The sequence below is a fragment of the Stigmatopora nigra genome, chromosome 21 (assembly GCF_051989575.1).
Source record: "Stigmatopora nigra isolate UIUO_SnigA chromosome 21, RoL_Snig_1.1, whole genome shotgun sequence".
Classification (NCBI taxonomy): Eukaryota; Metazoa; Chordata; class Actinopteri; order Syngnathiformes; family Syngnathidae; genus Stigmatopora; species Stigmatopora nigra.
The window spans coordinates 2,247,564-2,318,938 of NC_135528.1; the positions used below are offsets into that span (position 1 = coordinate 2,247,564).

At 36.3% G+C, this 71,375-nt stretch overlaps 8 protein-coding genes across 8 annotated transcripts in view; 3 read left to right on the plus strand and 5 right to left on the minus strand.

Annotated features, from left to right (window-relative positions):
• ext1b (exostosin glycosyltransferase 1b) overlaps window positions 1-2,376 on the plus strand; it is an 85,922-nt gene extending 83,546 nt beyond the window's left edge. Inside the window, exon 12 of the mRNA XM_077742986.1 lies at window positions 1-2,376. This exon is cut by the window's left edge and continues 999 nt beyond it. The gene's annotated coding sequence lies outside the window, so the exon portion shown is untranslated.
• Window positions 2,377-7,417: 5,041 nt separating this feature from the next.
• med30 (mediator complex subunit 30) lies at window positions 7,418-42,002 on the minus strand. Its single transcript, XM_077743886.1, has 5 exons — window positions 41,930-42,002; window positions 41,190-41,405; window positions 38,134-38,292; window positions 30,293-30,400; window positions 7,418-8,085 (listed from the first exon to the last, which is right to left on the minus strand). The coding sequence occupies exons 1-5, from the start codon at window positions 41,942-41,944 to the stop codon at window positions 7,990-7,992; spliced, it is 594 nt and encodes a 197-aa protein (XP_077600012.1). The 5' UTR covers window positions 41,945-42,002; the 3' UTR covers window positions 7,418-7,989.
• A 781-nt stretch (window positions 42,003-42,783) lies between these two features.
• On the minus strand, window positions 42,784-47,443 carry slc30a8 (solute carrier family 30 member 8). Its single transcript, XM_077743554.1, has 10 exons — window positions 47,310-47,443; window positions 47,063-47,203; window positions 46,059-46,228; window positions 45,830-45,976; window positions 45,528-45,681; window positions 45,304-45,443; window positions 44,432-44,544; window positions 44,170-44,275; window positions 43,954-44,088; window positions 42,784-43,207 (listed from the first exon to the last, which is right to left on the minus strand). The coding sequence occupies exons 2-10, from the start codon at window positions 47,134-47,136 to the stop codon at window positions 43,062-43,064; spliced, it is 1,185 nt and encodes a 394-aa protein (XP_077599680.1). The 5' UTR covers window positions 47,137-47,203; window positions 47,310-47,443; the 3' UTR covers window positions 42,784-43,061.
• Window positions 47,444-48,910: 1,467 nt separating this feature from the next.
• On the plus strand, window positions 48,911-51,935 carry LOC144214989 (uncharacterized). Its single transcript, XM_077743746.1, has 2 exons — window positions 48,911-49,247; window positions 50,626-51,935. The coding sequence occupies exons 1-2, from the start codon at window positions 49,059-49,061 to the stop codon at window positions 50,914-50,916; spliced, it is 480 nt and encodes a 159-aa protein (XP_077599872.1). The 5' UTR covers window positions 48,911-49,058; the 3' UTR covers window positions 50,917-51,935.
• Window positions 51,936-52,231: 296 nt separating this feature from the next.
• On the minus strand, window positions 52,232-53,759 carry aard (alanine and arginine rich domain containing protein). The gene is made up of 2 exons (XM_077743801.1): window positions 53,388-53,759; window positions 52,232-52,603 (listed from the first exon to the last, which is right to left on the minus strand). The coding sequence occupies exons 1-2, from the start codon at window positions 53,613-53,615 to the stop codon at window positions 52,481-52,483; spliced, it is 351 nt and encodes a 116-aa protein (XP_077599927.1). The 5' UTR covers window positions 53,616-53,759; the 3' UTR covers window positions 52,232-52,480.
• A 1,924-nt stretch (window positions 53,760-55,683) lies between these two features.
• utp23 (UTP23 small subunit processome component) lies at window positions 55,684-57,861 on the minus strand. Its single transcript, XM_077743584.1, has 3 exons — window positions 57,504-57,861; window positions 57,264-57,438; window positions 55,684-56,425 (listed from the first exon to the last, which is right to left on the minus strand). The coding sequence occupies exons 1-3, from the start codon at window positions 57,689-57,691 to the stop codon at window positions 56,012-56,014; spliced, it is 777 nt and encodes a 258-aa protein (XP_077599710.1). The 5' UTR covers window positions 57,692-57,861; the 3' UTR covers window positions 55,684-56,011.
• A 390-nt stretch (window positions 57,862-58,251) lies between these two features.
• On the plus strand, window positions 58,252-65,203 carry rnf5 (ring finger protein 5). The gene is made up of 6 exons (XM_077744021.1): window positions 58,252-58,606; window positions 60,963-60,981; window positions 63,217-63,329; window positions 63,408-63,465; window positions 63,913-64,024; window positions 64,099-65,203. The coding sequence occupies exons 1-6, from the start codon at window positions 58,404-58,406 to the stop codon at window positions 64,218-64,220; spliced, it is 627 nt and encodes a 208-aa protein (XP_077600147.1). The 5' UTR covers window positions 58,252-58,403; the 3' UTR covers window positions 64,221-65,203.
• Window positions 64,189-71,375, minus strand: part of slc44a4 (solute carrier family 44 member 4) — a 12,720-nt gene continuing 5,533 nt past the window's right edge. The window contains exons 10-23 of the mRNA XM_077744019.1: window positions 70,885-70,968; window positions 70,519-70,631; window positions 70,331-70,450; window positions 69,622-69,721; window positions 69,446-69,538; window positions 68,547-68,649; window positions 68,154-68,413; window positions 67,987-68,081; window positions 67,784-67,887; window positions 67,609-67,682; window positions 67,176-67,246; window positions 66,992-67,086; window positions 66,081-66,165; window positions 64,189-65,999 (exon numbers count right to left, since the gene is read on the minus strand). Coding sequence (XP_077600145.1) covers window positions 65,890-65,999; window positions 66,081-66,165; window positions 66,992-67,086; window positions 67,176-67,246; window positions 67,609-67,682; window positions 67,784-67,887; window positions 67,987-68,081; window positions 68,154-68,413; window positions 68,547-68,649; window positions 69,446-69,538; window positions 69,622-69,721; window positions 70,331-70,450; window positions 70,519-70,631; window positions 70,885-70,968 — 1,507 coding nt within the window. The 3' untranslated portion in view covers window positions 64,189-65,889. The remainder of the gene's footprint in view (window positions 66,000-66,080; window positions 66,166-66,991; window positions 67,087-67,175; window positions 67,247-67,608; window positions 67,683-67,783; window positions 67,888-67,986; window positions 68,082-68,153; window positions 68,414-68,546; window positions 68,650-69,445; window positions 69,539-69,621; window positions 69,722-70,330; window positions 70,451-70,518; window positions 70,632-70,884; window positions 70,969-71,375) is intronic.

The window sequence follows — 71,375 nt, forward strand, 5'->3', positions numbered from 1 at the left end:
CCACCGTTTTCTTTATTTTTATTTTTTTGTGTGCCGGGCAACATTTCACCACTCGTTGCTGTCAGTGACATCAAACAAGCTGACAGTTTGCACATTAATTGGCAGTGTGGCTGGCAGTCGGCCTTTAATTAATCACTACGAATGGCGTGATTAGATGTCAGATCGGACACTTGAATGAAAGAAACTTGTTTTTTTTTTGTAGCCTTTGTGTCTGGCAAAGCGACCATTTTATTTACATTTTTGGAATATGCAACAGTGCCATACAAAGTGTTGATAGCAGAATCCAAAAGGTCAATGCAAATGTTGCTCTTACAAAATACAAGTACATTGGAACCTTGAAGATTTTTGTTTTTAAGGAAAAATAGGACTCATCAACCTTTTTTTACATCCTTCATTCATTTTATGTTCCGCTTATCCTCACAAGCATTCGGCACTCGACTGATAAATGAATAAAAATCACCTTATCAAGTCATTGATGTCCAGCTAAGATGTTAGTAAATCCCTCTAGATGCCACAAAAAGGCGATAAAGCACTTTGTTCTATTAGACAGCTCTGGCCTAACGACGCCAAAGCACTACTTTTATTTTGAACTTTAATTGAATTTTAAGGTTCGGATTTACAAATGTTTACTCACATCTTTTAACCCGCTGTGGTGCACAGTATTTTGGACATATTGGAAATAAAAAAATCTAACATGATTTTATTGGCAGTTTAAAAATGGAGAACAAAATGATGGATTTTACGATTGGCACTGAAATTTCGACATTAAGATAAACTCAGTACAGGTGGATGTGTTCAGGATTATTACTGACATTTCTAAAGGTATATAATCTGGTGTATAATCTGGGATACATTTTATTGGCAAAAATACTACAAACATTGCTTACATTGTTCCTAAAAAAAATAAGATTCCTTCTGCTGAGATGTATATTATTAAGGTGTTTTTTTTTTTTTTACCTTTGAATACTAATTACAATTGCCTTCTGTCCAAAGAAACCACCAGGTTTTTGCATTTCATTGATCATGTTTTGTATTTCTTTGTGGCAACAGTATTCATCTACAACAAGCATCTGTTCCTCATTTTGTCTTAAATCCACACTACGCCTTTTTAATGCCTGATTGTCACAGATCAAAAAAATGCATATCCTCTAACTCCCTGCACTGTACATAAACATATTTATTTTTTCTAAACAGGACTGTTTAGGCTACAAAGTGACAGATTAGGAATCATCCTGAGGAGTTCAAGTATTTATTCAGTTTTCAGTTCACACAGCAATAACACCGCCCATCTTAAGTTTCATTCCGCAATGGGTTTTTTATTTTTTTCCTCCACTTGGAAACATCAACTGGAGTCCCACGCGTGCCATAGGGGAACATATTATAAATTGGTTTAGGGTACACCATTTTGGCTCTCGGCAGGAGTCAAATTGCAAAGGCCTGATAAAATGAATAGGATGGAGAATAAAAAGCAACTGTTACAGATCTAAAAAGCTGCTTCTTATTTCCATGGTTTAGAGCAGGGGTGTCAAACTCCCTTTGGTCTGCGGGCCGAATACAGCTTAATTTGAGATCAAGCGGGCCGGACTAGTAAGTAAACTCATTGCAAAATTACATAGAACTAACAATAAGCCCACTTTTTTCCTTTGTATTAGTCACTAATACTAATAATTAGTGCAAAGAATGCGTAAATTATCAAAACGTTTATTAACAGAATTCTCATTTTACATTATGAACAATATATTATGAACAAGAGAATAACATAAGAACATAAATAAATGCCAATTCATGTGTTCTGCACGTACTAAAACACTGCGCCTAGCAGATAATACAAGAACTACACATTTTAAATAAAATTCATATTTTTTTTATACAATGCAGCTTTCTTCCCCGGGCCGTACCAAACCACCAGACGGGCCAGATCCGGCCCGCGGGCCGTGTGTTTGACACCCCTGGTTTAGAGTTTTGTTTTTGTTGAGTTTTTTTTTTGCAAGAATTGATTTGTTATTCTTTCTAAAGGTTATTTCTATGCTTCCAAATCAAAACCATAACATGCCAGGTGCTTGTTAATCTTAATTTTGTGCCTTTTTGTCAACCTAAATTCCTGCACAGACGGTTGTTGTTGTCAATGGCCATGTATCCAATGTCATATCACCACAAACAACCGCCAACCTTCCTGATCCCAGCACACGCACAACCATTTTACAAATTATTTATCCTCACATGATCCGTTGATGGGGGAGGTGAATGCGTGTGGCTATCCTAATGCCTTCTCCTCTCCACTCCTCCTATTATGTAAAGACTTTTATAGAGGTAACAAATGAGATAGATAAATGATTTTGTAAGGATGATTTATAATAAAATAAAATCATTTCAGGATACTTGTGTCTTTCATCACCCCCTGATGACTCTTCACCTTTAAACCTTGTCATCAGTACAGTGATATATCGGAAATTCACAATTTAACTCTGGGAAAGAGCTGGCCAAATATTATACTTGTTCAATAGTTGGGTCAGTACAAAATTGTAAGACATTTTAGTTTCAATATTCATGGATTAATATAAAATAAAGCTTCCCTTTTTTAATTTTCTGCGCCATCGTATCTCATCTTACATTGTTTATTGTGTATTTTTAAATGCATGCAAATGGTAACATTTTTGGAAAACTGATGTCAAGTCTTGCATATCATGTAATTCATAACTTTCATCTAAAATGTTATAAAACCATATTGTAACAGGGTCACAAATATTTGAAATATTAAATTCAATTCTCAATTTTATAAGAGACATAGAAAACAAATCATACTCCCTGAAATTTAATTGTCTTTTATTTGAGAATATGGCTATTCAAAAGTTGACATATTTTTTTTTAAATTATTGTCACACTTAATTAAAACCTGAGCATTTGGGGTCAATTAAAAAATGCAATTATATTATTTTTAAAGGTCGCTATTTTGTTTTATACATATAAATTAATACAATGTTAATAAAATTACCTTATCTAAGATAAAATGAATATTTTGGGTCAACAAAAATGCAATTATATTATTTTTTAAATGATCACTCATTCTATTTTATGTTTTATACATATAAATTAATACAATGTTAATAAAACTACCTTATCTAAATTAAAAGGAATACAAACAAATGACAGACCAGTTGGAATTATTAAACAAGTATTCATGGACATAATATAATTAACATTTGTCTTTGATTCTGATATTTTTTGGGCAAAATGTTCAAATGTTAAACTTTTAATGGAGTCATGAATAAAGGTGAGTTGATGTAAAGATATTACTCAATATTTGGTAAAATTAGTGTGCTAACATTCTGTTTTATAGCATCAAGACTACAAAAATCATGACTAATCTTCAAAACATAGACATTGAGTTGGGAAGACAAACCACCTCGTGGAGCACGGTAAGCAAGCCACCATCTTTTCCACATTCAATATGGCGGGACAGCATGGGCGTGGCTACGCCTATTGTCGACACACCTGGGTAAATTATGCACATGTGCAATATCTTGTCCTTTCAAACAGACTTTTCTATGCTGGTGGACGACTCGCACACACACATGAGGTAAGGCGTGGAGCAATTTACTGGCATAAGTGCATTTTTATCACGCTACCAGGAGATTTTTTAAGAATCAGTTGAGCCCAAAACGGCAACAAATTAGTTGGGTTTAATGCCAGGTTGAACACACCGTCGACAATTTAAGTTTGGGCTTATTTGGCTGTGTGCTGTATGTGACTAGCATTAACATTAAGGTCACGACAAGGCTTCCTATTTGACTTAGTAAGTCCGTTTTCACCCCATTATTGATTTCGTGTCGGAAGACTTTTAATTTAATCAACGCCACGACATCAACGGTCCGTTTGCTGGGTAAAGGCTCACTCAAAACTGACATCTATAGGCACAAATTAGTTCCTGGTGTGTTGTATATAAAGACAACTTTCACTGTGAGTGCAAAACATCTGTTTCCAATTTGTAATTGTTCTGGTTTCAGGAAAAAAACAACATTGATACGAAAATTGTTAAGCCAACCTTTTAATTGTTAACGTCAGTCTGTATTATAATCACCTTGTCTGAAAAAAATAGCACGGAGTACTTATTTTCATTCTTTACTTTGATCGTTTTTTACATTTTTTTTTTGTAAGATTTTTCTTTTCTGTCATAATTGTTTGGCAACTTCCAAATAGCTTGGTTAAGTTAAGTTTACCCTGTTTACCATCAAGATGCAGCTCTTCCTGCTATGCCCTGAACACACCCTTGAGGTTACAGGAGTAACAGTGACTGGGCCACATTAAGGTAAAAATAGTCTCCTCTATCAAGCCTATCGAATGAATCTCCAGTTTCTATATACAATAATAATTTTGCTTTTTTTGTTGTTGCCAGTTTTCCCTGTTTAGCATCAACATGCAGCTCTTCCTACATGCCCAGAAAACACTCACATTCACACCCTTGAGATGACCAGATCAAGGTATTTTTCTCTACATAAACTGAGGAAAAATGATTATTTTACCATATGTTTAAACTTGAATCAAAAATAATGTGCGTTATTGTTGAATAAATGCCTCACTTAGGTTTTGTCAAAACCACATTTAAAATTAAAAATGAAAAGGTCCAAGCCCTGAGATCTTCCTTTAGGAAAGTGAAGGATAAACAAGTCCAGGGTATAGGTATATGTTCTATAAGTGTTCTATTTATTCCTTACACTTCCACTGATGGCACTTGTGTGGGTGAGTTATCCACACAGGTTCTTACTATTAAAAATCAACACCAGACCAGTTAGTGCAGTGGTCTCAAAACGGGGTCCACATAGGGCCGCAGTGGGTCCTGGTTTTTGTTCCAACCGATCCAGTGCCGACATTTTAACCAGTCAGGTGTCTTTAAAATAAGTAGCACCTGACTCTAATTAACTGATTGCACTTGCAAAAGGTATCCTTGTTGAGTTTGAATGAAACCTGCACCCACTGCGCCCCTTTGAGGACCGGTTTGAGACCACTGAGTTAGTGTGTTTCCAGACCAAATTTGAATGCACCCTAATGAAAAACAGGCTCATTGAGCGAAGCCCTTGAAAATTGAATGCTGACATTTAATCATTGAACGGATAGAGTAAGTAGAAAGTATTTAAAATATGACTCACTTTGCTGAGAAACCGCTCGTTATGGCATCGACAAGCTGTTCCTTTTTGGCCGTTTTGGCCACATTCTTGATGTTTACCAGGACTCTCGGCTCGTTGAGGAACTGAAACACACAATGGAATGATTTCTTTTTAAATATAAAGCTCTCGTACTGTCTCCTGACCTGGCTCATCTGCCATTTTAGAAAATGGCGACGTTTTGAACTCTGAGCTTGGGCATGCGTACTAAAAATAGACACAAAAATCCATTGATTTCATAATGTAACATGTATTTGGAATAATACATGTTACTATGAAAATGTCTTTTTTGTGTCTACTTTTTTTGTGAATTTCACATTTACAACTTCAGTATTGCTACGTCTGAATCAATCCAACCCTCGATAACTATTTTATGGCTATAAAACTTTTACTGCAGCTACAGCTGCGACACATACAAAAGCATCAATAATAACCTCATACAAATGAAATATCATTCAAGAATATAGCCACATTTTACTCACCAAAAATCATTTTTCTTTGCCTTTGATATGTCCGACTTTTCTTAATGATGTCCAGCTGTTCTTCAAAGGTCTGTCTTGGAAATAGCTTTTACAGTAAATCTGCAACCAAATCCATTTCTTCTCCTTCAGACATTGTGGGTTAACAAAACCAATATGAAATCAACACAACAATATATTTGCTTGTGCAGCTCGCTCCAGGTACAGTTTGGTAACTCTGGTTGCTCTGGCTAGTCCACTCTATCAATAGCCAATCATAGTTTGAGGAACGATGACATAACCATACGCCTGCGAAAAGGAGTTGCCATTTCGAAATCTAATTGGTTAAGGCAACAGTTTTATCGATGCATATTTTATGCTGCAGGGCCTGTAGAACTAATTGTGAAGTCCTATAGGTAGTTTTCCGACCCTGGCAACAAAAAATGGCTGAAATGTGATTGGTTAAATGCTTAAATATGAAAAGACATCTGGAAGCATCGCAAAAAGGGGAATAGCAATGAAAGGAAGCTGACAAACAATTTGGAATTATGTAATATTATATTAGTATTCATGGATAAAATAAAATTAACATCAGTCTGGGATTCAGATATTTTTTAGAGAACACCTTGCAGGCTTTGACAGTCCACCACTGCCAAATTGCAACTATCCCCCTTTGTTGATGACAATGTTTGCTGTGTTATTGAACACCAACATATCAGACACTGATACTATTGTGTACACAAGGGAACATGAAATTGGTGTGTGGATGATGAAAAGGCACTGAATCCCACCCCTCCAAATAGAATCTTTTGTGAAGAACAATTCGTAATTTCATGTCTATTTATCAATAGCACAACTGATTCAAAAGAAGAATATGTGGAAACAACTGAATAAAAGTCCAATGGGTCTCTGAGCAAGCTTTCAAAAAGGTTCCTGACCCCTGCTCTACACCATTATGTGGCCACACCTTACCTTGTCCTTTTTGGAAGCCCTTGAATACACACGGTTGCTTCTGTTTAAGGGAAAATGATACATGAAAATGAGGATGGATTTTGTTGAGTAAAATATGGCTATATTCCTAAATAATATTTCAATTGTGTATATATGCATATATACGTGTGTATATATATATATATATATATATATATATATATATATATATATATATATATATATATATATATATATATATATATATATATATACATGCATATATACATGCATATATATATATATGCATGTATATATATGTATATATATGTATATATATATATATATATATATATATATATATATATATATATATATATATATATATATATATATATATATATATATATATATATATATATATATATATATATATATATATATATATATATATATATATATATATATATATATATATATATATATATATATATATATATATATATATATATATATATATATATATATATATATATATATATATATATATATATATATATATATATATATATATATATATATATATATATATATATATATATATATATATATATATATATATGCATATATATATATATATGCATATATATATGCATATATATATATATATGCATATATATATGCATATATATATATATATGCATATATATATGCATATATATATATATATGCATATATATATATGCATGTATATATGCATGTATATATATGCATGTATATGTATATATATGTATATATATATGTATATATATGTATATATATATGTATATATATATGTATATGCATATATGTATATATGCATATATATTATTTAAGAATATAGCCATATTTTACTAAACATAGATATAGACATATATAGAGAGATATTTGTACAAATATTCAAATTTGATTTTTAAACTCACCAAAGGGGGTGAAGAATTAAGAAAGCAAAAAAGAAAGCCTGTTTAGAAATGAACCATCTTCTTCTTATTTAAGTCTTTAAAGTGATACAATATTTTTCAGATCACATTTCATGAACTCACAGCATTAAATAGATTTTGGCGTGTTTTTCAAGATAGTAACGCTCTATTGTGCTGCAAATAGATTGAAACTGAGTTTAATTGAAATCATAACGTTGATTTAAATGTCAAATATTGAGGTAGACAGATGTCCCAAAAATATCCCCGCTAAGATTGTTTTTGGGTGGGCTGCCCTACATACAACACGCGACTCTGCTGCGACGCAGTGTCATCTTCATCTTTCCATTTTCCTTCTTGGGAAATAAAGCTCCCGCTTTATCAATAAAGTGCCGCCTCAGCAAATATGCAGTTTCTTCATGGGTCCAGTTACCCTCAGGGTGCCCAAGTGCGTATACTCTATGATAGCGTGTGTTTCATTGCGGTTCAGCTTCTGACTGCCAACATGGCGTTGATTTCCCAGATGAGGTTGCGGAGTTGATCCATGATCTGCTTCAGCTGTTGATTTTTCTGCTTCAGCTTCTGTCGTCAAAACAAAACAATTACAAATGTTTAAGGTGGATGTCCTTCGCTTTTTTATTGGGTGGGCTAATTTTGAAATGAAATGACAACCAGCCCAGACAGAAGAGCTGTAGTAATTCTTTACTATAGTATAGTACAGGGGTGGGCAAACTTTTCAGCCCGAGGGCCACATTGACTTTAAAAATTTGACAGATGGGCCGGTTCAGCACAAGATATGATACATATAATAAACTGCATCCGTTAACAGTACATATGAAACATGAACAGAAAAAAGTACTAAAGTATTAACATACTCATCACTCATCATTAAAGTAAAAAGTATAAAGTACAAAGTAAAGTAAAAAGGAATGTATTAAGAAATATTTAAATGTAATTTAAAAAAAGATAGAAGGGCTCTAAAACACGACAAAATAGTAATAGTGGACAGAGCTACTGCCACTGGCTTCCGCGTGACGACGCCATCTTGGCGAGAAAAAAAAAACATTAAAAAAACGAATTTAAATGCTGTAGTTTGCCCATGCCTGGTGGTATTGTATATAATAATTGTATAGTAACTACAATTGTTTCAACTCTTTCTGGGGCACTCATTCGGCTCAGTGACTTGACGTCCAATCCATTTTAACAGAAAGAGGCAAGGAGCATACACACAGAATAAAAATGTTATATTCTAATAAACAAAGATAATAAAATAATATGCATTGTCAAGTATAGTGGTACCTCTACTTATGTTGTTTTTCCATAAGTGGGGAAAATTCTACGTTGAATTAGCATCATTTGTTCCGCAATCTTTAATACTACACACTATAAACCCTTAAAAAAAAAGATAAATGTTTAACCAAGTTTGCCGACAAATGTGTGCAACAAATAGCAAGAGCCAAATGTATTTTCTGTTTTTTTTTTTAAAAATCACAAAAATCTGACTAGAATATCATGTGAGGCATAAATATTTTTTTAAAAATGCTAAAATCGCTAGTTATTCTGCATTCAATTTAACTGTTCAACCAGCCATTCCCTACATGTATAAAGCACAATTAATTACTGGAACATGTATAGCTGGTTTTTGAGCAGCTAACTGTATCTGCAGTGCAATCTATTAAATAAAATCTATCTTTGTCTTTCTGCAATGCCCCTCTAGCCGTGACTAATTACAGCCATTTTTGTACTATAGATAATGTCTGGAGCCATCGATTTCACATAGCTGTCTTAATATCAACTGTTTAGCTGATTGTCCTTGAAGATAATCCTAAATTGGACATTTGGAGGCCTTCCAGACTCTCAACTACGTACTAAAGGACTCTCACTGCTTTTACTGAATCCTTGTACCTAGATATTCCCTTTGCTATCTCCCTCTTTGACTTTCACTTTCATGCCGAGTGTGTACGTGCGGCTATATGAGTGTATTATACATGATATGCCTCATTACCCTGATGAGCAGCTCTTGAAATAACTTGGCCATTTACCCTGCATTAATGAGATTGTATCCAAAGCCTTTGCAATTTCAGGTAATAGAGAACTGTGTCATTTCCCCCTAATGCTTTTAAGGGAAAGCACATACTATACTGGTAGGTGAACTTGTAATGATAATTTCCAGCACAACCTGGTCAATTTGACTTCAGAGAAAATACATTTCCCTTATTTCGTACCTGCACCACATAACAATCTAGTCAAGGACATGCAATAACATAAAATGAAATTCCACATTTGTAATGGGTAAATATACAATGGAGGCAGGAAATCTTCACTTGAGGAAGTTTGCTGATATGCAAATTTGTAGAATACAGTGGTACCTTGAGATACGATCTTAATGTGTTCCGGGACTGAGCTCGTACGTCAATTTACTCGTAACTCGAACAAATGTTTCCCATAGAAATTAACTATAAACAAATTAATTCATTCCAACGCTCTAAAAAACACCAAAAACTGGAATTGGATTTGTTCTAATTATCCATTTATTAACAAAGTTACAAATAACTAGTGTTTCAATAGTACTAAAATGCGTTTAATAGTACTAAAATTAGATGGATTTCACAGAGGGGAGAGAGGGACAGAGAGGGGGGACGAGACTTTTTGCATGGCAACGCGCCCGTAACATAACATAAACAAATTTAAATGAACTTGGATAACGATGCTGACACACTCAAAAATAAGTTTAATCCAACCTTACACTAAACTTAATTCTAATTTTGTTTTAAATATGTATACCTCTCTTCTCCCGGGGTTGCCTCTATTTGCCCCGCCTCCACCCTGAATTTCAGATGTAACCTATCGAGTGTTGTTTGCTTTTGTCTTCCCTTAAAAATATTCCCAAAATGATGCCCAGTGATGTTACACGAGGCAGTTGCGACGGGAAAGACAGTGCCCATTATATTCTTACAACCAGCCTCTTGCGTCCGCTCATATATCAAAATTTGGGTCTTATCTCAAGATAAATATTTGCAAAAAGATTTAGTCGTATCTCAAATTGCTCATATGCCGGGGCACTTACATGTCGAGGTATTACTGTACTATTGTGACAAATATTTTTGAGCAACTTCAGGTTAAGGAACCATTTTTCACATTTGAAGTGACAGGGAGAGTATTGTGAAGTATTGTGGTTGCAATGCGACAAAGAGGGTAGAATATTGCGACCTTGACAGCCTGTTCTCTGTGTCACCAAGACCATCAAATGGTCTTTGCACGCTCACATTTCTTGTCTTTCAACAGCTGACTGCACAACTCTATTTTGATGTCTCTTCAATCTGTAGAAGGATTCGGCTCAGTCTCTAATATGCAGCCTTGAAATGGTGGCCAATGACTACCCCACAAATAAAGTAACACACACACACATACTCAGAAATAGTAATATGTATAGACATATTTCTCAGTCCATAATATTTGAGCAATATGACCCTGCAGGAGTACAGTGACACTGCAAGTACACACTACCATTTTTTTGCAGTTTGTACTCAATAGATTATTTTTATGACAATACTTTTTGGCGATTAAGCTTACAGTTTGGGAAAGCCTGTTCATTCTACATTGTCAGTGTTTATTGACACAGTTGAACAGAACAAGCATTTGTGAGATGAGCACTAGGACTGAAATCTGTGGGTTATGCTCATAAAAAAATTGCCAAATCTCTGCAAATGCAAAACAGCTTATTTTGCTGTTCCTATTTTATCTTTTTTTGAGCTTCTTAGTTTTAGTCTTGCTACACTGATCAGTAAGGTGTCTTCTTTAAATATTCCCATTTAAATGATTTGAATAGGGCCAGTGAAATAGCATAACTATCTTATCTTAAAACCAGTCTTGAAAGGACCCTGTTTTTTGTTCCAACTGATCCAGCACAGACATCTTAACCAATAAGGTTTATGCTAAAATACCCAACAATGACTCCACTCAACAGATTCCACTTGTATGACTCGAATTTGGTGAAAGTTGTTTGGTCAGAAGGAAAACTTGAACCCACTGTGGCCCTTTGTGTACTAGTTTAGAGGCCCTTGCTCAAAAGAATGTGAAAGAGGACAAATTTATTGACTACAGTTGCACATATTCAGATATGTAACATGCAATGAAAACTATCATCCTCTAATACAACCATTGCCACCTCTGGTCGCGTTCAAGATGGATTCTGAAATCTTTGCAGACAAAACACGTATGAGCCTCTGTAATTAATAACATTGTAGTTTTATGTGTGCCTGGATTAAGATTTATTAAATTGACAGTGGTAAGAAATGGATAACTATGGCCATTTTGTTCCCAGATAAACACAAGTTGTTGTGGCTAACTACACACAAATGTGGTGAGGTGATATTTATGCATGTTTAGCCACAATCGCTAAGAGGTTTCATGGTCCAGTGCCAACCTTGTCAAGCCTACGGGTTTAGCTTGGGCTTGCTGTTCATGCCAGAGTGACTTTCACAACCACGTTGGCTGATTTAAAATACCAGTTTTCTCTCCCACAGAGTTTGATCACAACCACTTACATTTGAGTAGTCATTAATAAGTACAACTCGCATAATGCCTACTTTAGAGCAGGCTTACATGTTGTCGTCTGTGTTTACACTAAATGTATCACCACACTCTTTTGGTGTCATAAAATAACAGCATTTTTAAAGAATACAAAAGTAGGGTAATGGCAGAATACAAATACCGTACTTTCGCTTGCGTAAAATACTACTGGAAGAATGGCATGTCATTTTTCAGTAATATTTAATCCAGCTTGTTTTTTTAAGGCTATGCCATTGATGCTGCTGACTGTTAAACGAATAAACTACAGTAATACCTCCACATAGGAGTGCCCTGACGCGCAATTTGAGATACGAGTACAATTTTGAGCAAATGTTTTGCCTTGAGATACAAGATAAATTTTGATATACGAACATACAACCGACGCAAGAGGCGGCTCATAAGAATATCTTGGGCACTGGCTTTCTCCTCGCAACTCCCTCGTGTAATGTCTCTACGAGCACTGGGCGGAGTGTTGCATTTTGTCAGTGATTATTTTTCGCCCTTAGTGCAGAATGGCGGAGTTTGCTCAATAATATGAGATAGGTGTATTGCTTCTTATTGGAAAGTGGCCGTGCGTTGTCCTATTGTAAGAACATTTGCATCATTTTCTGAATATTGTGAAGGGAAGACAAAAGCAAACCTGGGAGAAGAAAGGTATAAAAATGTAAAGCAAAATTAGAATTAAGTTTAGTGTCAGGTTAGATTAAATTTATTTTTGAGTGTCTGCATCATAATCCAAGTTCATTTAAATTTGTTTTATGTTACGAGCACGTTGCCTTGCAAAAAGTCCTTCGTCCTCTGTCACTCTCCCTTCCGCGAAATCTGTCTAATTTTCGAACTACTAAACACATTTTAGTCATATTAAACCACTAGTTATTTGTTACTTTGTTAATAAATGGCGAATTAGAACAAATAAAAATGTTTTTCCAATCCAATATCCTGTTTTTGTTTTCACAGAGTGTTGGAAAGTATTCTTTGTTTCTATTGAAGGCTTTAAATCCAGACACATGCAAAGAGATTCTTGCGAATAATAGTGATGATGTCGCGCTTTACAGTACATGTTAGCTATGATTGGGTCTAAGTTGCATCTTTATCGTCCATAGTTTATGAAGTGATCAGAATGTTTTACTGGCATGCAGTGTCCTCCATTGAGTCAAAATCATAGATATGCATTATATTTATAGAGTAAGACTAACTATCTAAGACATTACTGATAAGAACAACATTCCATTTTCGGCTAGTTGAAGGCTGCTTTCATTTTACAGTCTATTTCTGTTGAGTAATGCGGTTTTAGAAAGTCATTATTCACTTGGTGCATTAAATTAGTAATTTGTTCACACTTGAGATTTCTCAAATCTCCATGCTTATCAAGCTTTATAATTGGCATCACTTCATTAATTAATATGGTTGTATTATCATCACATTAAAGCTGATTGGGGAGGATTTGTTGATCCATTATACAGTACAGAAAAATAAAGCTAATCTTGTAATGGTATTTACAAGATGAATACAATCATTTATCAGCATTTGCCCTATTTAATGTAAAATCAAAAAGAAAACCACAAAGCCTTTAGTGAATATTAAGAACCCCACTGTTGCTTTTTGAAGAACAGCAGTTCAGAAAATGAGAGCGAGAGAGATTTGAGATAGCAGCATCTGCTTAGCAACGAATGAGATTCAAGTATGTGCCGACTTTGATGACAAGCATGCGAAGGGAGCGAGTGGGGAGCGAGCGGGGAGGAAATGTAGCAAGTGGAGCATAAATGTGCTTTCACTCAGGATTCCTCTGCTAATCCGCCCTGTCGCAGGCAACTCAAATCGCAGCTTTGACTCCGTGGATGTGGCTGGGAATTACAAGTGTAAGTGTCTGTGAGTGAGGAGAGAGGATTAGAAGACAGGAAAGGGGTAGAGTGGAGAGAGGTACAACGTATAGTACACTTTTTGGTTCTAGTTTTACCAGTCAAAATTTTAGTCATCCACAAACCTAATTGAAAAAAAAAAGTTGTTCAAATCCAAATTCATTGATTTGAAATTTCTATGGACCTAATTTTATTACATTGATGATAGCACTGATAAAATTATTGATCCTCTTTAAGCAGTTTATAATGATAATTTGTTTCATTTTACCTCCATCCTAACATCATTTCTCTCGCTCTCACTCTCTAGCTCTCTTTACCTCTCTCTCTACCTCTCTTTACCTCTCTCTCTCTACCTCTCTTTACCCCTCTCTCTCTACCTCTCTCTATTTCTCTCGACTTCTCTCCACCTGTCTACCTCTCTTTGCCTCTCTCTACCTGTCTCTCTACCTGTCTCTCTACCTCTCTCTCTCTACCTCTCTCTCTCTACCTCTCTCTCTCTACCTCTCTCTCTACCTCTCTCTCTACCTCTCTCTCTACCTCTCTCTCTACCTCTCTCTCTACCTCTCTCTCTACCTCTCTCTCTACCTCTCTCTCTACCTCACTCTCTACTTCTCTCTCTCCACCTCTCTGAGGTGAAGTGAAGCAGGATCACAGTACCGGTATCCTGCCCTAATGCAATCTGCTTCCTGTACTGGATATAGCTCATTTCTTATCACTGTCTGTCCAAAAAACAGAACATAAAGGACTGCCAGGAGTTGGAAAACCTCATAAATTTTATCCTCAGCCAGTCTGAAAAAAAACTAAATATATGAACTTGCACTAATTTGATCTCCTTAATTTGTTGCAGTGTCCACCACCGTAATGATAATTTAATAAGTTAGGTAGCAATAAAGCACTGGCAAAACTGAAATGTAGAGCCAAGACACACAAATTAGTTAGTGAGGATCCACGAACAAAACTTTAAATACTTTCATAAAGGTATTAAAATAACAAGGACTTGCATTGATAAAATGCCTGCCCGCACGTTCGGCAAAATTCTGGCTCAAATTGATATTTTTCTTCATTACACAGCTGTTTTTTCTATTTATATATTATTTAAACCAATATTTTTTCTGCTAGGATGGACGTGGTAGGTGTAGTAGGTCCCCATGAATTCATGTGAATTGTGGATTTGTATGCATTTAGTTATCAAAGCTATATATTTAAAGACATTTGTTACAACCTGAGAGCAAGAGTTTAAACATAGTTTACATCCCGTTTTAAATGAAATCTCAAATTGCATATGTATTAAAGAATCTTGCTGAAAATGGCAAAGTTATGGGAAGTCAAACTTCTAGTAAGTAAGTTGCTTACTTCTCTATGCCTGCCTAAGGGACCAGTGACCCTAAGTGTTTTGTGTCAAACTCTCTATACCCAAAGAGAACCAGGCCGAAAAGTCTTAATTTGCCGCCGGTTTTGGAAGAAGAAGAAAAAAACTTCACTGACTTTATAAACTTTATGAATTTGCTCAAAGGGAAGGTTTAAGTCCCAGTGAGTGTTTGGGTTGAGATTTCCTTGGGGAATAAAGCCATTTTATAAGGGATTGTGAAAGCAGATAAAAGCCTTCTCTAGCAGAGGTGGCAGAAATACAATAGGCATGTTGTCATCCCCGCATACGCCTACCGCCATGACGGTCTCAATTCATCGTCGGCATTGAGGTGGAACGTATGCAGTGTCAGCTGAGTGGCGCAGAACAAGTTTGATAAATTTAGCCTTTTGGTATCTGGTGGAGTCAGCACACTGTCTGTCTTTACTAAGCAGTTGAGTGTTTGCCAAGTGCACCCATTGATTGGGGGTTTACCTTTGTGATTTGGACCGCATTGCTAATAAATAAGGGGCAAGAAGGTGAGGGTGTTGTTGCTTTAAACCTAATGATGGGTGGTCAAGTATTGAAGGTAAGCCTGAGCAGACTTGCACAGTTAAGCAAAATTCAGCAATGTTTACTGAGTAGACAGCTTTACTGACAAGTTTATACATCTCTTGGTAGAGAAATAATCCAAGTACTTTACAAGTCTGTACAGGTGTTAATATAATTTAAACCTGAAATGAACCCTTCGGAAACAACCGAAATAAACAGAACGCTGCAAAGGGTTGTAAAGCAGGGTTTAGAGAATACAGTGTTCCCTCGCTACTTCGCGGTTCAGCTATTGTGGACTCAGAGCTTCGTGGATTTTTTGGGGGGGGAAAAATACAAATATTACATTGAAACAACATATTTTACAGTTTTTTTGTTAGAACACATTTTAAAAGCCTTACTATACATGGTTATTTAAAAAAAATCCCTTACTATACTTGGTCATTTCTAAGAAAAAAAGCCTTACTATACATTGTATAGTAAGGCTTTTTATCTTGAAAAGGACCAAGTATAGTAATGGAATTTTATTGAAAAATGACCATGTATAGTAAGGCTTTTAAATAAAATGACCATGTATAGAAAGGCTTTTAAATAAAATTACCATGTATAGTAAGGCTTTTAAATAAAATTACCATGTATAGTAAGGCTTTTTTTTCTTAAAAATGACCAAATATAGTAAAGGATTTTTTTCTTAAAAATTGACTATATAAAGTAAGGCTTTTTAAAAAAAAATATCACCATGTATAATATGGCTTTGTTTTTCAAATGACCATGTATAATAAGGCTCTTTTTTTAAGACCTTTCTATATATTTGTAGTCAAAACCTTCCAATAATGAACAAAATAAAGTGGTATAGAGGTTAACTCACATGATTCCCATGTGAGAAGCTGGGGTTCGATTACCAGATGGGAAACATTTTCCCTTAGGTGTTTCTATATAGTTGTAGTCAAGACCTTCCATTAATGACAAAAGAAAGTGTGGCCAAATTGTGGCGTAGAGGTTAAGTCACTTTACACCCCCTTAGTTGTTTCTGTGTTCTTGCAATCAAAACACTCAAATGATTACGAAGTAAAGTGTAGCTACTTGATGGGGTAGTGGTTAACTCACTGGACTCCTGTCTGGGAGGCCTGGGTTCAAATCCCGGTTGGGACACATTTTCACTTAATTGTTTCTGTGGACTTCTTGTGAAGACACTTAAATGATTACTAAGGAAAGTGTCACTTGGTGGCGTAGAGGTTAGTGCACTGGACTCCCGCCTGGGAGACATGGGTTCAAGTCCTGGTTTGGACACATTTTCACTTAGTTGTTTCTGTGTAGTTCTTGTCAAGACACACATGATTACTAAGGAAAGTGTGGTCACTTGGTGGCGCAGAGGTTAGTGCCGTGGACTCCCATCTGGGAGACCTGGGTACGATTCCCGCTGCCGTCGTTTGGCTGAAAATAACTGGAAAGAAGAATTGATCATTGGAATAGGAAGAAAAAAAAAGAAAAATCTTTTTAATTTATATTAAACACTTAGTCAAACTTTTCAGCAAAAGGTTATATTCCGAACTGCCTTCGGCAGTTCGGAAGAATGTTGGAGGGACCTGTCTGTGCGAAAGGCGTTCTCGGGTCGGCCTTCGGCCGACCCTCGACCGCTTGCTTGGTCAGTGAACCGCCGACACCGGGAAGCGAACTCACGTTCTCTCGGTGCAAAGGCGAGTGTGCAACCCACTACACCAACTCGTGCCCCACTTATACAAGGGTGTTGAAACGTTTTATCCAAGGAAATGGGGTGAAACACTTAGTCATTTTTTGGACAAAATGCTTCAGCCACCATTCAATACTTATACACTTAAACACTTAGCCGTTAGAACTTATTCTTTTAACTGAATAATATTTGGAAAATCTTTGCAGGCACTGGGATTTGAACCCAGGACCTCAGAGGTGGCAGACTGATGACTTAACCACTGAGCCACCACCCTCTGAGAGTATCTGGTAATATCTGCAGTTTTATCTCTTTCATTTACCTGAATAATATTTGGAAAATCTTTGCAGGCACTGGGATTTGAACCCAGGACCTCAGAGGTGGCAGACTGATGACTTAACCACTGAGCCACCACCCTCTGAGAGTATCTGGTAATATCTGCAGTTTTATCTCTTTCATTTACCTGAATAATATTTGGAAAATCTTTGCAGGCACTGGGATTTGAACCCAGGACCATAGAGGTGGCAGACTGCTGACTTAACAACTGAGCCACCACCCTCTGAGAAAATTTGGTAGTATCTGCAGTTTTACCTCTTTCATTTACCTGAATAATAGTGGGAAAATCTTTGCAGGGCCTGGGATTTGAACCCAGGACCACAGAGGTGGCAGACTGATGACTAAACCACTGAGCCATCACCCTATAGGAGTAACTGGTAGTATCTGCAGTTTTACCTCTTCCATTGACCTGAATAACAGTGGGAAAATCTTTGCAGCCACTGGGATTTGAACCCAGGACCAAAGAGGTGGGAGACTGATGACTTAACCACTGGGCCACCACCCTCTGAGAAAATTTGATAGTATCTGCAGTTTTACCTCTTTCATTTACCTGAATAATAGTGGGGAAAATCTTTGCAGGCACTGGGATTTGAACCCAGGACCACAGAGGTGGCAGACTGATGACTTAACCACTGGGCCACCACCCTGTGAAAGAAAGGAGTAATACTTATAGTTGTATCTCATTCATTTACCTGAATAATATTTGGAAAACCTTTGCAGGCACTGGGATTTGAACCCAGGACCATAGAGGTGGCAGACTGATGACTTAACCACTGAGCCACCACCCTCTGAGATTATCTGGTAGTATCTGCAGTTTTACCTCTTTCATTTACCTGAATAATAGTGGGAAAATCTTTGCAGGCACTGGGATTTGAACCTAGGACCACAGAGGTGGCAGACTGATGACTTAACCACTGGGTTGCCACCCTCTAAGAAAATTTGGTAGTATCTGCAGTTTTACCTCTTTCATTTACCTGAATAATAGTGGGGAAATTTTTGCAGGCACTGGGATTTGAACCCAGGACCACAGAGGTGGCAGACTGATGACTTAACCACTGAGCCATCACCCTATAGGAGTAACTGGTAGTATCTGCAGTTTTACCTCTTCCATTTACCTGAATAATAGTGGGAAAATCTTTGCAGGCACTGGGATTTGAACCCAGGACCACAAAGGTAGGAGAATGATGACTTAACCACTGGGCCACCACTCTACAGGATTATGCAGTAGTATTTGTTGTTTTGTCTCTTTCCACTCCCACATCATACTTAGTACTTTATGGTACCTTCAAGTGGGAGAAGTTAGGTAAGCAGAGCAAAGCAGGATTTGAACCCAGCTACACAAATCATGTCTAAAAGCGCAGCCAAAACTCAATTTTTCTTTTCGTTTAAAAGACATTGTTTTGTGAAAACGACCCCCAAGTTAAAATCAATTTTGTGTTCAAACTCCAAGTGGACGTCTGATGACATGAGAACTGACTAAAGTTAGTAATATTTTCAAAGTAAATTAAAAACATCTTTCTTTTACGGAACCCTTTTATGTGAACTGTGTTTGATGCTTACGCAAGTCTATGCTGAATCTTTCTATAAAGAGTCAGAGTCATGGTTTTGGATATCAAACTAAATAACCTTTTTAAAATCTTATTGTGCTTTTAGTTTCACAAGTGATCCATCCACTGGTCGGGAAAACAATTGTGTGAATAATTAGCACATTTTTTTCTTCTGGCTCTAAGTAAAAGAGACACTCAAGACAAGTGCTCACTGTAAAAAGGAGTGTAACATGACACATTAATAACTAGTGTTGCACTTTAAAAGTAGAATAATGGTCAGACCATTGAATTTGGCAATTGTCTTGACAATGTCATGTCCTTGAACAAAAGCATATTTGTGCAAAAAAACAAAAAGCAGACCCCATCGCCATGTTCCTTTGCGGCAAAAACCTCTCGCAGAAACTCTTCCTACTGCCTCTACGGCACCTTCTTTAGATTACATTGATGAATCTGACAAGAGCTCCCAATAACATTTTTTAAAATTATTTAAATCAAGAGGAGAGAAACTATTTTCACTGAGAGTAGAGTACTTAAAGGATTCACAATATGTTATATGTAGATTATATTTTACAGTACATTACAGTATTTTCATATGACTATAACTGTAACATTTAAAAATGCACCTCTTGATTATTGTACATGTGTAGGTGTATTTTTGTAGAGGGGTGAAAACATGTAGTGTGGTAGGAATAATAAGGCAGATTCTACTTTGTGGTTTTTCGATTATCACGGCCATGTTTGGTTTACATTATCCGTGAAATTCAAGGGATTACTGTATATTAGCTCATTAGCTGACATTCATTGCAACACACGTCCAATCAATTTTGACAAGGAGGGTTGACAGCAATCAACAAGCAATTCTACGCTGAACATATATCCATGGCAAAAAACCTTGTTTTTCTTTTTTTGAATGCAGAGTAAAAAGAGAGATTTAAGAAGTAATAAGGTAAGAGGATATACACAATCGGGGTATAATATATAATTGAGACCATCTAAGGACTGGGCAAGCAATTCCTCTCTCCGGCCGGGTTATGTTGCTCTTTTAACATCTTTCTGCAGGCTCCGTCACCTGCTTTTTAGGTTAAATTACCAGCAAATGCCACAGGAATTCATCATAAAACCTGGGGAAGCAGCCAACAATAAAGGCCTGCAAGTAGAGGGCAAAGAGAGCACACAATGTGGATGAATTACTTTTCAATTCAATTTAGCCCACCGATTGTAAGCACATCACCCTACTTATTTTTTAATTTCTGCATTTCTTATTTGAATAAAGAAAACAGTAAAGAGGACAGACATGCTAATTAACATGGTATTAAGAAGAGGAGAATGTAAGGGAGGGAGGGAGGAGAGGGAAATGGCTAAGAAAGCATGGGAAAAGCAGCGGGTTGGGGGTGGGGAGAGATGGAAGAAGGCCGCAAAAGTGAGGCACTGTGGAGAATTAATAACATGCCAGATCTCTCCAAGGCCTCCTTAATGGGCTGTGACAGGAATTTATTCACACTTAGGCTGGTATCAAATCAAACGCAAGGCAAGCACCAGTGGCAGGCTTCAGCTCAGGGGGGGATAGAAGGTTGCTCACAGTATTGGAATAATCGGGGGCTATAGCATATAGGTCCAGCATGACAACCCCCATTTGGGATAAGAGCTCATATCCAAAGCATTTGGGAGACAGGGCATACAATGGAAGTACAGTCAAGACAAATTATGAGTGATGAGTCGACTACAAGACTGCCTGTCTCATAACCCAGATGGAGTGGTTATCAAGAGTCACTATGAATCACTCTGAGAAAAGCAACCTCAGACCATCAGTCAGACAGAAGGTTGCTTTCCACATATTTGCAAAGTAGCTGCTACAGACAGCTGGCAAAAAAATCTGTACCAAATACCAAGTCCCAGCGAAATGAGCAATGAGGAAAAAATACACTTTTCCTGTACTAATTGGCATGTGACCACTCTTGCTAGCTTTTCATTAAGGAAGTAATTTGTGGCCATATGGGTGTGACTGCATTTTTTATTTTAACACTGCTCACGACTAACGGACCTAGAATTGATATGCACAATCACATTTTACCACACCAAAGCTCTGCGGTCCACAGATTGAGAAATTGCAATCCATTAGGCACCAATGAATTATGGCTAATGCATCTGAAATATTTATGCAAACTTTATTAAGTTTATTCCAAGCTTGGAAACTTCATACATAAACGGCAAAGGCCATAATGGGTGCAAGAGTCTACACATTATTTTCTCTGGCCCACTTTTGCACACAGCAACAACAGAATACTTCAATCTACACGTAAAATTTTAAATACACTGTCTCAGACACTCAGCTTCACAAGAAAATCACTTGTTGCAAGTGATAGGCTTGGGCACCATTACTCCTCCCCAACACCAACCTTTTTTCGTATCGCATCACCATCCGTCAGCCAGACTCCGACAAACAGCAATTACCCCAATCGACAGATAACGAGAGCAAGACTATCACTCACAGCTAGAATGCCCTGTAACGCATCCAGACATTACCAAGAAAGGCACATTTATCTATTTCTACTCTATCACCCCCACCTCACCTCTGTCTTTACTTGTTACCTGTCCAACACAATCATTGAGGTGCAGGGTTGGTGATTATGTCTTCAGAGATCATCTGATCAAGGCGTACTAGGGAGCGGATTGAAGGCTTATGATTTTTGAGGGGAAGTGACAGCTATTAATTAAAAAGGTTTGATGTGCATCTCTTTCAAAACACAAGATGAGGCTCCTGAGACAATAATAAAATCAAGAATAAAATGCACTTTTGACATATTTTTAATTAATTACGGAAATAAAAAAATATTGCTATTGATTGCTTATTTCACGTATTGCAAAGCCTCAAAATGGTTCAGTAATAGAGATATATAAAGATATATAAAGATATATAGAGATATATATAGAGATATATAGAGATATATAGAGATATATAGATATATATATAGAGATATATAGATATATATAGATATATATAGATATATATAGATATATAGATATATAGATATATATAGATATATATAGAGATATAGATATATATATAGAGATATAGATATATAGATATATAGAGATATATAGAGATAGAGGTATATATAGATATATAGAGATATAGAGGTATATAGAGGTATATATAGATATATAGAGATATATAGAAATATAGAGATATAGAGATATAGTGATATAGAGATATAGATATATAGAGAGATATATAGAGATATATACAGATATATAGACATATATACAGATATATAGAGATATATACAGATATATAGAGATATAGAGATATATAAGGATATATAGACATATATACAGATATATACAGATATATACAGATATATAGAGATGTATATAGATATATATAAATATATAGATGCATAGGCATATACATATATACAGTGCTTCCAACCTTCGTCGACCCCATTTCAGGAGTACCTTTGGCCTTAACAAGATAGATATGTAGCTGTCGCTTAAATCGATAATCAATTTATTGTTGCAACTCTAAATGCTCCGTGTCTATTGACTTTTAATTGAGCATGTGATAGCTGATAGGAATTCTCCTCTCAAATTACAACTGATTAAATGGCACTACTCAATCCACCTGAACAAAGGCAATCATACTGTTTGAAGCCTGTGGAATTAAATTATTTTCATCCGCCTGATCTTTTACACCTGCTATAAATCAGAGTTTTATTCAAAAAGATTTGGGTTGAGTGTAGTACCTTCAGTTTAGGTGACATAACATACTTCTCTATTTAGAAATTCATCTGCGCTTTTGTCTCTTTCAGATTGTCCCTTGCTTATGCCATGGTTACAGACAAGGGATTAGTGGGGGATTGGAAAGCGTGGACACGCAGTATCAAATCGACACTCCTGTTTACCGTGAAAGTCTCTTCGGAGTATACACTTTAATGGATTTCGTCCTACTGCATTTTCCTGTCGAATAAGTGTGCTGTCCGTTTCAAGGTTATTCTACTCAGGTGCAACCGTGACGAAAATATATCTGATTTGAAAATCTTCTTATCTAGACACTATGCACGCGTTGTCATCAATATGATGTAATTGTTCTGGAGATGCAAATACATAAAAATGTCAATGAAGACTATATCTTAGCCGTACTATGACTGACTGTATTGGATGGCACAATTTTCTTTATATTCAGGATGTATATGAAAATGTTTACGTTAACTTTCATATATCAAATTTACTCATGATTTTCATTGAATATTAGTTGCTCTTGAGACAACATAGTATATAGTATGTTCATGTTCCTCTCACTTTGTAATCAGAAAAGGCATTTGATCTCGACAAAGCAAAACATGTCATCATATTACAGGTTTGATATTGTACAATAAAAGCAGCATTGGTCAAAGTTAAAAGGCTTATTCAGACACCTGACCATATTTTTACTGTGTTCTCCAATTGAAGTAAGCAATGGATAACTATTAATTGGCTTTAAGGTGTTGAAAATGATAAATATGTGTTCTGAACATGATGTATACCACCATTTAAAACTTTAGGGTTACCCAGACAATTTTGTGTTTTTCATGAAAGGTCATATTTTTCTTTATCAGATGAGTTGCAAAAATTATTAGCAAGTCTGGTCAAGACAATAAGGTTAGAAATAATAATTTGCAATAGGCAAAGAAAGAATCCTCAAATTTCACCAGTCACAACATTCTAGACCTTAGGCATTCTGTTAATTTTTTCAATAAATCAGGAGAATTTTCACCCCCAATTCCCCAACAAATTGGATTGGCTTTACAGAAACATACGGCAACAACAACTTCTTTACTACTATATCGTTTATAAGGCTAAAACAAGCCAGGATATCAGAGAAGAACCTCAAAAGTTAAAATAATCAGTCACAGAGTGTGAGAACATACTGATCGTATGATTTTGTCATCTTCAACTGTGGAATTTATGATCTCCAAAGTTTGAAAAACACTGGGACTTATCTTTTCACTTCAATATAAATCTCCCCCTAAGAATTTACTTTCACCAGAATTATTTTTTCCCTGCTACAACAGCACTTTAGCAGTCGTCAGTATTTTTTTTTTAGGTGAGTGTAGAACTTAATTCCATCCAGTATTCGGGAAATTTCGTGGTTGCAGTAGCAGGACACAAGACATTGTAGACCTTGGTTTAAAATAAATTAAAAAAGAAAGAAGAACCTAGTTGAATAGGCATTAATCAATATATTGTAAAAAAAAAAAAAAAACATTCTTTCAAACCTAACCTGACTTCTCATTTGTATATAACAGGAAACCCTGTAGGACAGTGGTCTCAAACCGGTACTCAAAGGGCCGCAGTGGGCGCAGGTTTTCATTCCAACTCAACAACGATACCTGCAATCAGTTAATTAAACTCAGGTGCTACTTGTTTTAAAGACACTTGATTGGTTAAACTGTCGGCAATGGATCGGTTGGAACAAAAACCAGGACCCACTGCGGCCCTATGTGGAACCGGTTTGAGACCACTGCTGTAGGATGTTCCTAGGCAAGGTACATTCAGAGACTCTTCAATAGCAAAATCCCTTCAACTCTCCTTTGTTTGTGCTGTACGACAACATTTCATCGTTCTTTGCCCTTTAGTTCAAAATTGGACCCATACTCTGACAGCTACTATCTGCTAATCCATCCTTCTTCCAACACCTAAAAGTCCATTGTCTTTGTGCCTATAGGTATTGGAGGTATGTTTATCCATGTTTCCCCTTTTCTATCATTCTTATCCAAAATCTTTCACGTTTTTCTCCATCAAAGCTTCTACCATAATATGTCTCTATATTCACTTTGCTTCTTGTTTCTTGCTTCTTTTTTTTATCTCGGTCTTCTGATCTGTGATTTCACTCTCTTCCCACATTAAACCGTTTCATCTAGAACTGCCTGATCTGGCTGGAGCAACTGCAGCAGATGTGGCTTGCTACAAACATCTGCTTCCCTTGTCCTGATGCATCTTAACTTTGCTTATCAGTCTAACCACCCTAACTCCCCAAAGCTTGATAACCCTACTGCCGCCTTAATGTGCAGCTGGGAAGCCTGGAGAAAATCAAAGTTAAATATGGTCAAACACATGGGATGAACCCTTCAGGCCTAAAGAAGGAATCTCTACTAAAAAAAATGAGTTTTACCCAGTAAATTGAGACATGGTTTAATAACAGAAACCATAATCAAGATTTTAGAGATAATTGCCCTACTTTGGTAGACAGCTGACAATGTAGTGTGTCATTGGTTAAAATTGCACTTCAATGCACTTTTTTTCTGTTAAGCTCTTTGAGATTCAGTTGAGACTAAAGGCTGTACAAATAACTTGAATTAATTATAGACTCTAATCAAATGGTTAGGGGCATTTGTCCTTAGTAATTGTTTTCAAATAAATCACCTTTTCGAGGGCTATAGCATGTCCTAAATCCAAATTGTGTCCCGAAATTAGCATATCCTAGTGAAAATTTATATCTAAAAGATCTACGGAATGAAATTAATGAAACTTCTGATCTTATGTAATCGTTAACTGGAAGCATGAAGTTTGATTGGAATGTCTATTCTGATAAGAACATATGGGAATTTGTTAAATTTGGTTTGAATATGTTTTCAAAAAGGTCCTACTTTCCATTTTCAAGTATCCTTCAAAAATAAATTTGGACTCATATTTTTTTTGTCTATTGTTATTACAGATGGGTAATATAAAATTACATGCAGTCAAAGTATGGCAGTAAAGTTCAATGACTTACAGCAATGATACATAAATCTCTAATGAAGCAACTCCACAAAGTCAGAGTAAGAACAAAGATTATGACTGTGGAGAAGGTTCCAACCTCTAAACCTCTGAAGCCCAAAACTGCCCATATCTGCATAAACTCTAATGCTGACCCAAATTTTTATACAGCTGTGAAAAAGTCAACTTTTTGATTTCAGAGTTTTTTCCATATTAGTCACACACAAAGGATCATTAAACTAGTTTCAAAATCACACAAAAACAATCCAAAAGTGCAGTTTTAAAGGGGGTTTTAATACTAAACGACACAAAAACACCAAACCTATCTCCATTCTACGTGAAAAAGTAATAGCACCCTTGAAATTTACGCAAAAAAATGTTAGCCCACTCTTTGTAGAATTGTTTCGAGTGACCCATATGGTTGAAGTTTTTTTTTTTAGCATGGACTGCCTGTTTAAGATCTCATGACAGCATCTAAATTGGATTCAAATTCAGTCTGTGGCATGACAATCTCTTTTTATTTTAACCATGCAGTGCTTGCTGTTTTTTTACGGATCACTGTCCTACAGCATGATCCATGACCATTTGGATTTGAGAGCACAAACTGCAAACTGTTGTCTAAAAAAAGATTTACTTCTTGATATGAAGGTACCGAAAATACTGTTACACTAATACAAAACCTTTGCAGCCAAATCAAAGCTTGTTTATTTCATTTCAAACTCTGTTGTGTTAAGAGCTAAGAATGATGAATTGTTTTACTGTCCCAATATTTCCAAACCTGACTATAATACGAGTTTCTTTCCACGTATAATGAATGCTACTTGCTGAGAGCAATTTTTCTAGTGTCTTCCAAACCTCTATACTTTTTATTCGGATCATTTGACAGAACTCAATTTGCATCCTAATGTATTGCATTGGGGGAAGGTCACATCACAAATAAGGTTATTTATCTCATGTGTTTAGTTTGTCTAATAGGGGCAAAAAATAAAATTTCCGGTGTTTTGTTTATGTATATGGATTGTTAATTTCTATCTGCATTGCTTTTATTCACATGAAGGCTGTAAAGAATTCTATCAAGCAAGCACTCTGGGTTATTTTCAGCCTTTGTGTTAATACCGTCCTGAATGTTTTGTTACAGTGTTGTTTACAATAGTTGAAAATAGGTAAGCTCAGAGTTCACTTCAATGTTTGCCTGTTGTGTTAACATTTAAAAGCAGCCAGGGGAGACCTACACCACTCAACAAAAATAACCAATTCTTCTTTCTACTGCTGCTGACACTACTGACCTAGGACCATTATCATTGCAGCACAGTCAGACAGCTTGGCATGCAATATCCGTACAGAGTCAGAAAGAAACATAAAGGGAGGGAAGAAAACACGGGTTTCAACCTGTACAAACACAAACACGCTTAATGTGCAAAAATACAATCTACTTTCTTTGTAAAAAAAAAAAGCATACAAGCTAGCTCCCACTCACTTTACACATTTACAAACGAACTACATCGAAAGTAGACAAAGAAGAATTTTAAAGTCTCCTAAATAATGATTGGGCGTCATTTAAATATTTGTTGGACTCTATATATCAATAACTGATCAAATAAAATGTGAGAAATGCCACAAGCTAATGAGCAAACAAATTTTGTAGTTACTCCCATCTAAAACTACATTGAAAATGATGAAATTAGATGAATACAGTGTTCCCTCGCTTATCGCGGTTAATGGGGACCGGGACCCCCCGCAATAGTGCATTTCCGCGAAGTAGGGGTGCCCCTTCAAAAATGCTTAAAGAAACGTGTAACACATGCACAAAAGCACCACCAGGCAAAAACATCATAGTAGTACGTATGGAGGATCTTCTGCAGTTTTTTTGCACATAAGAAACATCGTTATTGGGAGTTGTGAACATTGTTTTTTGGGCGGTGAAGATGCGCCATGACGTCATCAATGCGATTCCTGAACTCTCACCATGTTATTGACCATTTCTTTGATGCAATTACTAATTCTTATTGAAGTATTTTGTTTCCACCTCTTGTAAGATTATGTAATTTATAATTTTAACTTAATATCTTTACATTTTTTATATTTTTTTCCTGAAAAAAATCTGCGAAGCTCTGAGTCCGCGATAGCTGAAGCGCGAAATAGCGAGGGAACACTGTATCAGTTAAATCTCAACTCTGGTAAAAGAGGTCCACAATTTTAAACAAAATTTTCACACTGTTACAGAGTTAGTTGAATTGCAACAAATCCTCTCAAATTCCAATCAAACAGACTGGAATTGTTCCAACAGGTTTCCATAATTTTTCACTCCATTGGCTCAATAGTCCGTACAAATTGAACTCCTGCTACCCTGTTATGTTGACATTTTGACAGTAGAAGTTAATAAACCTGACACATACCAAACCAATTGGAACTGTAGGCTTCCACTGGGTGCAAATGGGACAAAACAAAATTGAACCACTGTGCCAAAAGCAATCTATGGGTCCAAATGCTACAAGGCACTGAGAGAGAGTGTTTGACAGGAGTCCAAATGCTACAAGTCACCGAGGGAGAATTTGACAGACTTTCTGAGTGCTAAGATAAAGACTTTGATAAAACAGCAATTTTCTGTTTCATATGAAAAGCATCATGCAGCTTTTTTTCGTTTGTTTTGTCAGCTTTCTTTCTAGCCAAAAGTATGTGATGTGTATTTGCCAAGATGGTGGGTGCAATCTGCACAAAAAGACTTTTAGACTCAACAAACAACAAAGTGTGTCGGTTTAAAGAAGCGTTATCTGAACGGCACGTCACAAGCACCTCTATCAGAGCAGACCAAAAACACATTTGACAGGTAACACATTTGAACAAGCTCTTAAGAATGGGTTGACATTTAAAGCCACTCAGAAAGTCAACAACCTAACAAAAAAGGAAATAAAAAACTATTTCTTACCAAAATTGTACTGTTTTTAAGTAGAGACATTTATGCAATTAATCAACATGATTATATATGATAAAAGTTGTACTGTTTCTTGAGAATTAATATATTACTACCATTAAAAACATGACTCAAAATGCCTTATTTTTCTTTTGATTATAAAAACCACTCTGAACTGCCAAACTCCAATGACCCCAAGCCCATCTTATCAACTGGAAATACCAAATAAATCTAGAATCCTGACTTTACGAAGTCATCAGCCAAAACCATCCTGGAAAAAATGTGATCTCTTTTAAAACTCAGTCAGACACACAAGAATCGTTTGCCAAAATTCCACTGTATATGTTGATAAGGAACTGCCTATCCCACTTGGTCCTTATCATGAGTCTAAAGGTCAGGAAAATATTAAATTAAGTTGATTATTTTATTAAGTGATTGGAGGGCCCGGGCAGATTTCCCATAGCTAAAAAAATAGAGGAAGCTGGCAAGATAACTACAAAGAGCTGATAATACCAAAGATACCAAAGTTGCAATAAATCAAACATGTGACAAAACTCTTTAAACCCTTGTACAAAATAAGAAATAAATAGCACAAATTAATAGGCTTCCAGCCCTTCCATTTCCCGTATTTTCGCGACTATAAGGCGCACTTAAAAGTATTAAATTTTCTCCAAAATAGACTGCGCCTTATAATCCAGTGCGCCTTATATATGGAACAAAACAGAAAACCAAAAACGAAAAACCACCACTGTCGGATATCAAAAAAACACAAACGCCTGAACTGAAACAATACTGTTAAATATGCAGAAGATATCTTAGTTTACAAAATCTTCCATCATATAGTTCCTCCCACACTGCAAGATTTTATACAAAAAACTCCAATACATCAACAATGGCTGGCTCTAGAGGTGACTGTGTAGTGAGTGCTTCATACCTGGAAGTCAATAGCAATTACCGTATTTTCACAACTATTAGGCGCACTTAAAAGTCTTAAATTCTCTCCAAAATAGACAGTGCGCCTTATAGTGCAGTGCGCCTTATAGTCGTGAAAATACGGTAACTTTAGGCCAACATAACCTTGCCCTTGCCAGTACAAAGAATGGCAGACAGTGATAAAGTTCCATAGTATGGAAAACTAACACAGCACAAGGAAACTACACAGGTTGGAAGCTGTTGTTGTTTTAACACCACTGGCTAGAATTTAATATATTTGGCTCTGAGAGTGCAGCTGTATTAAGAACACAATACCTTGTTGACCTCCTGAATTTCTCTCCTGTCCTCGGTAGTAGGGCGGTTTTGGCTGACTGAGTGGTCATCATGTTTGGCGCCATCATCCTCCATAAAGGGTATCAATTGCTGGAATGGACAAAAAGGAAAATCAGCTATTGAACATGTATATCAATGACCTTACTCATGATAATTATGACTAGAAGAAATCCATCGGTATTTTATGGATGCCAACCTTAAAATAACCCTCTCCCCAATGCATCCGTGGGGTAAGAAGACATTACTTTAACATTTAACTGAGGCTACAGGTTAAAATCATACAATCTTGTCCCTATGCAGCAGGGAAAATGGGAATTTTGTGTCAAATTGTGAATTCACGATAAGTCTCACCAGCCTCGCTGAAACATAGTGGAAGACAGGACAGAGAGTGGGGAATTCATTCATTTTTAAATAGCCGAGGATCCTGACCTTGTCTACTCAACAATACACGAGGCTCATGTGCAAGGGCCTTCAAGCAAGTCGCCTTGGATCCGACCTGCTTAATATTATAGTGACTCCTAGTGGTCATCTATGTAAATAAGTGTAAATGAGCTTCACAAATACAGAGCTGTTCTATCTAACAAGGTATCCAAAACGTTTTTACATCATCACCTCTTCCAGTCACACAATGACTAAAAGTGCATAGAGTTATGGCTGTAAGTTAACAGCTCCAGGATTCTTACCCAATGAAACTTTAGCATAGTCACTAGCAAGCTGGGGATTGAACCCACAAACTTAAAAAGATACTGACAAAAATCCATCCATTCAACGAGAGTAAACAAAATACAAAGGAATGAAAGAAAACTGAAGAAAGTATCAAGTGCGCCAAGGAAAATTAAACATTAACTTTAAAAATGTGATGATTTTACTGGCTTAATAATCTTTTTGATCAAATGCAAATGCAGCTAAATAGGAGAACTGTTTTGGGGGGGATTAGATCAAAATTATTTTAAAGAAAAATTCTCCAAGATCGCTGAAATAACTTGACGAAATCTCAACTAATTAAAATCTGTCTTTATAATACAAACATTTGTCAGGTATGAGAATGCATGTTTGGCTCATTCCATAGATGTTCAATATTAATTTAGGTTAGGCCTCTGAATACCACAAGGTTTTTTAGTATTCTATAATATTTTCCTGTGTAATTTCTTTCATTATTTTCATGAATGCCCAATGGTCTGAAAATAAGACCACAGTTTCTGACATGAGCAACACATTTAATATCAGACAAAACTAATGTACATACAGTATATTAGACAATGCAAAGATACTTTTGAGGGTAAAACATAGAACCAGTATTTCAGTAGACATTGAATACAAGTTATCATTATGCCAGCAACTAACCCAAAGTCAATTGCCTGAGACCTACAGAACCATTAATGTATATATACCCCTTTTCAAATTCTTCTTTACCCCACTTGAATGTTTAATATCATAGAAAAATAAAAAAAAATACCAGTCAGATATAACCCACGTCAACAGAGAAATAGCATTTTTAATTAAAGAAATATTTACTGGATTTACTATTCCAGCCTATCTGGTCCTAAATCAAAACTAATCAAGTTCCTAAACCTAATATAAAAAAGTTGGCCCACTGTGATTAGAAAAATATTGATTACAGATGTTTTTGACAATTGTCAAATAGTCTTTTCATTTCTCATATTATTTTCTTTGGGCACCATATTGTTTCCAAAAGGTGCTTCTGCCCGAGTCAAAAAATGATACATGTACATTCTACTTCAGCATGTTTTGTTAAATATGAGAATTCATCCTCCCATTAATCAAAATGAGCAGCTCCAGACTTTGACATTTCCATCAATTTGAACTGCTGGTATCAGCATTTGTAAGGAAAGGCATATCTACAAAAGTTTCAACTTTGATTCGGACAGACAACTCATATTTCTTTGGCAATACAGGCATTTAATCGAATAAAAATGATGTTGTTTTCACAAAAGATGGTTTTGAAGACAACATATAAGCCAACTACAATGGAATTTTTTTATTGTCGGTTAGGGTTTGCCATCTAGTAACCCGAGGCAACTAGGGTTAGCAGTAACCTAGTTACCTCCAGCAGACAACACAATCGCTGATACCAAAATTTAAAAAATTGAGGTCAAATTTGTATTAAATTGGTTGGTATAGACTAAAAAATAGTATAGGTCGCATTTTCCCGCAATAAGTCTGCTAGGTAACATTTTTTTGTATATTTTTCATATCTAGGCATCATTTTTCTGTGAAATTTCCTCTTTATGTATTTTTGAGCTTAACAATTGCCATTCAAAAGTACATTTTATATTACCCAATTTTTTCTGACTATAAGATTAAGATTTAGCTCTGAATATTACAATGTATAACTTGTATTTTTTGCTGCAGCACCAATGTTCAAAAACACTATGTTAAAGTAACAATAGTCAAATGGAGATAACTGGCTATATATAGACATTTCTTAACATATTAGTTTTTCAAATAAGTAGCCTTAAAAAACAACAGAAAAAGCTGTCGGTGGTCAGAGAGAGAGAAAAAACTTAAGATGACTTGAGTATTGGTCGGAAAATACAGGATTTGGGTTATCTTTGTCTAATAGTTAAATGTATTTGATAATCTTAAAAGTTCAAGTTGGGACAATTTGACCATCTTTAAAGGGTTTAGTTGGCAGTTATATGAGAACCGTTGAACTAATTAAATAATTTACATATAAAGTACTGCTCTACTTACAAAATTACAAAGTTACAAAGAAGTTCTCGTACTAATTAATTTCATAAGTAGAGTTATGATTGTATATGAAAGAGGCCCAGGTCGCATTTCAAAAAAAATATTCTGAATTTAATTGCTCACACTGCATAAAAATATCATGTGTCACATATAGGCAAAGTGTCAAGATAGCCTTTGTCAATAACTTGACTAGTAGAAAACATGTTCTAATCATGTTGCTTCACTGCAAGTATGTTTTCATGCAATTTGAATAAGTTGAAATTGTTGGAAAATAATTAAAGGCTGAGAGATCTAATGACAGACACGTTTGTGAAGGGATAAAACGTCAGCATTAAGTGTAAGAACAACAGTGAAAGAAAATAAAATGAATTTAAGGAAATAAGAAGGGTGAAAACGACACATTGAAGATGAATAGTCACATAGACCATGAACATGAGTGCAATGGCTGTTGGGAATACACCATTTTTTTGATGCAATTACTAATTCTTATTGAATATTTTGTTTCCACCTCTTGTAAGATGATGTAATTTATAATTTCAACTTAATATCTTTACATTTTTTTTTCCTGAAAAAAATCTGCGAAGCTGAGTCCGCAATAGCTGAAGCGCGAAGTAGCGAGGGAACACTGTATACATATATATATATATATATATTTTTTTTTTCTTTATTAAAAAGAAGGGTTTGACGCATGACAAGAGAATGTCAGAGAAAACATTTAAAAAATGTAGATAATGTTGGATGCTCTTATGCATTTCTGCTCCTTCTGAAAGGTGAAATCGTATTCTGGTAGAGAGATGGTAGTGAGGATATGAGCAGGATATTAAACAAAATAAGATGTTCTCCAAGCTTCATGAAGAGGGGAGAGATGGGGAGAAACATTTTGATTGCACAACACTAAACAATAACATGGAGAATTTAAAGGCCATAGTCTGACTTTGGCTTTGTGAATGCGAGTTAAATGTGCTAGGTGAGGGGTGGCAAAGACTTAATGATGAATGTGGTGTGTGTGCCTGGAAGTCATAACCCCTACCTCTTCCATGAAAAGATGAATGTGGTTTCCCACATTGACAGAGAAGAATGTGCTAATGAAGGTCAGCTGGTTGCTTTTCTATAAGAAAAAAAAGTGGGAAAGAACCTGAATAATAAATAGAAAAAGAAAAGCACAGCTGAAAGAACTTTAAGGATACGTTTGAAGAAGAGAGTCAAATGGGGTTCAGAAAGAATAAAAGAAACGAGAAAAGGAAGACAAATATTTAAGTACGTAAGGGCTTAAGAATTAGGCCACAACAGTTATTGAAAAAAAAGGGGAAAAAAAAGAAATGCTGAAGTGCCTTTGGCCCAGCTGTTCATTAATCGGGTCTGTTGCAAATTGGGCTGCAATGAGGTCACACTGCCTGAGTCATTGATTCCTGTTCCTGTTTGAGCAGCCAGTAGTGAGGGGCTGTCAGGCGGGCACCTAAAATGTCCGAAATGATATATGGTGCACATGCCTGGGCCAAGATCAACAACACTCTGTCCTAGCTGGATATGTGAGCTTCAGTATCACCTAGTCAGCCCTGAACTGGGCTCCATTCAAGCGAAGAAGATGCATTTTAATAAAAGCAATGAAGGAAAATAGCTTGGATGCCGCCTTGGGTCATTAAATTAATGTTAAGGACACAACAGTACTAATCCTGGATTTAATAATCATACTCTTTTTTTTTTTGCATTAGAAGTTCAACTGGAAAACACGGGGCTCTCGAGCCACATGTGGCTCTTTGCTCGTGATCATATTTTATATATAATGTGGCTCTTTGGATTGTTTAATGTTTTTTTCTTCTTTTTATTCTCTCTTAAAACACACTCAAATTCATTCGGGCCCATTCAAACAAATAAGGAATTATATTTTTTAAAAAGTGTGCTGCTTCTGCTGTGAAGTGTGGCTCTATGACTTTCACAGTTTAAAATATTGGCTCTTTGTGTCCAACTTATTCACTACCCATGAACTATAGCTTGCTTTCCTATTTCTGTTTTTATAACCTTTTCAGCCAATCAGATGTGAAAAAAAGGTGAAGGTACTGACAAAGTAAAAACTGTCCAAGCAAAAAAAAACCTTTCAACTTCAGAGGGGGTTTATCCATCATCATTTTCTGTCCAAAAAGCCATTTTGATTTTTGCAAATCCTGATTTTTTTTCCATAAACACACACAATATTTCAATTTCTTGTTGCATTGTAAAAATCTGTGGCATTGACCATAAAAGATTATTTTTTTTTCAACTGCACAAGCTGTAGGTCTCACAATCACAAAGGTTTAAGGGATTTTATCAAATACATTCTGGAGAACAATTAAATAATATCAGGTCTCTTTATTTTGCATTTAAAAGTCTTTCAATGTTTGAAAAGTTTTAATGTGCCAACATCAAGTTTTAATATTTTCCTTTTGTGGTTTATTAAGCAGGGTTGAGGGCCATATTTCATTTAGGGGCTAATTATTAACAGGATGCTAGTCAGCACAAATAGTAAAAGTCAGGATTCAAATGCACAGTTCAGGGGTGTACTTTAACTTCCTCAAAGTAGTCGTCATACAAGCAAATAGCAAGTCAATCAAATATTCATAGATATTCAGTCAACTGAAAGAAAAGAAAAAGAAAAGACTGAAATGAGGCCATCTAGCGGGTGCAAAACAATTACAAGAAAGTGACGATATGGAGTGTCAATATAAATTCCACCCAGTACAAAAGCAAATAGCAGCAAGTAGAAACTATCTTGAGCACAGGTGTCAAAGTGGCAGCCCGGGGGCCAAGTCTGGCCCGCCGCATCGTTTTGTGCGGCCCGAGAAAGTAAATTATGAGTGCCAAATTTCTGTTTTAATTAATGATTCAAATGAAGATTGTAGATGTACATTATAGTTCCTGATTTTCCCCATTTTTAAATCAATAGCTGCAATTTTTAATCCAATATTTTTTGTGTTTTTAGATCGAAAAGCATTTTGTAAAATCTAAATTTATATATATATACAAATATATTCTATTTTCCACTTTAATATTGAAATAAAAACATGATTAAAATATGTTTACCCTTACTAAGGAAAAAAAAAGCCCAAATGAACATTCTTTTAGATCTTAAAAAACAGAACAGTTCTTTTAATCCGATTTTTTTTAATCTAAATATTAGATCTAAAATGATCCGGCCCACATCAAATGGCGTTAACGTTAATGCGGCCGGGAACTAACCCGAATTTGACACCCTTGATTTAGATTGTAGAGTATGAAAATACCCAAGAAGAGCACTTATATGCTCATATTAGGGACCAGAAATGTCCGCAGCCAATTGCTCGATGAATAATGTCGCCAACTGATTGTAAATCTAATCGACGGACAAAATCGGTTACACTTTTAGGGGCCATTTGATAATCTTACACTCAAAATGTATGACTTCGATTCACCCCCTTGACTCTAATGAAGACGTGATGGAGGGAAATGATGAGTGGAAATATACCAAATTAAAGTATTCAAGGGAACAATCCCATCAACAAATTTTAACCACAAACAGCAAACTACCCACATTTGAATTTATGTGCTGTTCAAATACGAGCGGATAAAAACATTTGACAAGTGGAAACTATTGAAAATTTGTTGCCATTCAGATCTGATTTCTCACATCCTCGTTTATCCTCAGGAGGGATTAGCTCCAAACCAATCTGTAGAAATTGGGGTCCGCTGCGGTCTTAAATCCAATCAAACAGCAAGGCTGTATGGATTGGTGCACAGTGCATGACCAATGAGCCAGCATCTGGTTGTGGAATACCTTATCACGCAATACTAGACAAGCATGTCTGGAGTGGGATTTGGCAGAAAAGTATGTTGGTGAACATCTTGTCATGCACGTGTAGGGGGCATGCAGTCCCAGAAGGTGGATAGTGACCATAACCAGCCTAAAAATACTCTGGAGACTAACGTCAAAAGCTCAGATAATCTAGTGAAAGCACATAGAAAATAAAGACCTCAGGGAAATAGATAAGAATTCCCCAGAGAAAAGACCAGAATATGTGAGCTTGTGTGTATGTCAGGGAAAGCATGGTTGCTGTGCTAAAATATATAATGCATCAAAAGCTGACTTATATAGGAGGACACTAGAATGAATGACGGGGAACAACATATATAATTAGAATTATGCATTTGACATTGGAAAAAATTGTAACATCTAACTCAATTTCCGCGAAGTAGGGATGCCCCTTCAAAAATGCTTAATTTGAATTTAATTTAATATGTATATGTATATGTATATGTATGTATATGTATATGTATATGTATATGTATATGTATATGTATATGTATATGTATATGTATATGTATATGTATATGTATATGTATATGTATATGTATATGTATATGTATATGTATATGTGTATATGTATATGTATATGTATATGTATATGTATATGTATATGTATATGTATATGTATATGTATATGTATATATGTATATGTATATGTATATGTATATGTATATGTATATGTATATGTATATGTATATGTATATATATATATATATATATATATATATATATATATATATATATATATATATATATATATATATATATATATATATATATATATATATATATATATATATATATATATATTTATTTATTTATTTATTTATTTATTTATTTATTTATTTATTTATTTTTTTACCCCCCTGTATATAGTACACCATATAGCATACGGTGAAATTCATGTTATAACAAAAATAACTGTAAAATATGTTGTCTCAATGTAATATTTGTATTTTTTTTTCAAAAAGAAAAACGCAAAGCTCTGAATCCGCGGTGGCTGAACCGTGAAGTAGCGAGGGAACACTGTATATGTGATGCTACACGAGGTGTTGTGACCACCTCAACTACATAAAGTTGGCCAAGACAGTCAACAATTCTCCAGGACATGTCTGTTGAGCTACAAACAGGTTGAAATTGTGTATTTTAAGTCTGGCAACTGGTAGGTCACCATTGCAAGGTGTCCCCCGCCTAGTGTTGGTTTTTAGTGGGGAAAGACTCCAGCAATAGACACATTTTAGTACAGAAATACAGTACAGAAAATGAATGAATATGTCTGGCATATGAGGCCTACCTCTGGCAGTATTGGCTCCAACCCCGCACAGTTTTCCGAACATTTGTCGTAGACGAACCGTAGTTTACAGAAGAGCACAGAAAGAATGCGAAGATGCTCTTGGAGTTTTGCCACTCTATCTTGGTGAGTGTTGGGGTGGTATGTGACTCCATTAGGCAGCTGAAACCAGAAAATATCTGTTAAGTAAAGGCATGCATGGATTCCCATTGACTCCAACATATACCAATCCATTTGATTCATGCAAATAATCTACTTTTGATGAATATCATCATTGCAAGTAGGCTTTTGTGGAATAAATGATGATGACAAAGCCTATGTCTGATTATTATTATCCGATTATTGCTATTTAAAAAAGACAACAAAGCCTGCCACAAAAAAACTGAAGCAAGAAGTGACAATAAAAGCAACAACTAAAGAGCAACAATACAGATTTGACAATAACTGCTTGCATAACATAACGCAATCCCACCTTCAGAGCAAGCGTGGTGAAAAGCGAGTGTAAGAAATGTGGATAAAATCAGAAGACAGAAACTGAGATAAGCAAGGAAGGAGAATAAAGATGAAAATGTTCTATGGCTTACAAAGAAAACCTGTAAATTAAAAATAAAAGGGTGGGGGGTTAATCCTACGTGTACAAATTCTGTGGTTGAAGCCTGTTTATACAAATCTTTGCCGGCTGTGATTTTAACAAGTTGCAGGATTGGCTGTTTCCCAGAAGCAGGATGCCAACCATGATTAACGCACGCTAAACTTGTTTTCAGGACACGATTGAAGATGAGCTACGTTTACAGTGCACAGCAAATAGATGATTTATGACTGCAAAGCAGATAAATGGCAATACAGTGCTATTAAATTAGAAAAAAAATTCATGACGAAATTTGTGAATACTTGACAGTACTTTAAGTTGTTCAATATGAACAAATACAATGATAAAACAGACACCTGTAGAGTAAATATTATAAATTCTCTGGTATTCATGTGTAAAATCTCGGCCTTCAACTTGTCTTGTGCAAATGCTTAAGGTTTTTTGACAGTTTTTCAGTTGTTTCTAGGGCCGCAAAATATTAAATTACAGTGTTACCTCGACATAGGAACATCTCTACCTACGAGATGCTCGAGATACGATGAAAATTTCGATCCAATGATTCGCCCTAGATACGATGAAAATTTCGATCAAATAATTCATCCTAGATACGATGAAAAATTTGATCAAATAATTCGTCCTAGATACGATGAAAATCCTTTTATAAAAAAAATTAAAAGCTTGAAGTTAAACAAAATGTGTCACATAAAAGAGCACTTATTTCATTCTTATAGGCAGCTAAAATTAATTTTGCTGTTAGTGAAATCATGATTCCTGCATAAATATAGTTGTATATTCAATTTTACATCTAAGATAAGCACACACTTGAGCTAAGTACCGAAGTACAATCTATTTTATTCGCATATAGGCCTTTGTGTGTAAAAAGCATCTCCCTGTCCAATATGTTTCATGCTGAGCACAGCCATTCTATTTGCCATTCTTATAATGTGCAGGAGGGAGGAACAGATGCTCCACACAGATGTTTAAAAGAAAAGAAAAAAAGGTGCTTTGTTGCATTGTGTTGTTGAAATAAACTTATTGTCTTAAAATTTGGGATTAACATGAACAGAATAAAAAATGTATAGAAATCCATGCATGAAAAGTTTTGATTGTAAAAGATTTAAAACAATTTAAAACATATAGATAAGGCATTGAATCAGGTGGCTGAAAAAGTTACGTTATTTGGTATTTGTTTTTTAATGCAATTTTATGAACTGCAATTACATGTTATTTGGCATTTTTTATGCATTTTTATGAGCTGCACCATTACACTGATAAAGTGCAATTCAGGACCAGCCCATGATGCAATGGTTCTTCCGCCTGAATTTGGTGCAGGCAGTCTAGGTTTGATTCCCACTCGATGGCACTGTAAGTGGTTGTCTGTCTCTCTGTGTGCCCTACGACTGACTGGCGACCAGACAAGGGTGTAGTCTGCCAATTGGGTTAGGCTCCAGCAACCCCCGCAACATTTTCGAGGATGAGCGGTATGGAAGATGAACGAATGAATGAAAAAGTGCAATTCAGACCACACATCATTTTAGTATACCGTATTTTCACGACTATAAGGCCCAGTCCATTATAAGGCGCCCCCTGACATGACATTTTTCCCATATATAAGGCGCACTGGATTATAAGGCGCCCCCTCAATGAATGACATTTTCCCATATATAAGGCGCACTGGATTATAAGGTGCACGCTCAATGAATGACATGTTCCCATATATAAGGCGCACTGGATTATAAGGCGCACCCTCAATGAATGGCACATTTTATTTTTGTCCATATATAAGGCGCACTGGATTATAAGGCACACCCTCAATGAATGGCACATTTTATTTTTTTCCATATATAAGGCGCACTGGATTAAAAGGGGCCCTGTCTATTTTGGAGAAAAATCTAAGCCTTAAGTGCGCCTTATAGTCGTGAAAATACAGTACGTTTTTTGGGGGGAGATTTTTTGTTTTTATTCTGCGTGGGGGCCACTATTGGTTGAAGTACTATTGTTTATTCAATATTTTTTTTTGCATTTATCAGTGTCAGTACAGATTTAGTTGTTTTCCAGCCTTATTCTATTTCAAACTTGACTGTAGAAGCTAAATACCGTATTTTCCATATATAAGGCGCACCACATTATAAGGCGCATCGCATTATAAGGTGCGCCCTCAATGAATGGCACATTTAATTTTTCCCATATATAAGACGCACTGGATTATAAGGCGCCCTGTCTATTTTGGAGAAAATTTAAGACTTTTAAGTGCGCCTTATAGTCGTGAAAATACGGTACTTTTTCAGCCAGAGAGAAAACCAGCTCGACCCGAACCCGATGTAATGATTGACATTTTAGGCCCGACCTTACCCGAATTTCAGATTGGGCTCAATATCTTACCTCTCGATGGAACGCATCATGTGGGGGTATACATTTTGTTTCATGTATGAATGAATGGCAAGCTATACGGAGAGAAAGATTCGAGCACCTGCATGTTTCTTAGGAGCTGGAAGATCTCCATGGTTCGAAGGACAATGTCTTGGACAGTTTCCTGGCCGATGCGGCACGATGAGGCTGTGTCACGAGCATCACGAGCTGCCTGGGCCTGCTGCGGTTGAGGCTGCCCAGCAAAAGGTGACACTAGTGATGGGGTTGCCATGGAGACAACAGGATGCTGATTGAAGTGGATCAAGTCCTTATATGCCTTAATCAAATAGAATATTCCAGGTTAGTTAAACTTTATGCTCTTAATTGTAAGATTTAAATGTATATTTCCTAATCCAGGCGGTTATCACTTGTTTTAAAGCATTTGATTGCATTCTAAACAATGAATGACAGAATTACTAGTTTTAATGTTAAAAGATAAGCTCTTATTATCGCCAATTGGGGTAAAAGTAGTAGAGATGTTCACTTCAGATCACGTTACGGCTCGGCGTCAGTTGTGTCGTCAACAAAAAAACAGTCTAAAGTGCCTATAGATTTATAAAGGTCGCTGACATGGCATTACGAAAACATGATAACCCAATTATTTTGAGCGAAACGCGATAAAGTAGCAGTAAGTATAGAGCAGTGGTTCCATATGGCAAAGTGGATCGGCTGTCATGAAAGCTACGCGAATAAAAATAAAAGTCAACATATTTTTGGAAGGCGTTTACGATCTAAGCATAACTTAAACACACCTTCAAGTGTTAAAGATTGTAAGTTATCCATTCAGCACTGAAGTGTTACCTGAGTTGTGATCATTTGTCGGCGTTGGTTGCATGTCAAGTTCTCTTTCCCTGCAGGTTGGAAGTATCGCGAGAACTACGTCTGAAACCATAACAGTAAAAGTAAAAGAGCAAACTAATATTATAATCAAATAATTCCCCTTTTAGGGTTCGGACCTGGATCGTCCGTGGGTATTTTAAGATAAATAAAACAATGGGAAGGGGAATGTTACAAAGACTACACTAAAAACATTTTGGTGGTACTAATTTTCATTTTAAGTGGCTATCTTGATCATTACGGTAAGAACCTCATAAATCGTGTGTTGACGTCACTTAAGAAAACAGCGCCTCGCTGTGGTGTGTTATGGAAATAAAAGTCAACAAATTTAGTGTGCGCGTTTCCCCAAATTAAATATTTACAAATACAACCACCCACCGCCCATAGCTCTTTATTGAGACACTGGGATTTAATCAAATCAAAGAGGCACTATGCTGCCAAAAACATTTTTTTTCAGGATTTGCTCTCTCTTCTGCTCTAAATTTGATGAAATAGTGGGGGTTGAAAGAAGACAGTCCTCGGGCTTGAGTGAGACTAAATAAGTAGATTAGGTCTATTGCTTAATTGAAATGATTTATGATGGATGTTATAAACTTAGTTTCCTTTTTTTATCTGGCATACCCCACATTTTGTGCAGTAATACTTAGTCTTTTCATTTTTCTGAACCACTTTATCCTGATTAGGGTTGTGGAGGGGTGCTGGAGCCTATCCCAGCTGACCCCAGGTCAGAGTTCATGTTCTAAATTCATAAAAACTTTCATTTGAATACATTAGAATGAATATGAAAAAGATGGCTGAGTATTAAAATATGCGTGACATTCTTATTATACAGTAACATTTTATTGATTGTACATTTTTAATCATGCAAATGTGTCTGATTAGACTTTGACAGAGTACAGATACAATCAATATATAAAACAAACTTGAAGTTTCACATAAAACAACAGAGATATTTGCTGAAATTAGAAAATGGATTTAACTCATTTCATTCCCATACAGAAATACTCATCAGACCTTTTGTAGAAGCAACAAATATTCTGAGATTGTTGGGACAGCAAAATTGAACTTTCTTATTGTGTTTCTTTTATCCTATTTTTTACATTTTTGGGTCCTCACACAGGGTGCAACCAGGTTTCAGGTCAGCCTGTCGCTCCATTTGAATGGTGATTGAATGGAAGTTATACGACGAGTAACAGGCTTGTGTCATTTCTCGCAGGACTGTCTGTGCATCGATTGACTCATCTGTAGAGAGGAGAAGTGGATGAAAAGACATTATGGTTAGGAAACATTTTAAATGGTTTGCAAATGTAACCATTAACCCTAATCTGTGTTTTTGAATTGACTTTTAAAAAGTAAAGAGTCATACTTAGCATTACTTACCAAGTTTATCAACTTACTACATAACATTACTTTTAAAAAATGCAAGAGATCTTCCTTCTCATTCTTCTATACTGTTCAACTATTGTGAAATATCACTTCTTCAGCACTGAGTGCCACCCAATTCAGCCATTTTTTAACCTCGAGTGATTAGAACCATTGAAGTTTGGGGAAGAAGTTCGGTTGAATAAAAGTCAATCAAGTTTGCTCAGAGTGTGTCTCACGTCCATACATAATACAAATGAAAATATTTCATTTGGATTACCTAAGTAAAGTGGATAATCTTGTACAATATCTAAAATGTAAGACCTTACATTAGGAACAACAACAAAAAGTTCTAGTTTCTTTGTAAATGATATCATGCATCTATTCACGTTAGTTCCAATACTGATACTTTTCTGCTGTGTTACAATCACACAAATGTAAGGTGCTTGAGCAATAAAAAGTATTCTTCAGTATATATTGAGATACTGCGTAAAAGGCTTACAATATCCCAATGGCACAGCCTGTGCAAATTTGTCACAGATGTTCATTAAAATTACACAACTCGCCATCTGGATTTGGAACAGAACGGCTGAAAAGCATTCTTGACTAGACACTTTGCAACTCACCTATGGCCACATGCGCCGACAGCACAGCTTGGTTGACGGTGAGGGCCCAGATGTGAAGATTATGGACCGCTGTGACCCCTTTCACTGCCAGTAGACCATCCCGAACCTCACCATACCTCACCCCTGCTGGGGTACCTGAGGCATAGATTTAATTTTTAAGACATGGACAGCTACACTGATGTATGAAGTTTCATACATTCCAGATGACAAGCTCACCTTCCATCAAGACAATTAAAATATCTCTCATAATAGTGAAGGTGGTACACAAAACTAGGATAGAGAAAAGGAACGTGCAGATGGGGTCTGCCATCTTGTATTCTGGCTGAAATAGATAAAAGAATAATAATAATAAAAAAAAACTAAATCATTATATACTCATCATATTTTCTCTAACAAAACTACGAACATGTGAATCACATACTATATGGTATGTAGCATTAGTTTTAGAGGCACTCTACAAAGCATCGCATCTCCTCACCTTGAAAAAGATTATTATAGCGCTGACAAGCACGCTGAGGCTCTGAAGAAGATCTCCCACCACATGCACAAAGGCCGCACGCACACTCGCATTGGCCTGCTGGACTCGGACCACTGAAAGAAATGGTACATATGTAGTTTAAAACACGTATGTACGTATGTACATATACATATATGTACGTTCATATATATGTACGTACATATATATGTACGTACATATATATGTACGTACATATATATGTACGTACATATATTTGTGTACGTATGTACATATATTTATGTACACATGCATGTGTACACATGCATATGTACATATATGTACGTACATATATATGTACGTACATATATATGTACGTACATATATATGTACGTACATATATATGTACGTACATATATATATACGTACATATATTTGTGTACGTATGTACATATATTTATGTACACATGCATATGTACACATGCATATGTACACATGCATATGTACACATGCATATGTACACATGCATATGTACACATGCATATGTACACATGCATATATATAGATACATATATACATACATACATATATACATATATACATACATACATATATACATATATACATACATACATACATATATACATATATACATACATATATACATACATACATATATACATACATATATACATACATGTACGTACATACATACATATATACATACAAGTACGTACATATATAAATACATGTACGTACATACATGTACGTACTTACATATATACATACATATACGTACATACATATATACATACATACGTACATACATATATACATATGTATATGTACATATGTACGTAAAAAAGTACATGAATTGACTAGATAAATATACATACTATGATCTTCTCCGGTTTGCTCTACATCGTTGAGATCAGAAATTTTGGCGTCTTCTTTCCCTTTCTTGTGACTGTGGCCATGTGAGGAAAGTGTACCATGACTGTGTCCATGGCCAGATTCATGAAGAGTGAGGGCCATACTGCTCAAAAAGTATGTGTGAAATATATCAGTAGCTATTCAAAAAGTATTAATATGAACTTAAAAGCAGTTTGTGAGTGCTCACACAATATTGGCCAAAACAGCACAGCCCGAGGTAATGAGCATGACCGTGCTCTCGATAGTGTAGTCATCACTGATAAGCCGCTCAACGGCCAAGTAAACTAATACTGCTGTTACCATCCAGATTGTAAACACCGACAGTAGTGCCCCCAGGACTTCTGCAATGTTGAGAAAATGAGTACAGAGAGGTCAAGATTCGGCCTGTTCTCAGACAGAGTGAACACTATATATGCAGCAAACATAAATTTGGACTTCTGCATATAATTTAGCAATAGCTAAATTGTAACTATACATTAAGCACTTCACCTGCACGGTGCCATCCGTAGCTGAGTTTGTATGTTGCCGGTCTGGAGGAGAGCCACAAAGATAAAAGGCTGATGATGAAGCTAGTGAAGTCCACCAATAGGTGAGCGGCATCAGTCATCACTGCAAGGCTTCCTGCGAAATAACCCCCTGGGGCAAAAAGGCAGAAGGAAACTATTTAATGAAAGGTCAAATGTAGGAAAATGGTAAGAATTAATAATTATTGACTCACCAATGATTTCGCCAATCATGAAAATCAGGCAGATAACAGAGGCTACATACAATCTCTTCCTGGCCACTTTTTTTTCTCTCTCACGGTCTTCCTGAGCGTGGCTGTTGTCATGGCAATGTTTCACGCTACCAACTATGTCTTGATTCCGTCCCTCTAGGCTGTGAGCGGTGCTGGAAATGAAATCAAAGCTAACAGATTTAACTTCTCTCATCTCATTTTCTGAATCACTTTATCCCCAATACAGTCACAGGGGGTGCTGGCGCCTATCCCAGCTGACTTCAGGCCAGAGACGGAGGAAACCCTGAAATGACAGCCAGCCAATCGCAGGGCACAAGGAGAGAAACAACAACCATTCATGCTCACTCATAACTAAGTGCAATTTAGAGTGTCCAATCAGCCTGCCATGAATGTCTTTGGAATGTGGGAGGAAACCGGAGTACCCAAAGAAAATCCACACAAGCCTGGGGAAAACATTCAAACTCCACACAGGTGGACCAAACAGGATTTGAACACAGGTCCCCCACTGTCAAGGCGACGCACTAACCACTCATCCACCATGCAGTCTTTCACATTTTTATGAATTAAACAAATCATGTCAAAAAACGATAAGAAGTGATAAGTGAAATCGTGATAATCAAAGGGGAGAAAGTTAGTTGCAGACTACATTGTGCAGAAGATTCAACTGTTGTAGGCTTCTAAAGAGGAACGTGTTAATCTCATGACTGCTGCACACTGCGCACACTTCTTTTGCCCAAACCCACTACTTTGCACACTGCTAATCCCAACGGGATCTAGTCCCGTGTGGAAAAAACTGAATTAAAAAATAAAAAGTGAAATAAACTTTCGTTTTTTTCAGCCAGATTTTTTTAAAAAGCGAATTAAGCCGTTTTATGTACTTTTCTGGCGATGTCGAATTAATAAGGATGTAACGGGGGTGTTTTTTTTAATGACTTATTTTAATCGTATGTTATTTATTCATAATTTTTTTAAATGAAAAGTCTTACCTTCCAACGTTACTGGAGTTGTTTTTATCATGAGAAAGCAAGAGAAGTTTCTCGGGATTCTGAGATTTAAACATGATTGACCGAGTGGATGTCACAGCTGAAAAAAGATTGCCTCACAAGTGGAAGGAGAGGCAACGCTGACTGCAAAGTTATAAAAAAAGACAAATAAATTAAAAGCTTTCCTTAAAACACATGATAAAAAAATTAAAAGTTAGTAAAACTGTTAGTAAATATATGTTGTCCTTACTTGGTTCGGAGTTGATGAAACGTCATGACCGTGCAAACAGCCCCAATTCACGATGCATTTGCAGCCTTGTGACCTCTGCACCGTGTGCAAAAACAAACCAAGAAACAGTGGCGCTTGCAGCACTTTTATCCGTTTTTTTTCCAAAACAATTGGCTGCCATTGACGGCAGTAGACGTCCAATCCATGTTGTTTATCTCCTGGCGCACCGTGATTGGCTGGCCACTAATTCAGGGTGTCCCTCACCTCTGGCCTGAAGTCATCCGGGATGGGCTCCACCACCCCCCGCGACTCTAGTGAGGATAAAGCAGTTCAGAAAATAAGATTCGATTAGTTGTTTAATTAAATGTACTACCCAAATAAGCCACATGGTGGCAATAACACTAGAGCAAAGTCTATTAATTCCATGAAATTATATAAAAATGTAAATTTGACTAACAAGTTAGACATTATGTGTAGTGATAGCATATACTGAAATCTAGCAGGATTATTTAGTGACCATTATGACCATGTGACTTTTTATAAGAGTATATCAATTTATATTTCAGTATGTTAAACTCGATCCAACTGGGGTCCTAAAAGGATGAATATTATGCATGTATGTCTATGTTATTTTTCATCTATTTGACATTGAAGTAATAGAAAACATTGGTTGTAACTCACTAAATATATGAGGGCATTTAGTAATGGAGCAGATAAGCCATATTAAGAGGGTTCACACCAATATTCTTATTAACATTTATTCATACTGTATTCGGGAAATTCACTTTGTAACAGTAGCAAGCACAGACACTGGAAAAGGCAATGTAGACCTAGATAAAACTGGAACCACACACAAGGTTGGGTTCTGCAAAATGAGGCTGAATTAGAAAATATGCAGAATCCCTCAGTAGTCTGGAGCCTTCCTGGCCTAAATGGTTCCAAAAAAAAAAACATCCAGGACTAACATAAAGAAACTAAGCTAAAATATTAAGAAAATGCAAAATACATGATCAAAATGATGCATTTTGTACAACATTTTTTAAATAATATAATGAATAGACAGTACATTATAGCCAATATAATTTATTATTAAAAAAATATATTTTTAGTAATTATTTGCTATTTTTAAAAGCTCAGATTGGCATATCCGTCAAACAAAGAGCACAAAGGTTTTCTCACTTCCAGGCAAAATAAGTGACAAAAATAGCCCTTTCAAATGGTCTATTTTAGTCGTTTCATTGGACTATTAAAAGTTGACCTGTTTTGCCAAGAAGTTTTGCATGTGCTTTGGGTTGCTAAGGGCTGCAAAAAGGCACAAAATAGTAGAATAAAAATTAATTACACATGACTACTCACACTCTATTTCCATCCAAATACAGTTTTTTTTTTTCATTTTAACACTATTATGTGCAAGCATGTCCTCTCAAATGAAAAAAAAAATCTGCATCACTTCATAGTCTCCTTTAAACAAGATGTAGGTTGCCATGACAACATACCCTCATTCAATACTGATTACCCATGAGACACACAAAAGTGGTAAACAACTTCAAGTCAGACTATTGCTCAAGCCGATGACGTCAAGGCGATTCAGTCACGTTCACGCTCCAATGATACTTGTTCGCTTTGCCAAGATGGGTGGAGGTGATGTTTGAGGGTGGGGGAGGCGAGAAAGTGCCCCCTAAGTGCCAAGGAACTCATAACAAGATCCAGACGAGGCTCCACAGCCAAATACGACTGCCTTAGTAGGACCGCTGTGGTCATCAACCAAATATGATGGAAGTAGTTTTAACCAGACTGCGGGATTTCTCCTGCAAGACCAACACTTTCGACGCATGCTCACCCACAGGAGTGTGTAGAGATCCCAGAGGCCAGGCAGACTACACCAGAAGAGAATTAGCATCTGGAGAAGGCACCAAGTTGGATATTGAAAGCGCACTGGCCTGGCTACGAATGGAACTAGTAAGACTCTGAATAATTTAAGCTATTTTAAATAGATTTTATTGATAGAACAAACTAACATGACAAACCGTGAGCCTCAACGGAAATGTTTTTATCCCACTGAATGGGAATAGATGGAGATTTATACTGACAAGTTCCTTTGTGTCATTGAGTTCATGGTCAAACTAACATAAATCCTAAAGAGTGAAGTTCAAGGCATTTATCTACACACAAAATGACCAATGAGCTCATTCAGTGTGCTTTTTGTGCCAGAGGCCTTCTTTAGGATTTAGCCCATTTGTTTCTAAGATACGTCCGAGTCGTGTTGTTAAAATGTCAGCCTTCCCCCCCCCCGTAACCACTAGACATTCCTTAAAGTCTAATAAGCTATGTGGTGTTGTTTCTACAAGTATTAAATCTTCATGTTTGTCTGGTGGAAAAAGTAAGTTTCATTCACAGACTGTTTTATCACAGCAACAGGTTGAGATACTAAATACCTCAACAACATTCACTGAGGGTATTATTCTACACTTCAATCACAACAACTTAAGTATCATCTTACATATTTACATACATTGGATTGGATAACTTTATTCATCTCGTATTTGGGAAATTTCGTTGTCACCGAAAGCAAGAGGGTGAGGATGCAGATATAGGAAAGGCATTTTAGACATAAATAGATAAGTAATAAGTTAATAAATTAGTACATGAATAAATATATAAATCATTGTTGCTGATATATATATCAGCAAGAATGATTCATATATTTATTCATGTATTAATTTATTAACTTATTACTTACTATCTATTTACTTATTACTTATCTATTTATGTCTAAAATACCTTTCCTATATCTGATATATATATATATATATATATATATATATATATATATATATATATATATATGTATGTATGTATGTGTATATATATATATATATATATATATATATATATATATATATATATATATATATATATATATATATATATATATATATATATATATATATATATATATATATATATATATATATATATATATATATATATATACCCTTCTCTTTCTGTCCGCCGCTCTCTCTCCCCCTTCGAAATCTGTATAATTTTAGTACTACTAAACACATTTTAGTAATATTATACCACTAGTTATCTGTTACTTTGTTAATAGATGGCGAATTAGAACAAATACAAATGTTTTTCCAATCTAATATCCTGTTTTGGGTGTTTTTTCATAGGGTTGGAACGAATTAATTAGCTTTTAGTTCATTTCTATGGGAAACATTCGTTTGAGTTACGAGAAAATCGACATATGAGCTCAATCTCGGAAGGCATTAAGCTCGTATCTCGAGTTACCACTATACTTGTAATAATAATGCATGATGCATGTTGTGTACAGATGGAGATGCGATCCCAAGATCAAGCACTTATCCGTCAATTGATGAATCTTCACTCTGGAATTCAGGAGCTCAAGCAAGAGCTGTCCGAAGGGGAAGATGAGGAAGCGTTAGACGAGGAAGAGGGCGAGGAAACCATCTCCTGGGACTCAGAGAGTGAACAGGGAAGCGCCTACTCCAGCTCGGGAGAAGAGGCCTCACTCATACTCGGTTCCCTCCCAAAGAAACCTCGATGCCTTTACTCTACGGTCTTATGCAGTAGAGGTTTCAGCAGAAGAAGCTCAGTTCCTTAAATAAGTCACATCGACCTGGACCAGTCTTGCTTGTAACTTCTTCAGGCTTTGTTGGTAGAAATAGTTACCCAAAAATCAGAAGTACTAAAACAAAGGCAAAGTATCAGCAACAACTCAAAAAGTTCAAGTTAAGGTTTGACATAAAAGAATAAGGCAAAGACTATTTCTAGTTCCATGCTTTAATGTTCAAACCCTTCCTTTTACCCCAAACCAGTTGGAGTAGGTTGGATGGAAATGTCTTAAACAGGTTATATTCTACATGACAAGATAGTAGAAAACTATGCATCTTTATAATTAGCCAACTTAAATTTTAGTGACCTAAAGGCAAGCACTGTCGCCTTTGTGTAACTTAGCGTTTTTTTAGACAAATATACTTTTGTGTCAAGGGTCCAATCCCAACCTCTGCAGATAGCATCCCTTATAAACATCTTAGTTTACAAAATCTTCCATCATATAGCTCCTCCCCCACTGCAAGATTTTATACAAAAAAACATCAACAATGGCTGGCTCTAGAGCTGACTGTGTAGTGAGTGCTTCATACCTGGAAGTCAATAGCAATTACCGTATTTTCACGACTATAAGGCGCACTTAAAAGTCTTAAATTTTCTCCAAAAAAGACAGTGCGCCTTATAATATAGTGCGCCTTATAATACAGTGCGCCTTATATATGGAAAAAATGTCATTCATTGAGGGTGCGCCTTATAATGTGGTGCGTCTTATAGTCATGAAAATACGATAGTTAAGTTCGACGTCAACAAAACTTTTGTTTTGAAAAGTCTGTCTATATTGTATTGTTCACTGATAAATGAAAGTGAAAAGGTCATTTAGCACGGGTCATTAGTGATGAAAGCTCACTGACCTTAAACGGCTTAAAGGACACTCAGAATGTCAACTACTAGCACAGCAACGAAGATGTTTGCGAGTAGAACACCACAATAAACTTATTGTGACAGTACAATTTCAGTGTGGTGTATTTGTATGATGAAAATCTGTTTGGTAAGTAAGTCAGTTAATCATACTAATTTCATTTAGACTGCTGTAAACTCACCTATTTGCATGTTTTGTGTATTTGGGGTTTTATTTGCTACTTTTTTGTAGCATATTAAGGCAAATATATACCTTTTTTGTGTAGTGTCAATTAATACTTGTGTTTTTTTTCCACTGGGTAATTTTGAATCAAGTAGATTTCTAAAATAACAAATATTTTATACAGTATTTAATACCATCACAATGTTTTTTCTATACACATTCCAAATAATGCTGGAATAAATTTAAGAAGCAGAGTGGGTTTAATTTTTCATATTACCAAAATGTTTTATTTCATTACCGGAAAGGAAATATAAACAAGAGTACATTTTGGTATAAGTGCAAAAACATCAAGCGAAAAAAAACTTGAAACCAATACAAATTAGGCAATTATTTTTGTTACCCTGCTTACTTTATATTCAATCGCTGTCCATTTGTGTTTTCATTTCATCATCACTTCATTTAAATGCTTTTAAATTTGACAGTCACGGAATGGCACACTTCTATGAAGAGCCGTTTCCACTTGGTTTTCCAATATTTACTGCTGATCGTCTCCTGCGTCCTCCAAACCTCCAAAACTTTCTCTCCTCATTCTTTGGATCTCTGTGTTGAGGCCCAAAAGTGTTTGAGCCAGTTGAAGGTCTTGCGAACGCATCTCCAACTGCATGTCAATTTAAAAAAAAAAATTACAAACTCAATGAGGTCATGAAATACACTTGTGAGAATACAACGAGAAATTCCAGTACTGTAAAAAAAAATGTGCATAAATCACCAATTTCAACACAATTAAAAAAATGTAAAGAAAATATTTTTTTGGTTCTACACTGTTGTTACTAAAATATTAATTATTAATATTATTAAATAATAAAATATTTACTTTTAATCAAAAAATATATTCTTAACAGACGACATACCTTAAATATGACTACGTAAGGATCATTATTTTCAATTTTGATCAAATTTATTGGATTTTTGCTTGATTGACAGCTGTAAATTTACATTCTCAAGGCAATGATTTCGACATTTGCCGATATAACTAAATCTATTTCGATATAAGGGTCATACACACATCAATGCATGGAAAAGATCCAAACTGAACAACTTTACTCTACATACTTTCACATGGCATCCTTTAATACAAAAAGTGCACTTATATATACTACATACTATATATGCTACCTGGCTATAAATAGCCTTACAAGCTCATTATAATCTCATTTAATGATAGGACACCACCTTAGGAAGCAAAACAACTAATAACCCTTAGTATAGGACAGGAAAAGGAAAGTCATGAGGCATTTGGATATGTTTATTACTACATTGAATCATGATTATAATGTTTAATTGTAGCCCATTCTTTTAAAAAATCCCCCAAAAAATCACAGAAGCACCCATAAAATGGATGTCAAGCAATTTCAAAAGCATATTTGTTTATTTCAACGCACCAGTTCAGATCTTAGCCATGTGATAGCGCCGTCTATCTGCGCCCGTCTCAGCTCCTCGTTGGCTTGCCGACACTTTCTGACGCTGAGTTGTTTCTCCCGCATGCTGACATCCTCTCGCAGGTCATCTCTGGATTTTCCACTTGTTCTGAATGCGTCAATTAGTTTATTCTTGATGTTCTCTAAGACCATAGTGGACAAGGTGTCCTCACTATGGCTGTCACGGTCCATGCTGCGAGCTTGTGTAGGGCGGTGACCTTCATAAGTTGCCTTCCTGCTGGAACCAGACTTGTTCTTCAAACTTTTAAGAGATATTTTTAAGTTCTCTCCTGCTATTTTGTCCTTCTCCTTCTTCTACGATCACCAAAGCAAGTTCTGGCTGCCTCATGTGAAGCAGACTTGTTTTGTCATTGTTACTATGGAGACCCCCCCCTCCCCACACACACATATACCCACACACATCCCTTATGTGCCCCCTCCTCCCTTGAGTAGCCCGCATAAGAATGGTACATCTCGGACAAAGCTATTGTTGCTTCCATTGAGAACTGAAAAGACCCCCCTCTCTTCTTCCCATCCTAACTTAAGCCACCACACCCTCCCCTCCAAACCATATCCCCCTCTTTTTATTTTTGACGGGAGCCTTTTTTTTGGTTCTCATTTAATGCCGCCCCCCATTCAATTCAACTGTGAGAAATGTCTTGCAAAGGAGCTCTCTTTTGATTGGCCTGATGCATAGCGCACACCAAATCCATCAAAGCCCCCCCATTGGAAGTTGCGATTCTAAATAAGACCTGCTTGTCAAGCTTAGGAGGGCAGGCAGGTTGGGTGAGGAGTGAGACACTGCTTCAGTGTTAGCCAGTTTCCCAGCACAAAGGCCATCCCTACAGTGAAATACAACCAGGCTCTTTGTGTCCAAGTTAAGTCCATTCCCTGTGGACTGTGCGGGATACTTTTTGGCAGCTGTGAGCAGTTTCATCTGACTTCTTGTATAGAGATGAGACCGGGCTCTAACTTATGGCCCTGAAGATGGCACAATCTGTCACTGACAAGTAGATTGGCCTTATCCTTGCTTGACTTTTACATCACGAGCAAACCTGTGGAAGCAGATGTCCCAAATATGGTACATACTAAAACTCTGAGGTGTAGTAACTCCCTACTAGAGGTACAGATCGGCCCAAATAAAATCCAGCCAGACCTGACTCGGCCCATGAGTATTTAAGCCCGACCAATTAACTTAATTTGTAGGCCCGAAGCAAACCAGAAATGTCATATTTTATTTGTGAGGACTCAGGACTTCCTAGGGTAGATTTATGATAACAAATTAGAGCCTATATATATCAGCATTTAATTGAGAGTACAGCTTATATGCGCATAAAAAGACGACATACTCAGTATCAGTCCCCAATTCTATGTATTTGGTTTTAATGTATCGTATTTACTCGCATATAAGCCGCATTTGCCCGACAAAAAAAAATGATGACTTAATTGAGAGTACGGCTTATATGCGCATTTAAAAGATGATATGCACCAAAGTGCAACGCCATAAAACCATAATTAACAGGATATATTATTTTTTTAAAATGTATATTGTTTAATAATACACTAAGCTATTCTTCCATTTGACAAGTACACTATAATTTTAGATTGGTATCATTTTATCACCATTAAAATCTATGAAGAATAAAGTCGATCATTTCCCATTTTGACACTACAGCTGATTACATAGCAGTTACATTGCAATTGCATTACAGCGGCTTCTTTGTTTTATCCAAATTATTAATTGTGTATCAAGTATTCCTTAGTTTAGTATACATTTTTATGAACATATGTATAGCCAATGGACCAATTTGACACTAAAAAGTACAAATGGCAACGTACATTTGCTAATATTCTGTATTTTTCCATACCTTCCTTATCCAAGAATCATAGTGACACCTTTTTGTCAGGTTAATCTTTTCTAACTCTCTGATGAATTAATTTATAGGTGCAAAACTGATTTGGGAAAGGTTGAATTACTTCCCATTGATGTTATAAAAGATAAATTTACCAACACATTACGTATTGCACATGCCAAGCCCATTAATCATCCCTACATGATTTGATACATGATTCATTGAAATATCAAGGTAGCGATGGAGTTATACTTTAAAAATAAAAGTTGAAAAATAACATTGTATCCAAAGCACATAGTAGTTGAAAAGGCATCTGCCCTTGGGTTTCGCCAAAAAGCTTATTTGTACACTTCATAAAAAATCTGTCTTCCATCGAGTGGTTAAATATAAAAGGCCGATGACATTAATCACATTCAACACGTCAAAAGAATTGTTTATTTCCGTGCAGAGGATTTATTCTGTACTATAGAGGCTTCCTGAAACAATGTATTGACTAAGCTGACTTCTATTGGTACACACAGGTAAGCAAAAAATACTAACTTCCAGGTACACTATACAAATCACAATATATATCAGTTTTGTAAATAAAGAATCAAATTAGTCTGTTTTAAAGATAAAGTGATCCAACAATGTGAAAGGGTCCAAGTTGGCACCCATTGACAGGGATCAAGTTCACATAATTTCCCCCCAAATCAACAAAAAACGAAGCATATTTTGAACATGTTTTTTTGTATTTTATGAATTTTGAATCAAAGGAGTAGATGCAGTGGATCCATTAGGTTCTCCTTGGGTTTTATTCTTCTTGTGTCTACTCCGGGTTTTTTTCTGACCTTCCTCAGTTTTTTTACGGGGTGGTGTCGGCCCACTTTTCTTCTTCTTCTTCTTTAGACAGCTCAAGGGGTTTGGGTTGTGTGGCTTTCTCTTTCTCTTCATGCCCCGTCTCTCTCCATTTTTCTGAACAATGCCCTGTTCCGCTTTTAGGCTTTGGATGCTCTGCTGTTCCGCCGGACTCACAAGTTCACCCAGGTGGACAGCTTGGACATGGTCGAGAGACAGCTGGCTTGGTTTTTCCAGCACCATCGTGTTGTGGACGATGTAAAGCAGGGGTACGTTTGGGTATTTTTTTAGACCATTTGTCAGCGTTAAGTCCTGTAAAAAAAATGACAGAATGATTAGACTACGGCATTTATTTGAGCATACCACGCAAAATTTTGCACCAAAAAAACTCAAGCATTATACACGAATCCTGGTGAAACATTGGTTTCTGCAGGTGAAAAACCCCTCTGCAGCCTTTATGTGTAAAAGGAGACCTTAACCAACTTTGTCCACCAGATGGCGATAATTAACCTTCTTTTACAAAAGCGAGCTCTCTCATTCTGCAAGTTTATAGGGCAATAAAGGTTTTAAAAAAAGTGCTCCAGGGAAATTTGTCCACCCAGGGAGCGCTATCTTTACTCAAGAAGAATGGATAAATTGTTTGGTGAATCTGATGATGATGATGAACAAGACTTTGATAAGTTTGAAATATTATGATGCTGAATTAGACTTTAAGGATTTAAAATTGTAAATTCCATTTGAGAATTGTGTTTATATTGGTAGTAGTTTGTTTAACCAGGCTTCCGTATTTTCAGTCACAAATTATGGCGCACGTTATACTCAAATATGATATATCGATTTGATAGGCACTCTAAAATCCAAAATATTCGTAGATGAACTATGAGAAAGTCTAAATCCCTCGAATATAGCGGTTAATGTAGACCAGACATGGCCCCGATAATAGAAATATTGCGAAGTGGGGTCATCCCTATTATAACTTTTCTTTTTCAGTAATATATTTTTTCTTCAGTACTGAGTCCTACTAGCAAAAGTGGCTTCTGTTTACGAGTTTCAGCCTGGATTTTAACATTTTTATGAACTTAAAACAAATAATAAAGTGGACAAAAAATCGTGAAGTAGTGAATACGCGATAAACGAAGGATTACTGTACCTGTGTTGCAATAAAGTAGTGATGTGGGTTTCCGTCCTCCAACATGGAAAGCAGACACTCTGAAGTTGAAACTGGTTTTTTAAAATGTTGACAATTCCTCACTTGATACCTTTGTAGAATTATTTTAGCACCATAAAGTTCTTTCCCCAGAGTCTCCAGTTCTTTCAAAGCGCAGCTGAAGGGAAAAAAAAAGAATTGTGGCGATTTTCTACTAGTATCATAATCCCTAAATGTACTCACTTAGTGGTGCAGAGATGTACTTCGCCCATTAGATACTTGGGCATTTGCTCTTTGATTTGAATCTGGTTCTTCAATGCCGCTTGACAAAAGGTTCCGTCAATGAGGATTTGATGAGGTTCCCGAAAATTAAAATTATATTTGTAAAATGACAACGTTTTCTTGGCCTGTTTCTGTCGCTTAATCTTCATGATGGCACCCTGGCGGAGTTGAACCGATAAGTTTCCCCCAAGTGAGAAATTAAAAGGTTATGTAATTACGGCTGAAAAAAAAGGTTTGGACAAGCGTTTGGGTAATTATAAAACACAGATTATGCCAATAATTCTACATGGAAAAGCGTGCTGAAGACACAACAAGCAATGTGTGCATCTTCCTTTGGAACCGTTGAGAAACAAAAAGTATAAGTAAGTACCGGTCGTTTTAAATATTTCACGTTTTATACATTCACATTTATTTTATCTTTTATTTCACAATAGTGGGGGAAATAAATTAACTGGACATTTTTATTTTCAGCATTGTATATTATGACTTATATATTATGTTGTTATTATTGTTAATTCCATACGATATTTTGAGATATATTAATGTATTTGTGATATTATTTATATAAAATTAAATATTAAATTTGAATAAAGGTTCATATTTTTTCTGCATTAGTAACTTTTATAAATTATTGTGTTATTAAAATATAAATATTAATTCCAAATATCATGAGACTATGCTTTGTTGCTGCCGGACGCATCCCGAAAGTGTGCATCCCGGAAGTGCGTCAGACGTACAGCTTCAGTTTAGTGACAGCACCAAGCTCGTCGCTTGTGACTCAGAGCCAACGACAATATAGTTCAGGCGTGCCCTTGTTTGACAGTTCGGTGCTTGAACCCCTTACATTTCCACGTACTCACTATGGCGGCCGCGGATCCCCGGTCGTCAAGTGACGGCGGACCAGCGAACCGGGAAGGATACTCTGGTAGGGAGCGGAGCAAAGATCGCGACAGACCGGGCGGTGGCACTGGGGAGGACGAACAGGACCGAGGCAGTTTCGAATGCAACATTTGTTTTGACACTGCAAAGGACGCTGTCATCAGTATGTGCGGCCACTTGTTCTGGTATGGTTCAGCCTTTTTCTTCCCAATGTATTTATAATTCTGACGTCGTGCGGCCTTTATTTACCCTGGGTTTGACGGTGGCGTGACGCCCATTTCTGATTTGGATCCGAGCAATGTGGATAAACGTAAACTTGCAACTAAGAGCAGAGCTACTAACTTCTCCAGAATTAAAAAAAAAATGACTCCGGTTTGAAACTCCGGCACTCCGGACAACCTCCCTGGAACTCCGGAAATCCCCCCAAAATGTCATCTTTCAGTTGAAATTCCTAGAAAATCACACATTCGCTACAGCTTCTGTCACCTTACTTGTGCATTTGATTCAACTGCACTATAATTGAATTGCATTCACTCCTAATGAAAACATAATACTCTTGAAATGGGGTTGGCAGCTCTGCTAATGTAATGTTCTAATGCCAATATGGCTCCGATAGTTGGTAATCTCCCCATTGAGCTTTGCACTTAACAGAACGGTACATGTTGACCTTGTATATTTTGACACGCTTGTCCCTTGTAACATATTAACTTGGTGTCCATGCTTATTATTTAAAACGCCAAAAAGCCAAGAAATTAGTTACTATCATAGTAATACAATTTTATTAATCTTATGAACGTGATATTCTCAAGTGGAAGATATAAAATGGGATTCATTTGGAAGGCCACATTGCAGAACTATAAAGCACAGATAAAGTAGAGATAAAATCATAACTTGTGCTTGTCGTTGGTAAACAAGTTCCTTTTAATTTGAACCTTGTTTTCCTTTACAGCGTATTGCTCTGATTTAGTTGTGTCGTCAAGCTTCCCAAAGAAGAGCCCCCCCTTATCTCTTGCCTCCCTTGACACTTCCAGGTTTTGTAATATGATGCAACAAGCCGCAAGGTTGCCGGCTAATGACATCAGTTCACCTGTCGCAATTTTGCATTGTTGTTTTCATCAGAATGTTAGAAATGATGCCAAAACAGGACAGCGATTGTTCTATTTGCCGGTCGGCAATACAAATTCATGAAAGAGACAACAAAAAAACTGATATGTCTGAAGCTGCAAAACAAATTTAAAGCCTAAAGGCAACACATGCTTACTATCAAAATGCTTAAGTTGATTACAAATGATTTAATGTTTATTTTCCCAACAGTGCATTCTGTAGAGCAAGGGTGTCAGACTCGGATTGATTCACGGGCCGCTTTAACGTCAACTTGATTTCACGTGGACCGGACCGTTTTAGATGTAATATTTAGATTTTTTTTAATAAATGGATTAAAAGAACTGGATTAAAATCCTTGAATATTCAGTTTTTTATGGAACCCTTTTTTTAATATTTTAGATTTTACATTAAACAAAAACACAAAAAAAATATTTTTAAAAATTACAATTATTGATTTAAAAGCGGAAAATCATGAAATGTATTATACATCTATACTCTTCATTTTAATTTCATCCTAAAACAGAAAGTCGGCACTCATGATTTACTTTCCCAGGCCACACAAAATGATGCGGTGGGCCAGATTTGGCCCCCGGGCCGCCACTTTAACATATGTGACTGCTCTGTTGTACTATGCCACCTCAAATGTACTATAAATAACAATATATTAATATTTTATTGAGCAAATCCAATGATGTCATCTTTATTTTGAGGATTTGACAAAAACAACAAAATAGAACGTGCATAACCCTTAACCATGAATGTTTTTTTCCGCGCTTTATTATCTCCTGGGATGCAACAAAACTCGGAGTGTGGAGATGCAATCAACTTCTTAAATCTATTTTTTGTGTTCTCTTTTCTCCAGAAGTATTGTAATCACACTTTTTCTCCTACCTTTACCTGGCTAAATGTACCACGCCTTACCTTAGAAATGTCTTTCCGCGTGACTCTTTTTGTTATTTGACAACTTCTCGGTACAAAGCGAACATCCAGACAATCTTTTCTGCCCATCACACAGTTGACGGTACATAGCATTCCGTCCTGCTGAAAGAAACATTTTTCACACATTATGACGCAAATCTTCATATTTGTGTCATGTTTGTCCCACAGAAACCATTTTAAAACAAAAAAATATATTTCTCTTCCGCCATTTTCAATTATTTAGAGCTCGCATCTCCAGAATTATATGGTTGCCGGCTCCCCGGCCCGGATGCACATGAGTGCTTCCCATTCTGTTTTAGGCATTCAAGGCCCTCAAGTCTTGTCAACACCATCTTTGGACATTTTGTTCAACTGTGTGCACTTTCCGAAGGAATGTATGACACCTGATAGCTGCTGTTACACAAACAGCGGATTATGTCTGTCCATTTTGCAAAAAAACTGAACATAAAGCCCTATGTCTAGTCATAAAAAAATAATAGTTTCTTTCTTTCTTTCCAGCTGGCCCTGTCTCCATCAAGTAAGTGTAAATTCCTTTTACTGTCATTTGCATCTACACAGCTTTACGCAACAAATATTTCAATATTAAAATGTCCTATCTCTTTTGCCACAGCTATTAAGACAGACTAGTTTGCTTGTGTAGTAGAAAAGCTCATTTTAAACTTGTTTTACATTAAGGTGAAAGCTCTAAGTCCTAAAATCCAGTGCTTCACAATTAATTTCTGTTGCTTTCCTCAGCAACATTTTTTTTTTAAATACGTATGGTCATTTTTATTTACTATATGTAATCACAGTGGACTGAAATTCCTTATTTGATTAACAGCAATGAGATTCCTAAATAACATGAATGTTTTTAACGCAAGATTAGCAAATAGCTGCATTATATCTTTTGACAGTTGATGGAAACAGAATGTTAACATGTAGCACATTACTTATAAATGTTGTATATATATATATATATACATTTGCAATATATTTGTCTCCCCGGCTGAGAGCAATTCTTAAGTCTGCGGCTTAAACAATATTTTTCTCGTGAGTGTTGGTGAAAAAAAAACCCTCAATGCTAGAATAATGTAAGAATTCTCAATATTTTTCTTGAAATACCAAAGCAATGTGTAGCAACATGGTTATAAACAACGAAACATCAATACCAGCGTTCTCATTATTGGGCAGGTTAATTTAAATTACCTATAAAGTTGCAATACATTGAATCAAAATGAGGTTTCCTATAACACATTTATTCATTTTATGAACTACTTACCCTCACAAGGGTCGCAGGGGATGCTGGAGCCTATCACAGCCAACTACGGGCACCAGGGGAGGAACACCTAGATCAGTGGCCAGCCAATCACTGGGCACAATGAGATGGACAACCATTCACACTCACACTCATACCTAGGGGCAATTTAGTGTTCACTCACCCTAGCATGCATGTTTTTGTGAGGGAGGAGGGAACCGGAGTACCCGGAGAAAACCCACACATGCAAACCATAGGGAGGACCGACCTGGAATCAAACCCTCGATCCCAGAACTGTGAGGCTGGCACGCTAACTACTTTACCAGGCCACCTTTTCCTATAATTGTTTAATATCATATTTTGTTTTCTGAGTTACCCAAATGGTTACAAATAACAATAAACACATAATAACAATTATCTTAGCATTAGTCAGCAGGTGTCCCGATCCGATACTCAGTATTGATAGATTTAATTTTAATGTACCATATTTACTCGCATATAAGCCGCATTGTCCGACAAAAACATGACTTAATTGAGAGTACGACTTATATGCGCATAAAAAGACGACATGCACGAAACTACAACGCCATAAAAGCATAATTAACACTATTTATTCTTTTTTAAACGATATATTGTTTAATAATAAACTAAGCTATTCTTCCGGTACTCTATAATTTTATCACCAATAAAATCTCAGAAGAATAATACCGATGATTTCCCTTCCAATTCTGATTCTCTAAAATCAAAGCTGATTTCTGATCATGTGATCAGATTGCCACATCCTTAACCAAAGGCAATTTTCAGGAGAGTCACAAGTCCTAGTTATTTGATCACGGAATCTTGACCTAAGCTTTATGGTCATTAGGTTTGTGTGTGATGTAACTTGGAAATCGCCACACGTGAGATGACTTAGTAGAGCTTAAACATACTAATGCTTTTAATGCTAGTTGTTTACCGCTACTTTTTCTGTGGTACACTTCAGATGGATTAACAAAGCATGGTTTTAAGTGAGACCTTTTTCCGAGGACACGTTGGATATACGTCATGGCAACAAGAATTAGAAGACAATACAGTAATCTTCAAAAAGGGAAAAAATATTACTGTATTTTCTCGCATATAAAAACAAAGTAACACATTTGTGTTCCCAATTAAAACCATGAATATGGAGGTGAAAATTGTGAATCAAGGGGCGACTTATACACAGAAATATAAAATTCAACGATTGTAAGGCAATTTTAAGGATACGCCTTATACGCGGTGGGCAGCTTTTATGCGAGGAAATACGGTAATAGATCTCTCAACTTATTTTCTGAACCGCTTTTTCCTCGTTAGGGTCGGGGGGGGGGGGGTGCTGGAGCATATCCCGGCTGACTCAGGGCCAGAGGCGGGGGACAACACCCTGAATCGGTGGCTAGCCAATGGCCAATTGATGACATTTTGTGCTGTCCGCATAGTTTTGCACCTGCGCTTTCCCCTGAATGAACTGAACATTTTCCCCCTGTCTGATGCTCTTTTCAGTGGTTGGAGACAAGGCCTAGCAGACCACAGTGCCCAGTGTGTAAAGCTGGTATCAGCAGAGACAAGGTCATCCCACTTTATGGGCGAGGGAGTTCCAGTCAAGAGGACCCCCGGTATGCTCAATGGACTTCATAGCAAATAAAGGATGGTCTAAATTTTCTTTGTAACTCTATACATTTGTTGGACTTAAGGTTGAAAACTCCACCACGGCCTCAAGGACAAAGAACTGAGCCAGAAAGCAGAGGCGGGGTGAGTCTACTTTTCACCTGAAAATGTAAAATTACAGTGAAAATCGGATAAATTGATGTTCCAATCAATAAACCTTCGCTATAATTAAGATTTAGACACACACATAAATACTTTTTTAAGCTGCTTTCCAGCAGAAAGATGTTTTAAAAAATGCTGTGCATACTTAAATACATTGATCATGTTTTTTTTTTCCTAGGGGTCGTCAGTTTTTTAGTGCCTTATTATCATGTTACATTTGATAATTATGAATAATTAAAACGCAAAAAATTGAATTTTGCCTCTTTAAGGGTGGCCAAATGGAGCACTAACAGGTGGCGCAACTGTTAGTCCTCAACTCTAAATTCCATACTGACACCTAGTGGAGATTTGTTGCAAGTGTTTCTAATTGGATGGAACTCGCACTCAATATAAAACTGAGCTCGGTGTGATTTATAACGTGTTTTTCAGATATTCCAGGGTTTCAGCGACACCAATTTTCACATGTCTTTCGGCATTGGTGCTTTCCCATTTGGTTTCTTCACAACTGTTTTCAATGGGAATGACCCCTTTCACAGAGCAGGTAGTTAATGTTCTTGAAAAGGTATGAAATATGTATTTTAAAATATGTAAAATTGATTGTGATTTGTCTTTTAGATCCATATGCAGGCGAAGCGCATGGCAATGGTGGTAACGTCAACAATGGGAATTACAGTTGGCAAGATTCCCTGTTCCTGTTCGTGGCTATTTTCTTTTTCTTTTGGCTGTTGAGCGTGTGATCAAAAGGACTAACGGCGAACGCGGAAGAACATGGCGAGAGGAACCGCGCTCGCATCACTGAGAATCAAACACTTTATCCGAGCTACATACATGTTGCATTTCTGATGAGATCCTGACACGGGAGAGCAGTTATTTGCAAAATCGTGAAAAACAATCCCTGCCAATCTGCCTTTTGTTTATCCGGAAGATCTTAAATAACTGTAAATTAGTCTCTCCCTTTTCTCTTTTAAGATTTGCCAGATTACATCCTCACAGAAATAAAGGCTCATAAGCCTTTAGGGACAGAGACAGTATTAAGTTATGTGGACCAATAATGACTGATTTAACTCTACACTTCCCCAAACTGAAGACAGTTGGAAGGTTGTGGAAACTGTGGTGAAGAGAAGTTCAGACACCGGTGGTTAACATAAAACACATTTTCTTGCCTCCAAAAGGCCAAAGAGTAGCATTTTGGTTTTAAATCATTTGTTTTTTGTGGATGTATTTAAACTTTTGTCTTAAAAAAAATGACTGCCAATGCACTGTGATCTCATTCAAACCTGTCCTCTAAATACTATGTATATTTGATCCTTTAGTTATGCTTGTATAGTACCAAAGCTTCCCAAAATAAGACAGGAATGCAAAGGTAGAAAAGGAGACATCTCAAACCATATCGGGAGATTTGTTTCACTTAAGACAGGGGAAGACTAGCCAGGTTAGAAAATTGCTTCTTTTGGGTTCTAAGCTACCAACTACGTCCTGTGTGTCAGCACGAGTGATTATTTGTACATAGTAATTGTGATGTTTTTTTTTTTGTCATTTTAAATTAGTAGCTATGGAGATGACAACAGATGCTTTTTGTAAACTTTGCTACCCGGAGCTTGTGATGAACTAATTTCTGATTCTTTTTGGGATGACAAGGGGGCTAATCTTGGTGGGCATTGTCTTATTTACTATGAGGCTAATGCGATACTAAGCACGACATTAAATTTCCATTAAAGCATTAAGTCTTTTGTGTCATCAAGCATGAGCACTTGTTTCTCAGCTGGGATTATTTCAATGGACATTTTTTTTAAAGGGAAAAGTCAAGTTACAGTGTCTGAGTGGTTAGTCCACCTGTGGAGTTTGCATGTTCTCCCGGCCGGGCCTGCGTGGGTTTCCTTGGGTACTCCAGTTTCTTCCCACATTCCAAAGACATGCATATTAACCTCATTGGGCTCTCTAAATTGCCCCTAGGTATGAGTAAGAGTGAATGGTTGTCTGTCCCCTTGTGCCCTGTGATTGGCTGGCCACCAATTCAGGGTGTCCCCTGCTTCTGGCCTGAAGTCAGCTGGGATAGGCGATTCTAGTGAGGATAAAGCTGTTAAGAAAATGAGATGAATTGAGAGGATGCATTTTTGAACATATTCCTTATATCAAACATTTTTATTACAAATGAACAATATTCTGTTAACGAAGTATTTATAAAACTATCTAAAATATATTTGAACATTGGTTTAGAGTTACTCTTTCAATATTTTTTGAGCCAACTTGTGCATACAAAAGATTCAGTCAATCAACAAAATTCACATTAACTGGCTCAGTCCTTGCTCTCATCAACAAAAAAATAAATCCGACGTGCAAAATCAGCATTTTGTTTTTGGTAAATGTGAAAAACAGGATGAAAAAGTGGGGAGCTATCTTCCAAAATCACTTGCGTTTTGGGGGTCTTTTGTTAGATTTATTCAAGATTTTCATCAGGCTTGAGGACATATAATACGGCTTCTCCAGAGAGCCGTCATTGCGCTCTAAGTCCTCCACTGTGAACAGTTTGTTAATTTAATGAATGTAATAATTGTTAAATGTATTTAGGCATAGAAACGTTGTCGTTGTGTACTCACGGAAGCAGAGGAAGAGTGTGTCCACACACATGTTGTACACACTGAAGAATCCTTGAGCTATGAGGTAGCTGCCAAACACCACTGTCTAGAATGATAATTTGGGAGAAAAAAACACTTTTGTTCTTTTGGTTAGACAGATATAGAGGCTGTTCTAACTTTATTGGCACCTTGGCATATCATCTTTCCTAGTTATGTCTTAAACTGTTTTGTGAAACATTTGTATTTCTATTGTTTTGAATTCATCTCCTTCTGGGTTGGAAATGGGGAGTGAGAAATACCATAAAATTAATTGAAACTGGAATTCCTAGCATGGTTGCAGTGGTCTTGTGTTGAAAGTTATGTGTTCATTGTCTTTTAAGACTAGGCAATATAGACTAAAAATAAAATCCTCCATTTTTCTCACCAAAACTGATTTAACCCATTACTACTTGCCTATTTTTTTCAGGAGAGTTGAAGAAAAATTTGGTTAAAACTTCTATAGTGCATGCATCAAACTCAATTGGAACATTTCTGATGATTATTACCTAAAATTAATAGGATGCCAAGACAATTGGCACTTTAATATGAGCATTCACAGCCAACTATCCCAGCTTAAATTAATTGTACCTTAATTATCTTAGTGGCCAATTTTTACTCAATGTAGTAGTAGCTGTATTCACCACCCCATAATTAATTATTTTTATTAACTGCTTGGTTAGTGATAGTTTATCACACCGTTAGTTTGCTTATTGCGACATGCCCGTTTTAGCTTTGGCACCTTTAAGCTAAGTTCAGCTAATTCTTATTTTATAAACTACAAAACAAGCTATTTCCAAGTTTTACAAATAGTGCTATGCTGGTATGATTTTAGGTCCATGATTAAGGACATACAAAAATCTACCTCTGCAATGAGGAAGCTTACTCATACTCACAATGATTGGCATCCAATAGTAGTTGAGGCTGTTCGACTGTGCCATGCTGTGTGGTAGCGGTATGCGCCCAGAGAAGAAGAAAAAGGATAAAACACCTGAGAAAAAAAAAATCTCTTGTTGATTTTTCCTCATCATTTTGCTTGGAAATTGAAACCTTTAAGGCTTCAAAAGATACGATACGTACCTACTCCTCCTATTACAAGAAGTTTCCCAAAGAACAGCAACAGGTCGGCCACTTTATCCAATATTATAGTTCTGCAAGTCATAAAAAAGTAGACCTTACACTGGTTGTACACGCTGCTGAGTGCTGTAGAATTAGTTTTGCAGGGTTTTTTCTTCTAAATAATTCGTAAAATAACTACATATAACAATTTATCCCTTAGTCCCCTTACATTTTGACCACATTACACCATCATTTAATCACCTCTTCCATTTATCATTACAAAAACGACATACAGACACATGGAACCTGGATAAGCAGAAAAAAAACTAGAACAGATTATTTAATCAAATCAAATATTTAGAAGGTTCGTTAACACTTTTTCCCTACCACATCCTCAAATACCCTCACCTAGTCATCTTATAAAAGTCCCAGGTTGGCATAAAAAAGCACAAACCTTATAATATTTCTCATGATCAGAAAGAAAGCCTTCTTTGCTGAGGTACAGAAGTTCTTCCCATAAACGGCAATCTTTGGAAAATCACACATTACCCAAACATCAAGTGAATATAAAGAAATAAATTCATACTTTACAATGTGAGGCCATTTTAACTTTTACCCGTTGATCTTACCATGATATATGCATTTCTATTAAGAAACTTCATGAACTTCTCGAGGCACCAGAAGCAGCATTTCAGGCAGCACAAGAGAAAACGTGCAAACCGGTTTTGTGCACCTGAATACAAAAACACATGTATTTTGTTTTGTTTTTTCTACATTAACTGTACTGCATTTAAAACATTTAAAAGTAACTTATAAAAATGAATTGCCATGCCTTTGGTTTTGTGGTCAATGTACTCCAGGAGGGCCCTCACTACCTGTACGAGGGTAATAATCAAGGACCCAAACGCCAATGAACCGATGTGGTATCTGAAATGAGATGATTAATACACTGGTTCAGTGAATTCTATACAAATCATGGGAGCACAGCTGTCAACCTACCTTGTTGTGCGCACAAAAGAATCAAATAGGGGGAGCATAGGGATGTCATCAGGTTTGTTGAAAGCCCAGTAGTAGGAGGCAAAGGCACCTGCCAATGTGCACTGACCCAGAGCAATGACAAAGTTAACAATCCAGAGAAAAGCAAATGCATTGTAGATCTGAAGGTTGAAGAGGTTCCTCTGGAAGAGCCCATCTTCATTGTATTTGACAAAAAGGCAAGCGGAAGAGGGGCAGGTTGGGTAATCTGATGCATTAAAGGTCTAAAAAGGAAAACAGCGTATTTGAGGATTACATATTGTAGATTATGACACAAGTGGACTCATAAAAATTGGTTGACTGTGGAGCAGCAGTAAAATGTATCATGCACTTTAGGCTTCCATGCAATCCATTTACCTGAGGATCACAGTCTAGAGTGCCGTTGATATGTTGACACTCAACCGTAGTGGCGTTGAGAGCCACCACTTTGTAGACAGATCCTCCAGAGGTCGCTAAATACCTAGATTGTTTCGGATAAGGAACAATATATTTAATGTGCTGATTCATATTTTAATTAGTCTATAAAGGTTAGGACATTTGGACTTCCAATATTCTTGAAAAATAAGCCTTTAGTCAAGTTTTCTGCTACATACTGTTTCTTTCTAGAAAAACCTTACAGGAGTTAGAAGGAGAAAATCATGTAAGGCTAACTATTTTATTTTAAAAAATCATCAATTTGTTCAACCCCTTTTTTTGAAGCAGTCTGGTCATGTAAATAACGCAAATAATTTGATTTACTGCTTTCTTTTATCATGTTAAAAGGGTTAGAGCAACAGGGTTGCATTTGTGTTTTGTAATTAATTAATATTATATTCATTATAAAGTGTCTACACATATATAGGAGACAGCAATAAAACATGTAATAACTTCTGATGGGGACATTTTAAAATTTAGCCATTTTATTTAAGATTCCACTTTGGTCATGGGATGAAAAGAGAAAAATGTAATTTTAGAGGGCACTCCTGATTTTTTGTGTATTAAAAAATATATTTTCAAGCACTTTTCTCATAGCTTTTTCATACTTGGTCTCTGAAGTACAATCAGAATCTGCACGTTTCTTTTGTATTTTGTACGTGATTTTAAATGCTCTCGACAATTGTGGAAATTACCCACTTTTATTAGATTATTATGAGTAGTCTTGTTAAAAAAATGTTCATGAATCTTACCTGTCTGAGCTAGTTAAACACAAAAATATCCAATTTGGGCCGTGGCCTAAAAGTGGCCAGAAACTGGCATATGGACTCAAGAAAGGATACAAGGCAGTACTACCCCAGTAGGCCACACAAACCAAGATGAAAAAAAATGTGATCAGAGGATAAAACAAGGTGCTCATCATTAGACCAATTGCCCTGTGGAAAAATAATTCATGTCATTAATGAAGGTACAAGATGACAATGTGACCACTATTACATTTAATCTCAGCACAACTTACTTGCTAGATTCTTGAATAAGCGCAATGGCAATGAGGATCCTGGTCCGCAGGAAGATAAGAACTAAGATCAAGACTCCCTCCACAATAGAAATGATGATTACTGAGAAAGAAAAAAAAAATGATGATTTAATCCGGGGAAAAAATGGAGTTTTGGATGCCAGGTAACATGTATAGCAGTGTTTCTCAATTGTTTTTAATATGTGATACACTTTTTGCATTGCAAAAATCTCAAGGCACACTCCCAGCTGAAAATCATAACTCAGTCACCTATGTTTACAATATAAAGTCAATCTCATCAAAGCTTTATGAACAGGAATCAAAGAAAAACAGAAAAAGTATTTCAATATTTAACTTTCCCACCGACCGTACGTCACCAAAAATTAAAGTGCATGGACCCCGAACAACTTGATTGAATTGAAACAAAACAACTTCACGTTACAATAAAAATAAGCAGCAAAACTTAAATCTGGTAATATTACGATTGAATTCTTGTAGGATACGCCACAATATGGATTTATTAATCATTGTATTTTAATTTTAATCTTGTAATGTTACAATTTTTCTCTCGGAATATTACAATGTGGTAATTCCGTTCGGCACAACTAAACATCGCTCACAACACACCATTGTGCCGCGATACAGTGGTTGGGAAACACAGTCTAATTGTATTTTTAGGCAGGATTAAGGCAGTCAAACATAACAAACTCACAGAAGGCTAACCAGGTCTCTTGAACTTCCAGAAATCCAAAGTTGCTATTGAATCCAGTGTTATAAATGGAAGCAGATAGATCTTTGTAATTTGTGTACTCCCAATAGCAATGCCAAATCCCTGAAAAGATATCATACAACTTCAAAAACACATAAACACGGGCAATAAATGCATGAATTTATATCTACCGTATGCGCCGGTGGCAAGGACTCCTACAATAAGGACCCACACTATGATGTGGGCAGTAAATTTGAGCAGCAGCAGGAAGAGAAGACTGAGCACCATGGCTATAACCAAACCACTGTTGGAGAAAAATATGCTGTATTTAGTGGAAAAAAATAACACCAAAAATATGTTGAATGAAAACAAAATGGAAATCAAGGAATGGAGATGAGAATACAAGATATCCCTCCATGCAATCAGTAGTAAAATGTAGCTTTATATAATCAATAACTTCAATTTGATTACAATAATAGACTGTAAATAAGTGATTTGAAAATGTTTTTGTTTTCTCAGCATTTGCTAACAGGTGGAAGTGTGTAGTATCAACTAACAGCAGTATCCAAGGCCATGAGGTTGCAAAATCCTCAAAGATCCTCACGCCAATGTCCCTGGCACCAAAGCTGTCCAAAATGTCACTAGTAAAAACAAAAGAAATTGAGTCAGTTGTCCATATAGTGGCAAGAATGCATGCAATATGATATTCAAAGTGATGCAGTAAAAATGGTAAAGTGAAAGAAAAATAAGACTATTAATAATAATGTAAGGCACTGATTTTTAATGACACTGGAAATCATAATTCATCTCATCTCATTTTCTGAACCGCTTTACCTTCATTAGGGTCAAAGGGGGTGCTGGAGCCTATCCCAGCTGACTGAAGGCCAGAGGCATGGGACACCCTGAATTGGTTACCAGGCAATCGCAAGGCACAAGGATAAGGACCACCTTGCACACTCATGCCCATAGCTAGGGGCAATTTAGAGTGTCCAATTAGCCTACCATGCATGCTTTTGGAATGTGGTAGGAAACCGGAGTACCCAAGGAA

What these genes read in the sequence shown, in the direction of transcription:
- med30 (XM_077743886.1), bottom strand. An exon ending in AGCTCCTAAGAAACATGCAG is followed by an intron (nt 38,293 to 41,189) that starts GTGCTCGAATCT and finishes TTCTGGTTTCAG; the next exon opens with CTGCCTAATGGAGTCACATA. An exon ending in TGGAGCCAATACTGCCAGAG is followed by an intron (nt 30,401 to 38,133) that starts GTAGGCCTCATA and finishes TGTCCATTCCAG; the next exon opens with CAATTGATACCCTTTATGGA.
- slc30a8 (XM_077743554.1), bottom strand. Translation starts at nt 47,136, where the DNA reads ATGTTTAAATCTCAGAATCCCGAGAAACTTCTCTTGCTTTCTCATGAT. An exon ending in AACTCCAGTAACGTTGGAAG is followed by an intron (nt 46,229 to 47,062) that starts GTAAGACTTTTC and finishes TTTCATTTCCAG; the next exon opens with CACCGCTCACAGCCTAGAGG. An exon ending in GCAAACCGGAGAAGATCATA is followed by an intron (nt 44,545 to 45,303) that starts GTATGTATATTT and finishes CATTTCTTTCAG; the next exon opens with TGGTCCGAGTCCAGCAGGCC.
- LOC144214989 (XM_077743746.1), top strand. Translation starts at nt 49,059, where the DNA reads ATGATGGAAGTAGTTTTAACCAGACTGCGGGATTTCTCCTGCAAGACC. An exon ending in CCTGGCTACGAATGGAACTA is followed by an intron (nt 49,248 to 50,625) that starts GTAAGACTCTGA and finishes TGTTGTGTACAG; the next exon opens with ATGGAGATGCGATCCCAAGA.
- aard (XM_077743801.1), bottom strand. Translation starts at nt 53,615, where the DNA reads ATGGACCGTGACAGCCATAGTGAGGACACCTTGTCCACTATGGTCTTA. An exon ending in CATGGCTAAGATCTGAACTG is followed by an intron (nt 52,604 to 53,387) that starts GTGCGTTGAAAT and finishes ATTGACATGCAG; the next exon opens with TTGGAGATGCGTTCGCAAGA.
- utp23 (XM_077743584.1), bottom strand. Translation starts at nt 57,691, where the DNA reads ATGAAGATTAAGCGACAGAAACAGGCCAAGAAAACGTTGTCATTTTAC. An exon ending in GTACATCTCTGCACCACTAA is followed by an intron (nt 57,439 to 57,503) that starts GTGAGTACATTT and finishes TTTTCCCTTCAG; the next exon opens with CTGCGCTTTGAAAGAACTGG. An exon ending in ACTACTTTATTGCAACACAG is followed by an intron (nt 56,426 to 57,263) that starts GTACAGTAATCC and finishes TTTTTTTTACAG; the next exon opens with GACTTAACGCTGACAAATGG.
- rnf5 (XM_077744021.1), top strand. Translation starts at nt 58,404, where the DNA reads ATGGCGGCCGCGGATCCCCGGTCGTCAAGTGACGGCGGACCAGCGAAC. An exon ending in TCCAGTCAAGAGGACCCCCG is followed by an intron (nt 63,330 to 63,407) that starts GTATGCTCAATG and finishes GTTGGACTTAAG; the next exon opens with GTTGAAAACTCCACCACGGC. An exon ending in TGACCCCTTTCACAGAGCAG is followed by an intron (nt 64,025 to 64,098) that starts GTAGTTAATGTT and finishes TTTGTCTTTTAG; the next exon opens with ATCCATATGCAGGCGAAGCG.